This window comes from Gordionus sp. m RMFG-2023, chromosome 5 (assembly GCF_954871325.1).
Source record: "Gordionus sp. m RMFG-2023 chromosome 5, tfGorSpeb1-WG-v2, whole genome shotgun sequence".
NCBI lineage: Eukaryota > Metazoa > Nematomorpha > Gordioida > Chordodea > Parachordodidae > Gordionus > Gordionus sp. m RMFG-2023.
In genome coordinates, this window is record NC_088779.1 from 20,469,756 (window position 1) to 20,541,844 (window position 72,089).

Sequence of the window (72,089 nt, forward strand, 5' to 3'; positions counted from 1 at the left end):
GTGTATTTAAATATAAAATTAAAATTAGCTAAGTAGCTCGCTACTTTAACTACACTACATTAGTGCCATTTTTATATTTTATAAATAATTGAAATAAGTTTTAAAAATATTTAATATGCTTTACTAATATTTTTTTTTCTTCAAGCTGTAATCTAATGAATTTATGTTAATTTTTAAATTCAATTTTTAAAAATATTATTTTCATTCTAATCCTATTCGACTAAATTATTTCCAACCATACCAATTCCGAGTTGCCCAGTCCGATTCTGGACTCTTTTTTATTTGAAAGTTTATCTACATCAATTAGATAAAATAATCAATTTTATACATGTTTCATTTGGTAACATCCTATCTGATTGGTTTAAAATTTAAAATATTTTTCATTGAAACTTCAGAGGGCACAAAATCTAATAGAAGAATTATTCAAACTTTTATAGATAAAAATAACATAAACTTATCAGAGATCTATTGGTGATGCATTTTACTTTAAATCTAAAAATTAAAAGAAAGTAATCTATCATTAGAAAATTATATGTGCAATCTTTACTTAAAAAATATAGCTTTCGCCTTTCACTATTTATTTGAACCAACTAAAATTCAATACTATTAATGCTATTTTTAAAAAGTAGAGCGCTATTGCTACATTGCTTTCTCCAAAAATCTGATTTTTCCTTTACTTTTTTTTAAAAATTTGTCTTTTTTTGCCCATTTTTTCAGCGTTAAGCTTTCTATATTTTTCTCTTGTAATCTTATTTTCGATTTATTTTAACTCGACTCTTTTTTGATTATATTTTATTTTAAATAAATATCAAATCCCGTTCTTAGATTTTTTGGGGCCGTAATTTTCTTTGTTCTAACTCTATCTACAGGTTCCAAGTAAATGTCACTATAGACCTATAAGAAAAGGGATTATCACCTTTTAATTATAGGCTTTTAAAATTACCAGAAATTAATCATTTTTATTCGAAAACCTTAATTTTCAATTTAAGAATATACCGTATTTTTTTATTTTTGACATTCTACAGTTACGTTATCAATCATTTTTTATATAATTTTATAGAAGATTAATTTAGATTTGAAGTTATTTCATATTAACTCTTATAATTTTTTTTACTATAGCGCCTTCTTCATATCAATAATTCTCAAAGGTAAAGAATGTATAATAATATATCCAATTATTCGAATTAAATATTATAAAGTTTATATTAAGTGTGTAATTTTATTTTTGTGTTTATAAATTTATACCGATAATTTTAAAGTAAAACTTAATACTTTTATCTGAAATTTGGATTTATAAAACTATACTAACTTATTTTTCTTAATATGTCGAGTAGAGCACTCCTAACTATGGTATCCTATAAGATAAAATAAACTAATTTATATACAGCAAAATCTTTATAATTAACTCAGATATGGTTAACGAAAATCCGGCCAGAAGCCTACTAAAATAATGTTAAATTAGTCAGTTATTGTTAACCTACATTATATAATTTGTAATAGAATTTAATTTAAAAAATAATCAAATGAATACCATATATTTTTAACTACCCGATATAATCAATCACGTTAACTATATTGGGTATTCGGTTATAGTTGTGCATATATATTTTTACAATATGAGATAGTAAGCTTATATTATTATTTATTTATTTTATATATGAGAGATATTAGTAGCAAAAAATAGGCCTTTATATATTTTTTTAAAGAATATCATGATTTTATAATTTTGAGTTTGACCTGACAAATACAAGTGACAAAGAAACAACAATTACATAAAAAAAATATTTTTTTTAGAAGACTAGTAATAATAAATATATTTCATAATACATTTTTAAAATAATCTGAAAATTAAGGTTTTATTAATTTTCGATTCATTTTATCATTCCGCTCAGGGCGTGCTGAATTCTTCCTTTTTTATCATTATTGCGCCAAAAGCTATTTGCGCATTTTATTTTCCCCACGATTTGTAGTTATTAAAATTTATTTAAAATTATTAATTTACATAAACATACAATATAACTTGCTTGAAGAATTTTTATATTTTACATAATTATCAAATATAAATAAACTCTTATTATTTTTAATAAATAATTTAACATAACGAATATAAGATTGGAGAAAGGTATAATTCTTAAAAATATGAATATCGCTAAAAATCACAATCAAGGTCATTCAGCCGTAGCGGCAAACAATCCTTCAAAAATAACGGAAAACAGGATAGAACTTATAAAAAGTATCACCCTACTCAGTGGTATAAACATTATAGTGGGTTCGATCATTGGATCAGGCATATTCATCTCTCCCACAGTAGTCATCAAATACAGCGGTGGAAGTGTTGGAATTAGTCTAATAGTATGGTCAATTTGTGGCTTAATATCCATTTTGGGAGCTCTATGTTACGCAGAATTGGGCACGACTATTTCTCGCAATGGTGGAGAATACGCCTATATGCTGGAGATAATGGGACCCCTGGCAGCTTTCCTATTCCTTTGGGTCAATTTACTGATCCTTAAGCCTGTTGTGAACGCCATAATTTGCTGGGCCTTCGGGTATTACATATCGCAAGTATTCTTATGTACTCCCGATGACTTGGTTCTGACTCCTGTGGCCAAGCTGATTGCCGTGTTCGGATTATGTACTATATTATATAAATTTGTCAATTTTATCTTTTTGGCATTTTTTATAGTTTTTCTAGCTTTCATCAACTGTTTGAGTGTTAAGGCAGCTATGAAATTACAAAATATTTTCACCATTGGAAAATTGTTGGCCTTAGCTTTTATTATATTAACTGGATTATGGAAGCTGATCGAAAGTAAAAATATATTTAATGCAATTAACATTATAATTTATATATAATATTGATTAAAAAAAATTATAGCAAGGGGAAAAGGATTTCATAATATGTTTGAAGATAATTACAATTTTAAACAATTACCAACAGCCTTATTTTCTGGACTATTCTCATATGCTGGTTGGTAAGCCATTAATTAATTAATTATTCAGATTCAATATAAAATTATTTTAAAGGAACCACACCTTTAAAAAACACTTGATAATCGTTTGAACGACCTATTTAGAAATTCATGTTTTTCTAAAGGTTTAAGTCTTTATTTTTAAATTACCACGTGTTTTTTAAGGTATTATAAAATTATTAAAGTAGGGAGATTAATAACGTATAAAATAATATAAATGTCAAAATATTAAAATTAAGCTTATCCAGCAAAAATAAAATAACAAAATTAAGAAGCTATTTTGGCAGACTATTATAATAATATAATCATTAAAATAAACCTAAGAATATTTATAAGAGGATATTTTATGATTTATTAATTATAGGAACAATCTAAATTACGTGATCGAAGAATTGAAAAATCCTAACAGGTATAAATTTTGAAATATTTTTACTAAAATTGGATATGATAACTCAGTTGGGATTCCCTGTTAAAGAGAATGCGCCAAAACCCATGGATTATTCCTGTCTTTTTAAATCTAACAACTAATGCGTGGGTAATAAGGCATTTTTATCAGGAACCGGAGTGAACTGTTAAACCATAATAAACCTTTATAAATATCTGAGCCGTAATTGAAACGGTATAATATTTTTTGAAGGATTAAAAAGAACCTTTATAAAAAATGTTAAACCATTTGAACCCGTTTCAACCAAAATAAAATAATTTTACATTTTTTTACATTATTTTCATTGTTATGTATTACAATTTTGCCATATCTGCGTCGTTATTTATAATTATTAAATATTCAAACTATTTGTTTAATATCAATAAGAAGTATGTAATTTTTTTAACTATGACTTAAATGGATCCAAAATCTTTTAACTAATTCATATAATATTAGAGCATTCCTATTTTCTCTATGCAAAATATCTAAATGATCAATTTGTAGATTTTTTATTTAGTTGCATTTATTTATTAAAGTATAATATCACCACCTACCCATGAGCAGTCTGATAGAAAGGTCATTATTCCCATATAAATTCAAAAATGACGAAATTTATAAGGTTTTAATTTTATATATTATTTATATATTAAGTATTTGTGTATATTTTAAAGAATTAGTAGTTTATTATGAAAAATAGATTTTGTGTTATCTTGAAATGTAAAAATCAGTTTTTTATAATATTTTTTAGGTGTGAGGGATTGTAAATTCTTAAACCAATAATATTTATATATGTGGCTTTACAAATTGATGATGAATTCTAATTAGTTTATCAATATCATAATTTTACAATATTTGTCTGCTTTGACGTCCTTTTTTTGGTATATTTATTTCTTATAGTATTAGAGCCATATTCCTATTTTCTATATTTTAGTTGAAAAATATCTAAATAACCAATTTTTGATTTAGCTGCATTTATATAATTAATCTAAAACATCTTATATATTGGAAATCAAAAAAAATTAAATATCTAAAATTATATAAACTTGCTCTTATAATCCTTGCGGTTCCCACAACCAGCGTCTACATGACAGGATTTTCACTGTATGCAAACCCCAAAAACCTATGCCTAACAACCTAAAAAATTTCTACCGCCTACGGCAACGATGTTTTCCTATTATTATTTATACCCTTTTAATTATAATAAAATTCTTTTCAGAAATTTTAAAAAGAATAACTTAAATTATTTTATATCTACTAACAACTATCAAAATTTTTGAATATAAATTTTTTTAAGATAATGAATTCAATTAAAAACCCCCTCATTTACAATGAATGCATTATTATAGCATTATGAGCTTGCTGAGAATGTTAGTGTTGAATTTCGATGTTTTTGGTATGATTAGCAAGATAAATATTAATATATAATATATAAATAATACCTTTAGTAATTCAATTTTATTACTCCAATTTTATTACTCCAATTTTATTAATCCAAACTATGTAAAAAAAAATAATAATCATGAATGATCTTTCGATTCACAAAATACTGGTTTTTATATGTTAATAAAAAAAATTAATATTCAAAAAAAATTTTATATGCAAAATTAAAATAAACAATTGTATTCTCCGTACATTTAAGTTCGTTAAGGATAACGGGTTTTTATATGTTAATAACAAAAATTAATACTCAAAAAAAAAAATTTTATATGCAAAATTTAAAATAAACAATCATATTCTCCGTACATTCAAGTTCGTTAAGGATAATTTTTATATTCATCTCTCATTTTAATATTCAAATAATAAAATAAAAAAAACTCTTTTTTTTCATAACTTTAACACCTTTTCACTTCGACTTGATTCTACCACTCATAAACTGCTACCTTGTCCTCCCATCGGTTCTTCCTCCTGTACTGCTAATATGTTATTATCTGCGCTAATCGTGGGACACCTCCGTAAAATATGATCTCCCCCACAATACCAGCACGACATTCTTCTTGGGATCCCCAATCCCGTTCTCTTCTACGATTGTATGACCAGCCTGCGGGTCTGTCTACCGTCATATCTCCATACCTGGTCTGCGCCTCTTCTCTGGCTGCGTCTACCCATCTTCTAGATTCTGCCGATTCATCAACCATCCTAATTTCTATCTTAATAATAAAGTTGCCCACTCGAACGTACGAAGCCATCTATAAGGACTTAAGCTAAAAATATACTATATATTATCATTTATTTATCTCATATAATTCACCTACTTCCTAATTCTAAATACTCATAATTATTCTCGTACTAACTTATACCTCTCTCATTCTCTCTTACCTTATGTCAGATGTAATATCAAATTGTTCATTCTTTCAGCCGACCTATTCCACTAATTGTGTACATCATACGTCAACATTATGATTATCATAACTCTCACAGACTTGTTAAAAAAACAAATCAATTATGTCTATCAGCATTCCCAACATCATGATTCTCATAACTCTCGCAGACTTGTCAAAAAACAAATCAATTATGTCTATCAGCATTCTCGACATCATGATTCTCATAACTCTCGCAGACTTGTTAAAAAACAAATCAATTATGTCTATCAGCATTCTCAACATCATGATTCTCATAACTCTCGCAAACTTGTTAAAAAACAAATCAATTATGTCTATCAGCCTTCCCAACATCATGATTCTCATAATTCTCGCAGACTTGTTAAAAAACCACTCAATTATGTCTATCAGAATTCTCAACATCAAAGCAAATTAATCGATTCACATCGCCATTTATTCCTAACCTAGACACCTAGGTCTTAATTGTTTAATATGCCTCGAACTTCAATTTCTACCTCCACCTTCTTTCTTCCTATATTCTTCTTCACTATACCTTTCCCCCATTTAACTGAGCCATCAAAAAGTAGTATCCAAACTAGGCTTCCGATCTTAAATCTGTCATTAATTATAACTTCTTTCTGTTCTATTCTTTCTTTCAGAAAATCTAATTCAGTTCTAGTTTTTCTACCTAAAAATATCTCTGCTGGTGAGTATCCTTTGCTTCTCTTGGTATTGTTGTACGCTAATAGTAATAACCACCATTTTCCTTCTCCATATTTTTCCTTTTTTAACCAACTCTTAACTAGAGCTACCATTCTCTCCGCTTGTCCATTACTTTTCGGGTAATGTGGTGGTGCTAATTAATGCTCAATCTTCCATTTATCACAAAATTTGTCAAAATCTTTGCCTATAAATGCTGGACCACCATCTGATACTAAGGTCTTCATTAATCCATATTTACTTACGAAGTCTTTTACCCTATTCAATGCTACTTTCGTCGTCAGACCAGATACCTGTTGACAATCTATCCATTTCGAACCTGCATCTACCATTATAAAATATTTCTTCCTTTTATATTCTAAAAAATCTACGTGTATTCTTTCACAGAGTACATTTGTTTCTGGCCATTTATCTCCCCTAACTTTTGCAGGTACATTCGCACACTTATTACATGTTTCACAACTCTTAGCTAATTCTTCAATTTTATTATTCATTCTGGGCCACCAAATGTATTCCCTCGCCTTATGTTTCATTCTTTCTATGCCCTGATGTCCTGTATGTACGGCTGCTAACATGTCGTTCCTTAACCTACTTGGTATCACTAAACGACATCCTCTCATTAAACAATTGTCTTCTATATTCAATTCACCTCTACTGTTTTTAAAGGTCTGGTCTCTACCTTCCCATTCTTTATCTCCTATAAACAGGCTCTAATTCTCATTAATTCTTCATCCTGCTAGGAAATCTTGTCTACTAGCTCTAAAGTTATCGGCCTTTCTCTTGTGTCTATTTTAAAGCTCTTATCACATTACCATTTAGTTCCTCTTCTTCACTATATTCTAAACTATTTATTATTGGCTATATTTCCTTGTCTTCTAAGTCCTTATCACATAATCTCGATAATATATCTGGTAAACAATTTTGTTTACCCGCTCTGAATCTTATTTCAAAATCAAAATTTCCTAACAACATAAGCCATTTCTGTAACCTTGGTGACATCATCAACTCCTTATTATCTCTTTTAAAAAGCCCTACAAGCGGTCTGTGATCCGTATATAACAAAAATCTCCGGCCTAACAAATACTCTCTACATTTGGTTAAACCAAACTTGACTGCTAAGGCTTCCCTTTCTATAGTTGAATAATTTCTTTCAGCCTTATTAAACTGTCTTGACACAAATAAAATCGGCCTTTCTACATTATCAACTATTTGTGATAAAGCTCCTCCTATACCTTCATTAGATGCGTCCACTGCTAAAACAATATCTAATTCCTCATTAAAGCAAATCAACATAGGTTTCTCTACCAACTTTATTTTCAATTTTTTAAAACTTTCTTCCTGTGCTGCTCCCCACTCGAACCTTTTATTTTTCTTTAATAAACTATATAATGGTGTAGCAATTTCAGCAAAATCTTGAATAAAACGATGGTAATAATTTGTAGCTCCTAAAAATGACTGTAATTCAGACTTATTATTTGGCGCTCTCATATTTACTATCTTGTCTATACTTTTGGCAATCGGAGTAATTACGTTTCCTTTTATAAAATGTCCTAAGTACTTTATTTCTCTTACTCCGAAAACGCTTTTCTTCATATTAGCTTTTAAACCATTCTCTAATATTATATCTAACACCTTAACTAATCTAGAATTATGTTCTTCTTCGGTTCTACCTGATATTAAAACATCATCTAAATAATACATAATTCCCTTTAACCCTTGAAATAAAGAAGTCATTGTTCTCTGAAATATCGCAGCCGAAACTTTCAAACCAAATGGTAAGCGACAAAATGCAAATAATCCTCTATGCGTCGTAATTGTCAACATCTTACTCGTGTTCTCGTTCACTTTAATCTGTAAATAAGCGTTAGAAAAATCAATTTTCGAAAAAAATGTTGCTCCTTCTAGATTTGCTAATAATTGTTCTATCCTCGGTAATGGATAACTAACTGTGCTAATCCATGGATTTAACAAAACTCTATAATCTATGCATAATCTTAAACTATTATCTGCTTTTCTAATGAGGACTAACGGTGTTGCCCACTCGCTATGCACTATGGGTCGTATTATGCCTTCTTTTAACCATTTATTTAATTCCTTATCGACTTCTTTTAACCAAGAAAAGGGCAATCTCCTTACTCCACAAAATTTAGGCTGGTAATTTTCTAATAATCTTATATTTACTTCAACATCTTTTAGTGTCTCTAACTCTTCTTTAAAAACCTCCAAGTATTGATTTACAATCATACTTATTTCATGGCTGTATTTATTTTCGATAATCACTTCCTGTTCTACTGTCTTCTTAATTATCTGTTTGTTGATTTCAACGAGTGTTACCTCTAAAGACTTTATATCTCTTGAAATCTTATTCTCTTTATCTCTATATCTAATCAAAAACTCTGGTGTTCGATTTCTAAGTTTATCGAGAACTAATTCTTGTTTATCCTCTATCATAGGTAACTTAAATCTATCGAAATCACTCCTTATTATTTCACCATTATCAACAAATTCTGTAGTTCGATTTCTAAGTTTATCGAGAACTAATTCTTGTTTATCCTCTATCATAGGTAACTTAAATCTATCTAAATCACTCCTTATTATTTCACTATTATTATCAAATTCTGTAGTTCGATTTCTAAGTTTATCGAGAACTAATTCTTGTTTATCTTCTATACTAGGTAACTTAATTTTCTCAAAATCACTCCTTATTATTTCACTATTTTCATCATTACCTACAGGGATAGTTTCGAAAAATTCCACCAATTATAAACTGGACCTAACGTTCTTATATCACACCAACCTAAAATTGGTTCAATTTTCAACGTAGTTATCCACAAATTTATACTTTTATTAACTCCTGGTAACCTTAACCTATAGTACCCTAAAATTTTCATCACGCTACCATCCAATTGTTTGGCTCTTATCTTTTTTGTAACAAATTCTTTCTCTGGCCAAAATTTCATAAAATCCTTAATACTTATCAATTTCTGCTCCTGTATCTAATAAAAAACAAATTTCTGCTTCATCCATATTTATCTTTACTCTCGGGCATCTATTCTTCATTAAAAATTCTCTAATTCCATTTTTCGTACATCTAGACAAGTTGCATCTTTAATTCTATATATTTCAAAATCTCTACTTTTTATTTTTATATCACTTCTATTAATATCGCTTGAATTATAATTATCGATGTTAAAACACTTTTTATTATCACAAAATTTATCGTTCTTATTACAATAATTAATCTTACTTGCACTATCAACATTATCCAAATTATCATTATTAAAATTAAATTACTTATTTTTACTACAACATTAAAAACATTATTATAATTATCAAATCTATCATTAAAATTAAAATGCTTATTCTTACCTGAACTAAAATTAGAAAAACCATTATTACCAAATTTATTATTAAAATTAAAATATTTATTATTTGCTACCAAATTATCAACATTAAAAAAATTATTATTATTATAAAATTCATTATTAAAATATTTCTTTCTTAGTCATTTGTTACATTTCTCTTGAGTGTGTCCATCCTGGCCACAAGCACCTTAAAATCAAATTGTTTACCCTGCATCTTATAGCTACATGGCCATTCTTGCCACATCTCGCGCATTTCAAATCCTTTGTTAAATCACAATCACGCGACATATGGCCTGGCTGACCACAGCTATAGCAACTAATTCGTCTGAAAATCTCTGTACTTCTAGAAATGTTTATGTTTCTCTCCTTATTTTCCTCATTTAATATATTTTTTATCTTATCTAATTCCTTATTTTCTATTTTTATGTACGATGTATTTCTACCTAAATTTAAACCTAATAAAAATGCTACAACTATTACCGAAAATATTATTACCATTATATTTTTCAACAATAAATTCCTTAAAATAATTTGACTTATATACATTAAAAAGAATTCAAAATAATTTTAATCACAAATAACTTAATGCTGCGGCCAAAATTATACAATGTAATTAATATTATGATTAAAATCAAAGCATAAAACGGCATTACAAATAAAAGAACAGAAAAAATATATATATATTATTTTATTTTTTTTACCTTAAATACGCTGATATATACAAAAAATTGACTTCTAATCACAATTTATTTATTCTAAATTTAATTGTATAATAGTCTATTTATTAGACTGAATATCTGCGGTCCCTGAGTATGTTTACTCTTCGGACCAGTGTTGAATTTCGATGTTTTTGGTATGATTAGCAAGATAAATATTAATATATAATATATAAATAATACCTTTAGTAATTCAATTTTATTACTACAATTTTATTAATCCAATTTTATTACTCCAATTTTATTAATCCAAACTATGTAAAAAAAATAAATAATCATGAATGATCTTTCGATTCACAAAATACGGGTTTTTATATATTAATATAAAAAATTTTATATGCAAAATTAAAATAAACAATAGTATTCTCCGTACATTTAAGTTCGTTAAGGATAACGGGTTTTTATATGTTAATAACAAAAATTAATATTCAAAAAAAAAATTTATATGCAAAATTTAAAATAAACAATCATATTCTCCGTACATTCAAGTTCGTTAAGGATAATTTTTATATTCAAATAATAAAATAAAAAAAACTCTTTTTTTTCATAGAAAGTTTTATTTGGAAAATAAGGTCTATGATCGTTTGCAATATATAGATTTGATCGATGATCAGCAATATCATTGTGTTATAATAGGTCTATAATAAAAGGATTAATTTTTATACCATATGTCCTATTTCATCTCGAAATTGAAAAGATAACCCCAAAAAATTTATCCTACCCCCCCCCCCCCACAGGAAAAATTGGATACAAACAGTTCTTACCCCCCCCTCCCCCGCTTATGTAGAAGCTGCCCACAACACAAGTTTCTGTTGAAAGATAAAAATAAATTAATTTCATCTATTTTATAAATAAACGATATATTAACCTAAGTGATGGTAAAAATATTAATATTCATAATTAAAATCATTTTACGATAGTGTTGCTTCGATAAAAATAATTTTAAAAAATTTTCAAACCGTAATGAACATTTATAATTAGCTGAACCGAACAGAAACTTTTATAAATTTTTTCTTAAACCATTAACTATTATAATTGTTTAAATATTGAACCGTAATGGAGAGAGGGGGTGGTTATACTAGAACTATACTATTCTTTAAAATTCAACTAGTACTAATTTTAATTTATTAATTTTAGAAATTATAAGTAATATCAAGAAAGGATATAGGTCGCGCACTTAGACCTAAAGTGGATCTGGGTAACAAAATTTTGGGCAGCATTATTAAAAATTTAGGTTGCCTATTTTCCGATATGTATTTTAATAAAATAAATATATAAACAAAATCTTCTATAATTATCACATAAATGATTTTTGTTAAATATGGCAATTGTAAAATATAAATTTAATGGCACAAGCTATATGTCTAAACAACTAAATTGTATAGTGATATTATTATGAATAATTATATATTTATTATACACAACTAATTTTTTCTTCCTTTCCTTTTTGTTTACAAAGAATAATAAAATGCCTGCGCAATCTAAAGAATTAACTAAGAAGATCAAATATTCTTTTCAATGGAAATTTTGGATAAGGCAACGGATCGAACCATGATTCTTACAAATCTAAGATAGGTCTTGATAAATTTTAGTATAAATGGCTACGCTACCCAAAAGCCAAGGTAATCGAGATGGTTGGCAAATCTTATAACAATTGTTATTTTTAAAAGAGATTTAGCTAGACTATTATTATAAACCAGGGTATTTTATGACATGTGTATATTAATTATGCTTTTATAGTTCGACCGTTAGATCTAATTCATTAATGTCACTTTCCCTTAAATCTTAGTCTGAGTAAAACACGCAATTTATTGCAATGAATTCGCTAATCACCTTCAGATGCGCAGATATAAAGTCAAAATGATGCTTAAAAGATTGCAATTGAAAGCTTTAGCGTATTGGCATAGTTTTATTGACCAATAATTTGAAAATCCAATAAGATATTTTTTATCGGGATTGTATGGGCATATCCTCTCCTTCATAGGAAAATTTCTATCGAATTTTCTTCATCGAATTGATGTTATTGTTGGGATGCATTTTTCTCCTATCCAAATACGGGAAAAACCGCTATGTACTACTAATTACTAATTTGTTAAAGTATCTAGATACAAAAATATGATATCGGTATCTAGATACACTTCTATAAAAAGTATCAATATCTAGATACTATTTTAGAATATATATATTGATATAATTTTTTTTAATATTAAAAAAATAATATTTGAATTAAATTATTTAATAAAATATCTGAAAACAAGATAAATTTTATTTTACGCAAAAATTTTATATAACAATTTATTTTATTTATTTAATCTAAAAATATATATATCACAATTTTTAATATTCCTAGACAATCTCTGAAAAGAAATCAAATAATTTAATATTTGATTTCTTTGTTAAAGAGTTTAATGTAAACTCTAAACATGTCTTCACAGATAACCGCGGCTGCATTAATGATAAAAATTTTGCGAATGTTTTATTATTTAAATCTCACGATTATTTATAATAATTAAAAAATATTTTGTTGTATATGAATCAAGGTTTCGAACCGTTGGGTTTAGTAGTTCGGTTCGTTCCGGTTTTTAGTTTGAAATTTTATAAAGGTTTTGTTCCATTCCGGGATTTTGAGGAAATTTATATCGGTCCATTTCGGTTTAGAATTTATAATTGTTCTTTTTAGTTCTTTCCGGTTTTATAAATTGATTTTTTAAAAAAATTAATCATATAATTTAACATCTAAATTGTAAAACTAGCTATTATTTTTAACTTTCCATGTAAGACCATTTAATATAAACACATAAATAAAATAAAAGTACAAAAACAATTTAGCTTATTTAAATCGAAGATTTATGATAAGATTTTTTATTATTTTAAGATTAAAAAGAACAAAAAAACAGATTAGAAGAATATTGAAAATATATAATTTTCCACTTAATAAAACAAATATTATTATAAAAACAAATTAAGAAATAATATATTAAACTTGTAAATTAAAAAAATAGTTTTGTGAGAAGATGATTTCTTATCTAATTAAATAGTAATTTGCCTAACTCTATTAAAATATAAAGTAAAAAACAATAAACTTGGTATTGATTGATATGGGCGATCGTATAAAAAAATTTTAATTTGGAAGGAAATCACGAATTTAAATTTTTTCCAAGGAAAATTAAAATTTAGATTAATAATTTAAAATTAATTATTTTTTAAAACCGGTATGAATTGGGTTAACCGCTTCAAAATTTTTTGTAACAGTTTAGTTCGCTTTTTTAATATTTTATAATGGTTCGGATAATAACTGTTCTTTCCGGTTTCGTGATTGTTCGAAACCCTGATATGAAATATTACAAAATTCTAGCAATTATTATTTTTATTTTATATTTGTATAATGATGTGATATCAGCTGAATAAATTTTTTAGCTCACTTCGAAGTTTAAATTTTGAGAATAGAATCCTATATTAAGCATTATGCACACTTTACATAAGTAGAATAAAAAATTTATCTGTGTCTAATTACGTTATTAGGTGATGTGTTTGTATTCAGGTCCATTTTTAGTAACTTCGCTAATTTGTGTAATTATTTATAATAAAAAGGGTTGGCAAGTAAGTTAATTGAAGAATAAAGGAAAATTGTTTCGCGATTTGATTAAAGCAAAATTTGATGGCCCCCAAATTTTTCAAATATTTTGATATATTCCCTTTTATAAGATTAATAAGTTAGCTATTTAATTTTAAGCTTTACTTTTGGGTTCAGTTTAATTTTTTTATCTTTTATCTCAAGTAAATAATTTATATAATATATTATCAAGGTAATCGTCGTTTATATATACTCTTTATAATCGAATCGTACATTATAGTTAATATGATTATTCAATTTACTATGGCCTTTAAAAATTACTTATCCATTAAATAATAATATAAACTGTATATTATTCAAATATCAATGAAGGATATAACATTTCCTAATTCCTTTCTAATAAGTACGAGTTTGGCATATACATAAATTTTTAGCACCGAGCTTCGAGCGCTCAGTAAATAATAAATTATAAGTCGCTAGATACTAACTTAAGATCTAAACCCTAGTAAATAGCATTTAAAGCTGAACTTATAAAATGAAACCGATATTTATTTAGAGATTTACCGCTATCCATTATAATCGGGCTACCTTTAGTAACGGTTGTTTACATATTAACAAATGTCGCCTATTTTGCCGTTTTAACTCCGATTCAAATGCAATCTTCCGTAGCTGTTGCCTTTGTAAAAACCCATCTTTTTAAACTTAAAAAATTTTGTATTTCTATGCTTTTTAAGGCAATTTTAAATAATTTTTTAAATGATAGACTTTTAAAATGTTTATTTTTATCATTCATTATACCTAACAATATTTTAAGCATTTTTAAAAGTGGAGTAAGAATAAGAATCCATTGGCCGAATTATTATAAACTATTTTATATATTATTGTACTTTTTTAATATATCATTTTTTTGTTATAGGACTATATGCAAATCCTATTCCCAAAAATTTCATGGTTAATGCCAATTTTAGTGTCTTTATCAGCATTAGGAAGTGTCAACGCAATTTTATTTACTTCGGGCAGGTTTTGATATACAATTCAAAAATACATTATATTTCTTCAAAATACAGAATAGCTTATGCCGGAGCTAGGAATAATCAACTTCCGGAAATATTCGCTATGATCCACATAAAACATTGTACTCCTGTTCCATCTATTATATTGCTAGTATGCATAACATGATTTTAGAAATTTATTATAATACGATCAAAAAGAACTAGGGCGCAAATTAAATTTATAAAAAAAATAAAATATAATTTAGTTAATTTCCATTCAAACAAGCTGAAATAAAGTTAAGAAATATGAATTGTCCCGACTAAATCCTGTTCCTTGGGACATGGATCAGTCTCTGGCCTGGGTTAACAACCCGTTTACCCAATTCATTAAATTTTTTTTATCTAAAACATCAAAATAGAAAAATGAAATGTTCGTTTATTCAAAAATTATCTGACGGCGTCACCATTTTTGGTAAGCTCGGGTTCTAGTAAAATTTAAAAATCAAGTTCAACCAGAGAGGGTTATTTGGGCCAGAAGTCCGAACCCGAAAGTTTAGTCAACAGGCCTGAAATAGGCCGTGTGTGTTTTTTAAATTGTCCACCTGTTCATTTATTAAAAAAATATATCCCACTCTCGCCGGCCCATTTTAAATGGTTGGTTTGGCTATATATCCTTTTTTAATTAATATATCCTTTACTTAAAAAATATGCAATATTATGAAATTAAAAAAATTAATTTTTAATAAATATAAACCAGTCTTACTCATTCCACCCGTAAAAATTTTAAAATTAAGCCACCCGCCAGGTAAATAAATATTTTGAACCAGCCCGCGCAATGTTTAATTTTTAACCCACTGATTATTACAGCTGGTATAAATAAAATTATTTGTAAGAAAACACATTTTGAAAACTCTATAAAGGCTAATAAATTATTTTAAATATAGATTTTTACTTTAAAAAAAAATTGACAACAAATTGTATAAAAAAAATGTTATAAAATTAAATAAATGATATAAAAATTGTACTAAAATGATGAAATATATTTCATGTTGTAGATCAAATAATCTGACAAAAAATGATATATTAGGTTCCCGAAGAAAATTGTAATTTTACTTTTAAATAATAATATATATTAACATAAATGACAAAAAAATGTTTGAAAAAGTTCCGGTTGAGGGTTTAAAATTATTTCGGTCTAGATCCTTAACTTCATATTCATAGTAACTATACCGTGATTACGACATCGAAATATTCTTTAAAAAATATATAGTAACTACTATAGTCGATATCTAGAGTTTTAAAATTCGGCTAAAAATCTTAATTAGAAAATAAATAATAATCCAACATAACCGATTTGTTGGCGCATGTCAAAATGCCAGATACTTTTTATTTTACTCTTAAAATTTGCGACTATACAAAAAAATAGTTTGTTAATGACTTCATTTTTTTATTTTGTCATCTCAAAAAATATTTATAAATAAATGTCCAAAGGCACTGTATTTGTAAACAGATTACCATTAAGTTAATAATTAAATATTATTCATGGTTAATTAATACCATATAGGAAATCTAATATTTGGGAACAGGAGTAAAAAACGGGAAAACATTTTAAGAGGCTATATAATTTTCGGCGAGTTTTTATATCCTCACGATTAACGAAATTCTCAGTATCCATTTAAAGGCCGGTCAGGGAGTGTAATTCATTTTTTGGTTATGCCCAGATTTTAATATTTGTTCATTTAAGAACTTTTTAATAATTTTTTTATCTTAAATTTTAAGACTTTTATATCAATGATATTTTTAACTGCGCGCGATATAACAACGTTGATTAGCTACTGCAATTTTATGCTATTTTTGTTCGTTGGAATATGTATTGGATGTATAATATATTTACGCTTCAAACGTCCAGAAATGATTCGGCCAATTAAGGTAAAAAAATAAATGATTAATATATGTCAAAAAACTTCGAATGTTCTCATTTTTTCACTCGTTTTTATCAGGTTTGAAATCTGATGATCCTCTAATTTCGAAAAAAATAATAATGAAGCATAGTTAGCTAAGAGAGTATTTTTATCCCAAGAAAATAAATTAAATAATTCAATATCAGATAATTCATATTGAGGTTACAGAAAAAGGTATCCCTAGAAAAGTAACTATCTATAAATTTTATTATTATTATCTCATTAAAGCTAAATATAGGTCTACACATAATATTTCTGGTAATCAGCCTCTTTTTCGTGATAGTTCCAATGATAAATGACCCGATAGATATGCTTATAGGTACATCGATGGTATTATCAGGTATATAAAGCTTCATATGTTAAAATTTTGGGTTATCCTTAACAATTATCATAGCGTTATACCCATTTTAAAAATTATAAACTATAAAAATCTCACTGTTGCCAAATTAATTCATAAAATTATTATTAAATATATTATTTGCACCTCTAGGTATACCGGTATTCTATATTGCGTTTCGAGCGAATATAAAAATTTACAAATACGCATCCATTGGAAGTTTATTTCAATTAAACATTTGGTTATCTATTAAAATATTTTAAATTAGGGGAAATAGAGCTGATCGTGCAAAAAATTTTGATGGTTATACCCTCAGATAAAGATTTATAAAAACGTATAAGTGAAAATTCGTTAAAAGCCTATGAAAGTATGCCGAAAAAAATATTCATATCTCTATAATAGTATTAAGGCGATTATATTATTTTTATGTTAAATATTATGGAAGCTTCATCAATAAATGTTATCTTAAAGCTTTACCTATAAATTTACTCTCTAGATTCTTTCTTAGGCGTTCATTATTATTTTCGACATTTTACTCATAATTAAAAATAATTATGATGTGGTAATATTGAAGGATTATATTTAAATGAAGAGATCATATAATGTCCACGATTATCTTTTATAATATATATATATATATACACCCTATATATTATGGCAAGAATGGTACAATTCACATGATTTTTCTTAGTTTATAAATAATATATACATTAAATTAATTCATAACGACAGTATCTTTGGTTTCCTTCAATTTTAACATCTCCAATTGTTGTGAATTGAGTAAAGAGATACCTAATTGATCAGCCTGCATTAATTTTTTTAGAATAAAATACATAATCATCTGTTTCAGCGGAGGCAAGAAATTTTTATTTGTGTACAAGCGCAAATTTAAATTAGATTTAGTTCAGCACACTTATACCTTTTCTAAAGAGTTAGAGGTAGGAAGGAGAAAGAAAATTTCGATCCGGAAAAATTGTGCAATATATATATGAGCCGAGCCGAAATTTTTTAAAGCTTAGAATTCTTTCATAAAAAGTTATTACGGGCTGGAAAACTTGTACTTTTCAAAAACATGCCCGAGTTGACTTTCTAATACATATTGAGCTAAAATATAATTTTGATTTATTAAAGGTTACTTGAGAAAGAGGTAACGCCATCAGCTTTAAAAACTTTTTACTTATGGATATTGCCTCATCGATTGCAAGATCGGTAACAGATTCAGATATGTATTCTTGTATCCAAGTTGGCAATTTTGAACGCTTGTCCATCCTTGAAAATCTCTTCATTTATTATATTTTATAATGTCTGAATTATATTTAGAGTTATTCTTTATCAGTATTATTTACTTTTGCAAATCACATTTAAACTATAAAAAAAATGTAGAATTGTAGAGGTATTACTTTTTAAAAGTAGCTAAATCGTCCGGTAAAATTAATTTTCGTTATAAAATGCTCAATGTTCATCAATTTAATAACGTACCCAAATTATCTAGCATCTCTAAACAGTCCCAACAACTTAAAATACCTCTTTCTATTTACCTATACAATATTATAAAATCATAAATTTTCACCTTATCTGCCAAGATCATTATTCCGTAATCATTTTTGCCTCTCAGGGCACGGCCCAGGCATTGAGCAGCTTGTCTCATGGCATCGAATGTCAAAAAATCGGATTCCCTGATGCCAAAATTTTGCCGAAGGTAATCGAGTCTAGCTCTCAAAACCTTGCTTTGCGTATACATATATGGAACTCCGAACACTACCACAGCCCTACCGAAATGGTGGTCGAAATCTATTCCCTGACATTATTATCAACTTTTGTTAATGAGGTGATTTGGATTATTATATTAGTAATAATACATATTTATCAAAGTTTTTTAAAAAAAGAAAAAGGAACCAATTTTAATACTTCGTTTTCCTATTGTTTTTAAATTTGCGGGTAAATTATTTTAAAACGCAGATAAAAATTCATCAAAGAATTGAGAATATTCTGATCTAATACCTATAATAATTTATTATTTTGAATAATATAAGAAGGTAAATCATTAATATATGTTCCATAGACCGTTTAAAGGCTATAATAAATAAATAAAAATATTTGTAATACTGCCTAAGCCATTATGTGAAATTTGTTAGGGTCTCCTCAGGGTGGCGATACTATCCTCGTATTTTTAAACATATTTTAACTGAAATTTCGAGATACAACGAGAATAATTAATGCCTAACTGGATCTTCTTAAAGCCACCGAGTTTTTTAAGCTTTTGAAATTTAAGGGGCTCTTCTTGTCTCTGTATAAAGAGCTATTAGTTTTTATCAGATTTGGCCACGTCAGTTTGCTTAAAGGTAGATCAATAAATCAAACAAATGGTGTTTTACAGCCTTTAATGATATACCAGGTAGGTCTTAAATAATTTGAATCAGTAATAATGAAGGACTGTCAATAATCAAAATCAATTCATTATTGCCTTAATGGACTATAGAAAAATATGAAAATATATTAGTAGGTGCAAATTCTACGAATTAAAAAATGTTAATTGATAAAATCGTATTTTTTTTAGCTATCCTATCTAATATAATTAGAAAAAGACAATTGTCTGCCAGACCTTCATATTTGTTACGAGGAAAGAAAATTAAATTTATTTCGTAGTAAGTGAATAAGGAGTATAAAATAATAATCATAAGAAGCAATAATTGCCTATGTAATTTGAAGGAATTTTAAAATTGTACATGATTCAGAGCCACTTTCGAATTCATTATGACGCATTTCCATGCAAGTTTTATGTTAATTAACTACTAAAATAGTCAACGGAAAAAATGACCATATGTGGCAGACATCCAGATTAAAAATCTAGTCGGAATAAAATTTATTTTGTACAAAGCCCATCATAATAAAATTGAACTATTTTCTTATATGCCAAAATCGAAAAAAGTATATAAAATGTATATAATTTTATGATTTTTAAAAAAAATATAATAAGAATTAGATAGAACTATATTTTATTAATTTTTAAAAGTCAGGGGTTTGAAATTGCCTAAGTGAGACTCTTTGAATATTATGTTTTTCTTTATGTTTATACTTTAGTCATCATTTAATACATAATTTTATGGGTGGGTAGGATATACTTTAAATTTCCTCATTTAAATTGATTACTATAAGATGTTTAATTTAATGTATATTATGTATTAATTTCAGATCCTTAAAAAATAACAAACTAGATTAATAAAAAAAAGATTTCTGGAACGTTTTCAGCAGTTAAAACCTATCAAGGATCCATATGGGTTTTTATTCGATATGCCAGCATAGGGGAATGCGTCTTAAACGAAACTAAAAAATATTGTAATCAATTATATATTTTATTAATGGATCAAAATTAGTTGGAAATTGATATTAATGTACATGATTTATTAATAGAACTAAACATCTTAATAAATATATTAAGCAGGCCATAAAACGTCCTTTAGAAATCTTAAGCTATTTTTACACTAATAGGCTAAATGAAGCCCTGCCAAATGTATCCAATGTTTTTACGATTATTATAACTATTACACTTACCGTCACATCGGCTGAACACATTTCTCAAAGTTCAAACTAATTTCAACTTATTTAAGATCCTGCATGGCGCAAGACCGCTCGTAAACCTATCTCTAATTTCAATGGAAAATGACATTGCATCGTCGTTAGATAGTACTGACATAATATCCTCTTTTGTAAATAAAAAGACGAGGATAAATGTTTTAACTATTTAAGCCTGTGATTGCATACCCGGTACTTGAACTATATTAATATTTTTAATATGCGTTATTCATATTTATGTTCAAAATTCAATAACTTTACCATATTATTTAATTTTTTTTAATAATGCTAAAAATTCTCAAATGAGATTAGATAAATTATGGTTTTTTAAAGGATTGCCGAAATTAGTTTTTTGCCCTGGGTGGCTAAAAGTTTCGGAATGGCGCTGACGTAATAGGGCATCCTTTCACATAGTGAAAATCATCTTTATATAGAAAAAAATGACTGACTTATCCTGGGTCTGCCAATCAAAGAAACAAATGATTATTTTAAAAAATCGCTATGATGAATTTTTCATTTTAATCAGCTATTTATTAAAATAAATATCATTTGTTTGATTATATTTAAGAAACCCTCTCCTTTTTTTGCCTTTCATATGCCACCCATTTTTTTAAAAAAGCATGCCCCATTCCTATATTATCTCTGGATCTTAAAAGGATATTTTAATTTTTTTTCCTCCATAAATGAAAATAATGAAAAAAATTATACTTCCGATATCTTACCCCTGGCGACCGAAAGCATAATGGCCCCTCTTCCATTTTCACAGGCTCTTTGGTAATTGTATAATGCTAGGCTCGTTTCTGAGGCATCGGGAGTTTCCAAAAATAGCAGTTTATTTTTCTGCATTTTGTTTATCAATCCCTTGGTAAAATGTAAAAATTAATCAAATAATTATTTAATCAGGTGTTCTAATTTAGGCAAAATAAAAAATTTAGCAGTAGTAATATACTACTATTATAACATTATATTTAAAAAAATCGCCACTATCACTTGACAAAAAATTTAATAGCAAAGGAGGCCAAAAAATTTCAGGTCGGCCCGACAACCTATGCAAAAATGTTTTCGAGCCAGATTGGGCTGACATTTTTCAAAATCTTGAATTATGTAAATTTATATTGATTTTTCCTTCATAAAGAATAATTATATACAAGATAATTTGTGTATTTTCAGGTCGGGACAATTAATAACATTAAAAGCCACCATAAACATTTTTATAAATCTTCAAGAGCCAGTTCGGACTGGGCTAATCTTTAATTTTCGTTAAAATGTTTTTACCAGTTCTAACCAAGTTGCCACAACTTTTTCCATGTAGAGATAGCTAGTGAAAAAACAGACTATACCATCGGGTACAATTTCGGATAATTGAACCAGCAAATTACCGTAATTTTGAATAACACCTATATCGTCCCTTGATTCAAATTTCGAGGTTAAAATTGTCTATGAATATGTTAAAATAGTTAATTTAATATTATATTTAAAAAAATATATATAATATATATTCTACAAGGAAAAAGTAAATGCGAACAATTTATTTATTAAACGTAAATAAGATGTCCATCGGCCTCAAAATGTGGCAGATTTAGTCAAATAGCATATGTATTGATTTTATTATAAAATTGGCAATCCTTTATATTTAATTTGCTTTAAAGTGGAATAATAATGAAATTAGAATTTTTTTAAAAAAAAATAAATTAATGATAATGTAAACCTGATCATTTCCTTTGGTTACAATGAGAGGACAAATGCATATTCTAGCGAGAGTCATAGAAAAGGAGGTCATCGATACGGGATGAAAATTCAATATTTTAGGGTACATTTCGATAGGCGAAAGAGTCTAAAAATATGGATTAAGATTATGTATATATATATATATTAAGATACATTATTTTTAGTAGAGTAAAAAAAATGTAATTCTTTCTGACCCCAGAGGTAATTATGACGGTTTGAAAACGTTGGAATACAGGTTTTATAGCTATAGAGGCATCTAAACAAGTAAAATACAGAATGGGATTCAGGACGGTGGGGCTTCTGTCTTGATAGGGTTCGATTATAGTGCTAAATCCTATAACAAATTAATATTGAGAATATAATCAGTTTGAATTGACCCTTTGTATATGTGCTAATAAGTGTTGCAAAGTTAGCTATCGATGTAAGTGGTGATAAATCGGTTAGATCCGGAAATTCTAAAGTATGCATTAGGCTTCTCAATCTTTCGGAGCAAAACCTAGTTAAGAATTTTTCATAATACATATATAAATATGGTTTAGTGACATTTTTTTAAATTTAATACAAATATTAACAAACATTAAACTTCTTAATTTATTAACTAATCTTTCTTGAACTGCTTAATAATCCTTTACAAGTGCAACTAATCACCAGAAAAAAAGTTATAAAACTATAATATGAGCAACAACCTAAATTAAATTATTTTTGCTTTCATAATTTTTTTAATCTACCCTTAAGTTTTATTTGCAAAAAAATACTAACCAAGCTTCAACCCTTAAATAGGTGTGTCAAAGCATATTAAAGAGTATGAAGTAAAAGAGAGAGGACCTCAAGGGTTTTCTGTCGATCCAAACTTTATCATAGCAATCCTTGAGAAAAGAGGCTGAACTTTCTTGCACAACGTGCTGCACCCTGAGCCTGTATTTAATGTATTCTAGCCATCTTTTCATAAATTTGACAAAATGGTCTGCTTTTCTGATGCTACCGGGTACGGATTCTTGCAAAATATCTTGAGATATAACCGGGTCGTTCCACGTATAAATGTCAATCTCTCGATTTTGCAAGGTTTTTTTGAGGCCCTCGACTAGACTCTCGTATTCTTGATTGAGCTTATCGGCGTTCGAGATTTTTAGATCTTCTATGGTTTTATCGAGGACAGTCAGGCCTAATTATTGAATGATTTGGAATAGAATAGAGCCACTTATTATTTTCAAGTCTTCAATGATCCGAAAAAATTTAAATAAAAAAAATTGGTCCTGTCTGACTGACCCTAAATTTTCAGAAGATCGGATCCAGTGCAAACTATTTTTTTGAAAATATGACCAATCAGCCTTAAATTAAGGTCCGATACAAAAAATAAAAAAAAAATTTATGTCTCATTTATTCTTCAAATAAAAAGAAAATTATTATTATTTGGTTAATATATTTAACCCATCAAGTCGCTTTCCATTGAATATTGTTCCGTAAGCAAAACATTTTATTTATTGCAATGGGTCAGTAAATAGTGCATTTAAAAGTTTAAGCCTTTGTTCATACAAAATTTGGGGCCCAATTAGGACGCAACTGCCCCCTACCCCAAGAATGGCCCTGTACCCAGTGTGGGTAGTATCTCGAATATTTGTATTTAAATAACTAAACAGAAATATATTTTTATATTAGTATTTATAAGAGTAGATTTAAATACTAAAAGATATTAAGTATTTTGAATTTACACGATTTCAAATAAATAGAAATACTTTTAGTTTTTTTATATTATATTATGTAAATTTTATATATTAATTTTGCGATACAAAAGGAAAGAATCAGGGTCTTATCTTTTCATCTTATTATACTAAAATGAGCAAAGATACCACTAAAATTGAAACTGGGTAAAAATATTTTTAGAGAATATATAGAGCTAGAAGATATAGATTACAGTTCAACAGAATAAGACATTATGATGTTTGAAAGATATTATAAGTCTTTGGAAGAGCCCCGACATCTCCCACATGTCATTTAACCAAAATGAAAGGTCCTAAAAAATATCTTACAATTAATAAAGTAAATGCACAACGAATTATTCAAAATTGTTTGATATGTTTTCTCTAGGGCTTTAAACCGAACCCAACCGTTATAATTTTTGTACCGTAACCGAACCGTTATAAAGAAAACATAAAAAGAGCGACTGTAATAAATATTTGAAACAAATTTAAAAAATTTAACAATTAAATCGCCATTATCTTCATATCAATTCATTCCAAATTTATTGTTTTTACTTTATATTAATAGATATATTAGGCAAATTACTAGTTAATTAGATAAGTAGTAATCATCATGGTTAAATTAAATAAGGAATTTTAAAATATAAATTATAAAAATTTTTCTCCGAGATTAATATATAAATTAATATGAATTTCTAAAAAAAAACCAGAAATGGAACAAAATCTTTATAAAATTTTAAACTAAAAACCGAAACAAACCGAACCGCTATACACGGTTCGCAGCCCTGGTTTTCTCCATTATTTTAAATTTCGATTGTGATATAATCTAAAATAAAAATATCGGCAAATTTTCACCATATTTTTACTAAATTTTATAAGCTTTTATTTTTCTGGACCACGAACCCTAAACCCGAATCTGGTTCAGAGATATTTTACTGAACCAGAACCCTTCTAGGAGGGTTCACAGCTCTGATTTGCACAACTTTAAGAAAATGATAAATAAAATATTCTCAAGTAAAAAAATTGTTATGTATTATAAAAATATATCTCTAAAAAATATTTAAAAAGGTAATTGGATTTAAATACCTTTTATGAATATTTAGTATTTCTAGGTGTCATTCCATCAAATGTGCAAAAAAATTTGGGCCGTCCTCCTTCGATTTTCTAAATTTGGTAAGCAAAGAAAGGTTAGTACAATTTACAAATAGCCAAAATTTAGCCAGAACATTTCTATTTCTGGAGATATTAGAGTTAGTATGAGGTAGGTATTTTACCATTATCTGCCTTCATTCAATTAAGCATATCTTAAAAACTAAATAACTATAAATAACAAATTTAATATCAAAATTATGCCCAAAGATTATAGTTTTAGATCTCTAGCCATTTTATTTAAAATATAGGAACGAAAACCAATTCTTTGGAAATAATACGACCTTCAATTTTTATAAAATATTTAAGACATGATTAAACTTTTCCTTCATATTTATGAAAGAAAATCTGTAGAACGCGGTGAGCTTCATTCTCAAAATCGATAAAAATTATTAGAAAAGTATATTAATATTTTTACGAAAGGGGACGTCTTTTTATAAAATTTTATATTAATCAGTTTTTAATGGTTTTTCAGATAATTTAAAGGATTATTCATTTTTTAAGTGAAAATAACAATAAATGAGAGTTTCAATCAATATCGATCAATTTATTACCATATTTATAATTTATTATAATTTGCCCATATAACATATATTTAATGATATTAATAAAATAAGTTCAACAAAGTTTAGTTCTTAAATATATAAATTCTTGTGTATTTCATATATAGCACCATAAATAATATCAAATTTTTCGCTATTCTATTTTTTAAAATAATTTGATATTTTTAAAACATATGAAATATTAATTTATTATTATTATTAAATGATGTACAAAATAAAAATGTTATCATAAAATAACTCAAAACAATAAAAATATCGGATCGGATTACTAAAGCCGATTTTCTACTTAGTATCGGAATAGCCCTACTTGTAAATTAAAATAGCAATTGATGACCACCAAAATTTTAAAATAATGATCATTGGATCAAATTTACCCAATTTAACCAAAGATGATATGTTGTCCTTTAAAATATACAAACATATTTTACCCTTAATAATTTGTAATCAGCCTCAACCATTCAGATATGGGCAAACGTAATAATTGTCCAGCAAGACATTTATGCGAACAAATAGAAATTGTTTCGTTCCATGGATATCGAATTTATAACATATAAAAAAGGTTATCAGTAGATAAAACCACTCTTGAAACAATCACCAAGCTAGTACATGAATTTATCAATGCCTTTTTGAAAAAATGGAATCTTTATTACCCCATTCTTTTATTTCAGCTCAACAATCGTTGTATCAAAACCAAATATTTAATTTTATGTGATTTTTCAGAATGAAGTATAAAATTATCATTGGAATATGGCTTAATCCACTGTTCACCCTTTTTCTATTTATTATAAAGATAATTTTTTAATGTTTGTTGCCTGAATCTTTGCAACATAGCACAATAGCAGTATATTATTTACAAAAAACATTAGCAAATTTTTTAATAAATAAATTTTGTATGCCAAATAAAAATTTTTATTATCCTGATTTTTCTGCTGCATAGTATAAAAATCTTAGATATTTTATTAATATTTACCATCATGAAATGGATTTCGGGGTACAAGCGGCACAAGGCAAAAGTGCTTGTGATGAGATTGGTGGCATTGTTAAAAGATTAGCCGCTAGAGCAAGTTTACAAAGACCTTACTTAGAGTAAATAACATCATATGAATTGTCGAATTCGCTAAAGATAATTTTAATGGCATATATTCTGAATATATGACCCAAAAAATTTTAATAACGAAGAACTATTACTCAGAAAGATTTTAAAAACTAGACCGATATCTGGAACACATAAAATTCACACCGTGATTCAAACAGGTCTACATCAATTTAGAAGTAAAATGTATTCGAATTCAATAGAAAGCACTATAGAATGTTTATCATATATTGATGAAATTATAATCTTGGGAGAAATATCAGGACACATAACGTGTGTTTAGGATTCTAATTGGTGGTTAGCCTTTGTTTTAGGGGAAAATCAAAAGCAGGAAGAAATATATACAAAGTTTTTACACCATCTAGACCTTCTAATTTCTTTACATTTCCAAGTTACGACATTCGTTACTTGTCAAGGTATCATATCTTAATATTAGTTCACCTAACTGCTACTGGCTAGTTATGCGTTGTCGTCAGAAGAAAGTAAATGCGTTACCAAAAAATTAGAATCTTTTAAAAGTGAGTTATATATGGGAATTTATATTATACCAATTATTTTTAATATTTAGGGCGCATATATGAAATGCACAAGATTCTGATTTATATATTCAAGAACTCTAAACTTGGTTGAACATATTTTATTAATATCAATTAAATATATGTTATATGCACAAATAATTTTATGATAAATTAAAAATAATGTAATAAATTGAATTTCTTTTATCGATAGACAATTCCTATAATTAATTCATTTATTGTTATTTTCACTTATATAATCCTTTAAATTATATGAAATAGTTCAAGAAAAACCATTAAAAACTGATATATATATGTATATATAATTTAATACAAAAGACACCCTCTTTAGGGAAAATATTTATACACTTTACTAATAATTCTCGATTTTGATGAAGCTGGCCGCTAACCCAAACCGATTTTTAAAAATAAATATAAAGGAAGAGTTTAGTAATGTCTAGTAAATTTTTTATAAAAATTGAAGGTCGTATTATTTCCAAAAAATTATTTTTAGTTCTTATATTAAATAAAATGGCTGGAAATTGAAATATTCAAAAAAATTTTTATCTAAAAGTATAATCTTTATACATGATTTTGATATTAAATTTGTTATTCATAATTATATAGTTTTTAAGATATACTTTATTGAATTAAAAATTATTCTTCATATTATTACAATAATAAAATATATCTAATATAACAAGTCATATATTAAAAATGAGTGTAAATTTTAAAATATCGATGGCTCTAAAAAGAGCTTATAGTAAAAAAGTACCTAAAAAACATGTATAATTATGTTTAAAAATTTCTAATTGTATTTTTTGTTTTAGGAAGGTTGACTCGCGTTTTTCGTTTGTTATGTTAAAAATTTTACGTGCTAAAATTTTTAAAAAAGAATATGTTGATTGGAAGAAATTACCATTAGTTGAGATGACTATGGGTTGAAAAATAAAATTATTTAATATTGAGTATTTATTGATTTTTTTATTTTCGCCATTAGTAAGAGGATTTGAATTAATTGATGAGGGAAAGGAAGAGACACAGGTAGCGTCCCAGATTAGGGATTTCCCATTGGACCAAGGGATGCAGGTTAGACCGTCAGGTCTGAGGCCATCTTGTAGAGAGAGGTTTGTAGGTTCTAGAATGTTAGGAATTTTAGCTTTATTGAGAGCATTATGGATTTTATTTATTGCTTTATGCCGGAGGTGGCGACCTTGGCTATGGGAGCAGTTTAGGCCGTGTCTTGCGTTTGGTTGTACGGGTAGGTTGCAAAGGTGGCAAGTGTGTGAATGTGTTAGCAAGCATCCTAGTCTGAATCCTATGGTAACTCTCAGTTGGTCATTGGTTAAGAGATTATCAAGGGTTAGGCTAGGAAGTGCCTCGAGCCATTCATATCCGCCATATTTATCGTTTAATTGAAGTAGTTGAATATCGCTAATATCGGAGGGGTTAAGATTATTTTGAAGTTTCTTTATAAGGGGTTCCAAGATTGATTTATTAGAAATTTCGGTTGGGATTTGACCGTCTGGGGTTAGTAGATTCCATTTTTCGATTGCTACTGTTAAGAGATCGTCATTGGGAGTTATAAAAGATGAGATCGCGGAATTGAGCGAAAGGCGATTAGAGATAAAAAGAGATAGGGAGAGTAATTCTAAGGGGATTAGGTCGATACCGCCTAGTTTAGCGGGTAATTGAGCAAGGTGCCAATTAAAGTCTGATAGTGGAAGATTAAGGATCCTTTCCATTAAGGTCTTTAAGCGAATATTATGCTTGGTGAAAAATTCTGAGGAGGTAAATGAGGAGGATGAGTGGAAGAGGTGTGAGATTTTAGGTAAATATAGGCACTTTTTTAATAGATAAAAAAGTTGGTGCGATGGGATATGATTGATGAACTTTTCCAAGTTTTGCAACTCGAAGAAGGTTTTATCGATAGTTTTTTCCGAGATTTTATTATTTAGTAGTGGGGAGCCCAAGAGTTGGATATCGTCGATTTCGATAATATTGTAATCTTTAAATGAATCTAGGGGAATCTCGGGGTTGAGTATGCAGATTTCTGTTTTGGTTTTGTTTAATTCTAGGCCTATTTTGGGGCATTCTCTTTCGAGGTGAAAGAGGGCTTTGCTTATTTGGTGTTGGTTACCGCAGAGAGTGCCATCGTCTAGGTACCATAAATTAAGGTCTAGATCAAAATCAGATTTGAGATCTTTCATCATATTATGGATGGCTAAGCAGAAAAGTATAGGGCCTAGGGGGTCGCCCTGCTGAACACCCTCTTCTGAGTATATAACGTAATCATTGGATAATGGTAAAAATGAGAGATGTACCGATATTTTTATAGGATCGGATCGGGCCGATATTTCACCTATTATAAAATATCGGTTATCGGCCAATATAAAATTTGCTGATCCGATCGGATATAAAATGGCTTCTTTAACAAAAATAAAATGTTATAAATTTTTTAAAAAAAATTATATTTAAAATCATCAAATTATTTTAATAATAATAATTAATTAATAAACATTCTGCCATATTGTTATTTTTTGCGCATTCTATTTATAAAAGTGTGCGATAATCTCTTCAGATTTTATTTTTAGTGAAGCTGGTGATATTGATAGTGCCGCAGGCTGATTTCTGGTAAATTGGAAATTTTGGTATTTCTAAAAAGAAATCTTCAATATATTAATGTTAAATATTATTTTTAATATATTTGTTTAATACTTATTATGTATATATATTAATGTTGTTACTTATTATATTAAGGTGATTTAACAATAAAAATATTTTAAATACTTTTAGAATTACAATAGAAATGAATATAAACTATAACTGATCATTATAATATGACATAAGTTATGGTATAATCAAATTATAGTGTTATACTAATAAAAAGTATATTACAAATTAAAACCATTGGTATCTTTACAGAATACAAAATTAGATATGATATCGGATCGGTAATCAACCGATATCAATTTAATATTGGGAATATTGGATTGAATTGGCCTATAAAAAGTGATATCGGTACACCCCTAGTAAAAATACATCATTTTTCCTATTTTGAACTCTATCTCAAAAATAGAAATGTTAAGAGGCTTTTGATTATTTCTTTTGCTTACCAAATTTTAAAAAAATCGAAGGGGATCAACCAATTCGTAGTTTATTTGTCATAAAATAATCCATAACATATTTTTTATTTAAAAAGGTATTTATATTTATAATTTGTGGTGTAATTCGATTTATGTTCAAATACATTAATATAAAATACTGAAAATAATATTATTATAAATGCATACAAAACAATAAATCAGAGAAAGAAACCTCTGTCACATTTGTCCAATAATTTACGAGTCAGTTTAATGCTAAGTGATTCGATACAAACATTGTCTATGTTGTGTGCTTCATCAAAAACAATGACAGATTTCCGGGACATTTCCTTATTTATTAATTCAGCTATTTTGGGATCCAACATGTAATTATAGCTGTATACCACTGCATCAGCATTGTATATGTACTGCCTTACATTAAAAAAAAATCATTTAAAACTTCCATAATATGATCATTTAAAAATGATTTGCTAAAAAAGAAGCAATTTTATTCAATGGAGTCACATTCCATTAAGCAAAAGAATGTGTGTGTATATGTATGATTATAATATATTAAAGGTTTTTTCACAATAAAAATATTTCAGAATTAAAAATACATACAACTGAGTATAAGTTTGTATATGGTTTAAACAATTTTATGATGCTGAAAATTTAATTCAAGAATATAATTATTTAGATTCATATTTTTTAATAAATATTGTTCATTTTAAAAATATGAATACTAAGTAATGATGTTTTGACCTACAAAATTAACAGTTTTGTTTTATCCAAGATAATATAATATATGTATATTGCACCTAGCCATAAAATATGGACACCATTCCTTTTTACCACAAAAATCCTTCAAATCATCAATATTGTAAACACCTTGTGGTATAGAAGCTTTTCTGCCAAATGAATCAAACTTTTCATAATAGTGACAAATGTTTTTATTGTCATTAGTTTTTTGATAATTTAATATAACTGATGGAGCTGTTAAATTGTAACATTTCGCATCAACAATTTTACCATTTCTTTCTTTACTAACCTTTGATTTTCATAAACATTTTGGAATTAAAATTTATAAACTTCAGGATGAATGCAATAATTTTTACGAGATGATAATGCCAAGCCAAAATAATTAATTTCAATGCCACTTCTATGATAATAATCAATTAAGGACTTTAATTCTTCTAAAACCTGAAGAAAAATTATGCCATGCTTTTATGTTCATTAAGAATATAATAAATTTACCTTTTCAATCTCTGGAACAGTTCTTGAGCAATAAATTAACTTATTTACATCATTTGGATGCCTCTAATAACATAAATGTATTAAAATATCACCAAAATCAATACCCTTTGATATGCAACAATAAGTGATAATAAAGATACAGTCTTACCAGTTCCTGATGGCATTTCTAATGCACCATGACCCTTAAATTTGATTATGATTAGTAAATAATTTGTGAGTTACCTTTGCATCAAGAGTTTTTTTCAGCTCCTTCATATAATTATATTGCTCAGGATATATAAATTCGTATGGAAATATAACTTCCAAACCATCTATATCGACTCTATACAAATTATAAAAACAAAAATAAATTTAAATTTAAATACCTCATGTTTCGATAGAATCTACTTCTCTTTTTCTAATTAAAGATTGATGCTATGTTACCTTATCTATTAACTGTCACATTTGACAAACGTATTTGTCAGTGAATTAATATGCTAAATTTAATATCTAATGGAAATAAAATTATGATAAAATTGTAGTAATTTTTTTCACTAACAATATAATTAAATAAAATTTAAAAATTTTATGGCATTAATAATTAAACACTAAATTTAATCAGAGTTGGGCGATATTGCGATTACTTATATCCAACGTCAGGTGCGTCACTAGTTATACAATCTCAGGGAACTCAAAAAAATTTTTATAAATTATTTTCTAAATTAACTTATTTTTGGCTAACATTATCCACAATTACCTTTTTAGCTAACTTACCTATTTATTTTTGGTGGTATTTGTTGCAAGTAGCGATGAAATTTAAACATTTTAAAGAAAAAAATATAAGAACAATAGTTAATAGTCAAATCGAGAGGAATTAATTTTTTTTTGTGTTTAAAAAATGTTGTATTCAAATATGATCATTAGTTTATTTTGTAATTAATATAATATAATTTATAAAGTTAAATTTATTAAAATTGTTTTTTATGATATATTTAATTTGTCTGTAACAGCTTGTATTTTGTAAAATAAGTAATTTAATAAAGGTTAATTATTGGTTAAAAGACATACAATTTTGTTTTAAAAACATTAGTGCCAAAACCGTATGTACTCTGGGCCTACAACTTTAATCTAATTTCTCAGAAAAGAAATTCGAAAAAAAGGGGGAGTGGGGATTTATGAAATGATCATCGACCTTAAGACATGGAATAAGATCAATCAAGATAAATTATATCAATATCCAAGCAAATGGTCGTAAAGAAATGGAAGAGCATACTTTAGTTGTTATAATGGATGTAACACGTGTTCGAAAAAATATATAATTAGTCGTTCTAGTTACAAGAGATCGTTATAACTAAAGTGATCGTTATCCCTACCTTAAATCGTTTTAGCCAAAAGAAATTCGTCAAAAGAGATCGTTATCAAGAGAACGTTATAACTAAAAGAAATTTGTTACAAGAGATAGATATCATTACAAGAAATTTTTTATTATAAGAGATCGTTAAGATACAAGTAGTAGTAATAGTGGGAGATCTTTATTTAGTTATCGTATAAGAGATCTTTATTACAAGAAATCGTTTTCTTTACAAGAAATTGTTATCGTTACAAGAGATTAGTACCGTTAGTATCATGATCAGGATTGTTACAAGAGATCATTATGGTTATAGGAGATCTTTACCATAGACAATTTGACAAAAGAATTATTATGTAGTGGCCTTCGTAATAGATGGGAATAACTCAATCTCTTAGAATCAGTCATCACGTATAGCTAGCGATCCTGTATGGGCTCAGAATGGATTTAGGCATTTCAAAGTAAGATGTGTAGAATATATGTATGGAAAAGAAAGGTTAATTGTAATTAAATGAAACTTTTTATTTGAATATAAAATTTATATGGATAATTGAAATGTTTAAATTGTAAGCATATTAAATGACAATTATATAAAATAATTATTGATTATGTAAATTTTAGTAGCAAAAATATTAAAATCAAAAATGTAATAAAAGAGGTAAGAAAAAGAAAGGAAACTTTTATAATTTTTAGTTTGATTTTTTATTTTTAGTTTGTTTTTATATTATTACGTTTAGTTTATTTAGGTTATTTAGAATTTTTGATTAACTATATATATTAATAAATTAATTTGCCATCTTCAATTCTGGTTCATAGTAATCATTACTTGTTTAAATGGTGCCTGAAGCTGAATCACACATAAAGATTTTCAGGCTAATATACCAATGACCAGTTTGGAACAGCAACAGTTTATCCCACTCCTACTGTCTTGCCTCTAACATTCAAAATTATTGAAATGCTTTTATGATTACCTGTCAATGATATACAGCATAATACTAAATGCAAATCTGGCTATCAATCTTGGCCTTTTAATATCTGGCGAACAGCTGTGTATATACTTAGCTCTTTGTTGAGGTTTTATTGCAGTTTCTTCCATTTAAGTCGATTGTGGTCCATAAATTGGCTCCATTTCTTTGGCTCCATTTCTTTGGCTCCATTTCTTTGGCTCCATTTCTTGCACTACAAGTTCTCCCGCGGACGCCATCTCCGCTATAAAAAACTATTAATAACTTTTACCAAGCTGCCCCCAAATATTTAATATCTCACCCATCCTTGAACCAGTGGGTCTTTTTAATGATGACCCTACCTAATGGCATATCATTCTGGTCGAATGTTCTTCCAGTGATCATGGACTACATGTTCATTGACTTTGCAGTAAAGTTTAACCTCTTATTTTCCGCCATCAAAGGGCCGGCCTCACGAATAGTTTTCATACCAATTCACAAACACATTGAGGATGTTTGAAAATTAGGTTCTCAATTTTATCAAACCCATCGGCAAATAAAGGCGACTCGTTAGGGGATCCTTCCTAATGAAGTTCTACTTATTAGCAGATTTCTTTCGAATTCTGTAGGCACAAACATTCAATCCTCCTTAAAATAATATGTCCCTTTTCTTTTAGTTTTTTAAAATTTATTTAAAATTAAAAAAATTTTTTTTAAATATAATTTTAATATATATTTTTTAATTATATCTATATTTAATTTTCTTTTCCTGTTATATAAATTTAATATTTTATATTATAAATTTTTTAATTATATCTATATTTAATTTTCTTTTCCTATTATATAAATTTTAATATTTTTTTATAATATATATTTTTTAAATCACGCGATTATTTGAAATTTAAAATAATATTTATCATCTATAAAAAAAAATTTAAATTAAAGATATCACCAAATTTTTACGTATATATTTCCTACAAATCTTTAAAAAGTTTAGCATGCATACATAATAAACTTAATTCTAAATTTTTAAAAATCTTATATAAATGTAGAAGAAATAAAAGTTTTTATTGTCCGGACATTTCTATTAAATTGCTATTTTCAAAATTCATTTATAATCATTTTTTGATAGTTTAAAATCAGGACTTCAAAACAAATCACTGAACTACTATAATTTTATGAATCGACTTTTAGCTTTTTCGATTCAACCAACAAAAATAAAAAATAAATTGTCCCTTTTTCTTTTACTTAAGGTTTTATAAATTGAAGATTTTTGTTCAATGTGTTTATGTTTTGAGTACTTTTGTCTGTTTGATAATCGAAATAAAAAGAAAATTTTTAGAAAAAAAATATTTTGATGGAAAAAATTTCACGTGATTAACTTGAGATAAATGACCTATCATATTTGACAAGTGACAGTAAATTAATTCATTAAGATTTTTATATGTCTGCTAACAAATTTTTCAAAATCATACCTAGAGTTCAGAGTGCAACGTCAGGAGCAGGACTAGCACCCGGAACCTACAAAGACACTCTTTATAAAACTCATTTAAAGTCTATACTGCAAAATGGAGTAGGTCGCTATATTTGTCCATTAATGAGAATTACTTTCAAGTTATGCAAAGAATATAAAGACAGTCATGGATTAAGGTTCATATTTCATATAATTATATATTTTTAGAATGTTATTTTAATATATTAATGCCACAACTCAAATCTATGTTCAAATTTATTACAAAATTATTTGATACTAACTAATGTTATAAATTAGCCTATAAATATTTTTGATGAATTTAACAAATCAGAGGACTAGCTAAGGTAGATTTATGATAATATCTTCTTTATAAGTTATCTGGCTGTTTGTTAAAAATATTGCATATTTAATAAGTTGCTCAAAATACATTAAATTACCTTAAAATAAAGAACCAAGCAATCTTATATTTATTAAATCTGGTGGGAGAATGAATTTTATTAAAAACCATTCCTTAGTCATTTTTTTAAAAAAATGGATAGGTTTTGTGCAAAATCTACCCATATTATATAGCAAATCCTCTTATTTGATTTTTTTTATTAGAGATGCTTTGGTTCGATCAGGCTGCTGGTTCTATTAAAATAGCCTGTTTTTTTATAAAATTATTAACCTTTAATAGAGAATCACCAATATTGTTGGGTATTGGTCCAATATTCACATTATCTGATCAGTATTGAATAGTAAAATTTAATCAACTATCATGTTTAAGATTGTTAAAAGCCATATTTAAGTCAATTTTTAAAAACAATTAAGATTTTAACTAAATTAATTTTATGTACTTGAGGTTTAGCAAATAAAGGTTCAAATCTTTCTGCCATCTATGAACAAAATCTCCATGCTTACAAAATATCATTTTGGCTAAAATCTTAATTGTGTCATATTTGAAAATCAGCCTAATGTGATCATTTTAACAACCCAAATTATGCAACACTTTAAAATGGTAACACACTATAAATACTAATTTTAGATGTAGCATTGTAAGTATAAACAAATTTCTAAACTGGTTCGGGAAAATTATATAGGTTTGGATTGTTCTTTTTGGCATTTTGACATATAGATTTGATTCTAGGATAATGGTTTGGTTCAATCCAGGGTATTATGGACAAGACAACTTATACTAACTTCCCAGCCAAGTCAAATAACCTTTATCCCACATTATGTTAGATGTGATATCTGCCTATGCAAAGATTAGTTGAGGAATTTCAACTTTGTTCAACGTTATTTGAGCTTTATTATTTGTCATAGCAAAAACAGGTCTTACGGAAAATTATTAGCCCATAAAAAAGATTATAGGCTTGAGGCAGTTAAAATTAGTTATGTGCTGATCTATAAATTTTTCACTTATCCAATAATACTACAAAACTGGTCCTATATTTATATTTATTTTTCATCTATATTTGAACCAATGTCATAAAATCAATGATTTCTGTTCATATAAAAAATAAACTAACTTCCAATGAAATATCTGTAGGCAAAATTTCCAAGCTTATATAATTTACTTTTATTAACTAAAATTTTGAGTTGACCATTTTTAAAAATCAGTTAAATTAAGCCTTTTAAAAACAATAACTGAATGTGACTTGTTAGATAAGTTTTTTCTCTTGTTGAAGATAATATAACAAAAAATAATATCAAATTTTTAGCTATACTCTTAAATATTTTGATTTTTTTAAACATTATAGATAAATTGAATTTTGGTTCCTCTTCACAATCATAACAATAAAAAAGATTAGATTGGGTTATATCAGCCCGATTCGTAATATTGACACAGCACTAGTTAGAATTAAACCTATTTGAATAAAAATTCTAGTTTCGAGAAAAGTGTATCAACAACAAATTCTGTCTTAATTATATTTGTCTTTCTGCTATTATTGATTATTGCACAAATCAGATGTATAATATAGATCTCGCATTAAAATATTAGGGACTCCAATAAAGATAGCTTAGTGTAAATCAACTTGAAACAGATAGATATAATACTTAAAAATATTTGTTTCAAGTTATAATAGGTCTAGACTTGTCATTCCATAATCAATCACCTTATAACCTGACCATCTCATATTTTGCTAAAATTTGGTGTGGAAGTTAATGAAGTGTTGTAATTGAATCCAAAATATTAGCCCTTAACTCTACTAGAACCGGAGATATATTTATAGGGTCTCAAAATGGCTCTGCTTGGTTATTTTTCAAAAAAAATTATTTTTAAAATTGGGATAACTTTAATATTAGATGCACTATATATTAATGTTATAATAATTAGAATATTATTATTTGTATTAAATAGTGGTTTATATAAATTTGAATATGAATACGAAGAGATTATATCATGTAAATTTTAGTAGTATAAATATAGCGATAAAAAGGTGTAATATCAAGAAAAAAAATTTATTTTTATAAATTTTTATTTTAATTTAATTTTTATAGTAATTAGTAGTTATTTTAGTTTTCTATATTATGTATGCTCTAAATTCTCATTCTATAATATATATCTTAAGTACTCTTCCACATATTTTAAATATAATGAATTTTTAATTTATAAACTTCCTTTAAATTGCGGTCAAAAATTTGTAATTAATTTTTTTAAATGTTAAATAAAAAATTTTTCTTCAAAATTTCAGATATGTAAAGAGTACCAAGAACTGTTCATATAAAAATTTTCAGAGTGGTAAAAAAAAGTTAAGTAGAAAAAATGCTTAAAATAAAAATACTTCTAGATGGCGTTGATATTTAAATAGCTTTAAACTTAATTTTTGAAAATATAAGTCAATCTCTCTTTTTTTACATTCCATAATATAATATTTGTTGAATAAAATCGTATTTTGGCATAAAAATAAAATTTCCGCTAGATAGCAAAAGTAATTATGATTTAAATCCCAATAAATTTCAATTCCAGTTGCCAATTTTTGCAAAATTTATCAATTTTAAAATTATTAATACTATTTAAATTTGAATATCATGATATATAAAAATTCTTTTAATATAAAAAAAACTTTTATCAAAGAAGTTACGCAAAGTAAGTCGGTGGATGACGGAATTTGCCAAAATCAATATTGGCAATTATATATGTGTAGCATGCCGCATAACTTTATATAAATATAAAAAGGAGGGCATTACAAAAATAAATTAATTTTGTTTTTCATATTTCAACAGTTACTAAAAAAAGTTTATATTTAAAATAAAATTCCTATATTTTTGTATATTTATTAAATTTATCATGGTAAACGCAGGGCTGTGAACCAGAACTATCGATATTTTACTGAACCCAATCCCTAATCTTTTTTTAAAATTTAGGCAGGGTTCTATAATTTTTTTAATATTATACTTTTATTTATTTTTAAAAACTATATTAAAAATAACATTTATAAAACGATATTAAAATTAAATATAAAAAACAGATTAAAATCATTTTTTATGGAATCTTTTTATTTTATTTTAGAGTACTCCATTTTATGTAAAAAAATTTTAATGTTACCAGTCCATTTTTTAAGTTTTTATATTAGGTACTAAATATTTTAGAATACTTACTGTTGGTTGTTAGATTATTAAATTAAAAGTAAGACCAAATAAAATAACGAAATCATGAGGTAAAATAGTTTTATTAAATACAAGTTGCAATGCACTTTATTAAGGTTATGATAAAAAAATTGATATTTTAATTTCAAGATCTAGATTTTAAAAGATAACATGATAATTCGCTTATACTATTTAAAAATACAGGATATTATTTTTTAAATTTTATTATTAATTATTATGATAAATTATTTTTATGATGCGTTATAATAGCGAGTTTTTCCTAGTTATATTTTTTGCTTGGTATATTGGGATCTTACTACTTTGTATATCCTGTCATTTGTGATGGGCTACTTTTGCTAGAATGTTTATAATGGTCAATTTATAGTCAGTTTCTATGCCTTTTGAAAATCAACATAAAAATACCATCAATTAAAAAATTAAATTATTTACTTTGGCAACAATAATTAATAGTGTAAAAATTATATTTCATATTTTTAAAAAAAAGTTATTAGATTCATAATATTATGTATTTGATTTTTACTTTTTAGAGAGTACGTTGAAAAAAATTTGGTAGAGTTTGCCCAAACTAATCCCTCAGTTGCAATCTACGTAATGCCACGCAGGCATCGGGCTCCATATATTGTTGCTGAATACTGTAAGATTTTTAAGTCTTTATTTGCTTTAATCTAAAAAAAAATATTTTTAAAAAAGGGAAGAATCTTACTATTTCTGATATTTTTCTTAAATTTGACATAAAATACATGCTAACATACAATTATTTAATTTCTTGTTATATCATTTTATTCAAAGTAACGGGAAATATCGAAAATATGTGCGTTAGAAATTTCACTGCTCAAGATATCCACAAATGGGTAAATTATTTTAAGACCAGTTCTGGTTATCCCGTTGGCCACATTTTAAACGAAACTAAATCCGAAAATACTTCCATCCAAGGTATGTGGAATCCATTTTTGAATAAACCCACTGCTTTCAATATTCAAAATTGGCCTTCCGATGAATTTTCACAGGTCGGTTCTGTTGGAGAAACTGCTACGGAAACTTTATCAAAAATGTAATAAATGTGAAATATAAAATGTGTCAAATTTTTTTTATATATATATAAAGTATATGTAATTATTATTTATTTCTTTTCCTTTATATCGTAAAATGCTTATCGTCTCATTACGAACTTGCAGCGACAAAGCATGAAGTTAACTATTAGGAAAACAATTAATTTGTGTTGTATCTGTCGATTTGTAACAATATATATTTTCAAGAAAAAAAGAAAAACTTTTTTTTCTTTGTTCTAACTTTTAAACATGTGATATGGGTATATAAAGATAATTTAAATTGCATCATATCTGAATTGAGATACAGGCTCTATGATATTATCCTTTAGCCAGACGTCTAACTCATAAGTCATTGCGTCAATCCTGGCATATGGCACTCTCCTAGGAGGTAATGATTCTAAGCACAGCGTCATGCTTCAGGTAAATCTTCACTTACCTGATCATTTTGGGTTTGTTGAAGCGTGTTGACTCAAGGCCTTTTTTCATTGTCGAAATTACTTTCTCGAGATCATCGTCTACGTCACCAACAATGAATGTTTAGAATATATTATTGAAGGTATGGAGCCATACACGTCCTAGCAGGGAGGGGGCACTTATCACTATCCACCACTATGGCCTCCAGATTAGTTTTCTCAAACTTCACGTTAACATTGGCTAAATCTATGATCTTGATAACGCTGCCGTGTTACCCTGTTAGCCTCATATCAGTCTTGCGTGTCGTGGCTATACCTACAGCCTTAGCTGTGTGCCTCTGGTGTCGGTGTCCACTTGCATCACATGGGTATGTCGTTGATGCTCACCATAATGTACGCATTATATCTGATATCATTGACCCCCAGTTTGTTCACCGTCAGATTCTGAAGAGTACTCTTTTACGTCGGTATTTGTGATATCCTTATAATCGATTTCGTCGATGTTCATAGTATAGTTGGTGTTCCATTGAAAGCACAATCTTTGTAATAATAAGATCTGTTATTGGTATAGTTGTCATTGTAATGGATTGCTGTTTTGTGGGTTATATCTATGATGAGCGCTACGTGGTTAGTTGTTTGTATTGTCCTTTCTGTAGTAATCATCCCCTTGATCATAACTTTAACTATGATCACGTTGTACCCGCGATTTTCGTATCGATCATCATGGCTATTGTTCAAACAGTTGCGGTTGTCATGACGATTATCGTAGTGTTGATAGAAACGGGTGTCGCGACGAATATCGTAGCGTTCATCGAAACGATCGTCGCGGCAGCCAAAACGTTGTTCGTGGCGGTTGTCATACATGAGCTCAGGTTGCTTGGTAAAAGCGTCATATTTAACAAGAGAATTATGATGTGCATTAGAGTCCTGTTTGGGTTTTGTGGTTTAGCTCAGTTCATGTAATTGATCTTCTCTTGTATTCCAGATGATTCACCCAAATGTATGGCTTCTACTTTCACCTTGCCCTTGATATCATTTGGCTCCCTGATTTCTTTCACAATACCTAGATTATATATGTTTTCTTTGGTCAAAGAGCTCCTAACCGCTTTTTTGAAATTGTAGCCACTCTGACCTTCTCAATGATGCGTTGAATGCCACCAAATTTGATTCTTTAATGGGCCTCGCTATACGCGTAACCCATGCTGTAAACGTCTCCTCCTTGCCTTTAGTGACTGCAAAGAATACATAGAGGTAACATTCTATGTCTTCGAAGGATGTTCAGGCATGAGTTTGCCAAGAAAAGCGATTGGGTCCTGTAGGTCGCCTCCGTACAGATTGCACCAATGTTGTTAAACATGTCAGATAAATTTCATAAAAAAAAGCGGCCTTTTCCCCAGAACTCTTGCTTGTATCAATGAAATTTTTCAATTTCCTTATGTAGTCATCGCTTCTAAATTTAGTAAAATCCAATTTGACAAATTTGGTCATGGAGGTGGTATAGAATTATTCGATGCATTCATAACATTGTTTGGCCTCAATGAAATATATATGAGAATAGACTGGGATAATAATATGTTTTAATAGATCATTTTATTCAAATATAATAACAATTTCGAGCGTCACATTTTTTTCTCAATTTTCTTTGTACAATCCTTTATGATATTTATTTAATGTTAATATAAAATCATGAAACTATCATTTTACAATGTTAATAATTTTAAATTAGTCGCTCGAAGGGTTACAGAGAAATTATTAATTTAATCTATATTATAAAATAAAAATAATAAAAAATCAGTCCGTAAAGTAACTAATTGGAATATTATTAAGATATAAAATCCTATATAATTTAATTTAAATAATAAAATTTATGTACCATGTATATATTTTTTATGAGTTATACAAAATATTCATCAGAGATAAAAGGGCATATTGTTTGGCCCGTTAAAATGAATAGCTTTAAAAATAAGTTCGATGCTTAAAATTAAATTTATTTAATATAAAAAAAAATAGCATACTAAGTATTGTTATTTCGTATTCGTATAAACCGAGATTAATGGGTTATAATCTCACGATACACTACATTAGTTAGTTCTTGTTTTATCATTGGTCATAATTTTTAGTTTATGAGGAGAATAAAACAGAGATATAGACAAATATAGCTATCCATGTAGAAAAACAATAAGGTAAATAGATTCCAACTTTGTTCAACATTTGTCCCTGAGCTTTATTAATTGTCATGATAAAAGCAGGGCTCACGGGAATTTGCGACGCTTAAAAAAAATTATAAGCCAGAATAAGTTGGAATTAAGCATATTCTAGGAATGAAACTATAAAACTATCAGAAACAAATTCCTCCTCAATTATATTTGGTCCAAAGAGGTTAAGATCAGTTTAATTCCATCGCTCAAGCCAGAAGCAGAATTTAAATAACGCATTAAAATTATAGGTATCCCAACTTTGAGTGAAAGATTGTGGGGTGGTAACCCTGATATATTTAAAGAGTTTAAAAATTTTAAATTATATCCCATTAGAATTGAATATTGAGTTGAATTTAGAATAAAATGATTTAAAGAAAATATTTATGATTAAAATACATATAGATAATTTGTTTCAATATAATATGATTTACTTCAAATCTGCACACTATAATTAAAATTTCGTATGACCCGTTAGAATTGAATTTATTTGAATACTGTTAATTAAATGATTGAAGATATTTATATTTTTATTATTTTTTTTGAAATCGATAAAAATAAATAAATACATAACGAAGACATGAAGCCACGAATGACGTAACGAGGACATCGAAAAATTTTAATATAGATAATTTGATGTCAAATATTTTATCATACTTGAATTTATCCTATAATATATCAATACTAGATATATGAAATTGGAGACTTTTAGTAAAATATATTGAAATGAATTTGCAAATATAGCCGTAACTCAATTTCTAATATAAAAGGTAGATTAATAAGAATGAAATAAATAGTCAAGCTATGGTATATAATAAAATAATTTATAGCCGTAACTCAATTTCTAATATAAAAGGTAGATTAATAAGAATGAAATAAATAGTCAAGCTATTGTAAATAAAAGGATATAGAAAATTCATTGATTATCAATGACTTGAAGGAAATATAGGTGGGCTGACTGTGGTAAAAATTTACATCATAGGTTAAAATTTAATACATGTTTATTACTTTATGTTAGCAAAATCAAAGGAGGGTAGATAAGTTATTTGCTTTAATTATAAAGTTAAAACATAATTTGTTTTAGAATTTGATATTTTTATTTTTCATTAAAGAAATAATTTTTGTTTTTAATTTGTTATAATGATAACAGATTCAATTCATAAGGTAGAAATAGAAAACCTAATATGGGATAATATATATCCACATATATATATATTAATTATATAATGACTTATATAGGTTTCGTCAAAATGAATTCCTTTATACTTCCCTTATATTTGCTCCAATAATATTCGCCACTTTTTAGTAACTACATCTTTGCATTATAACTAATCTTAATAATATTTTATACAGATCCATTTTTTGTACTTTAAAATTACTAGTAGAAAGCCCGTTAAAAATGAGGGGAATCAGATTTTTATTCATTTTTTTACGGTAGATGTCATGCCAGATCCAAGCTCACAATATTAGGAAGCATATAATTATTAAAAAGTTTATCCAGCCTAGCTCAACCCTTAATAATTTGTTAAAGATATTTCCATGTCAGGTGCAAGCTAATATAAATTTTGAGGTTCCAAGCCCAATCGTATCCAATATAATTTTGAAAATTTTTTCCCACCTCGGAGATAGTTAAATTTTTAATTGATTTAACATCATATGAAGAGGAATTATCTGATTTACCAATTAGTTTAAGATGTAAAAAAAAACATGTGAATTCCGTATTAAGGGAAACTGGGAAGGCCTGGGCAAACCACTTATTAGAGAATCATGACAAATAAAATAAAAATAACCGACTCTTATAGTTTTTGGTAATATGATCAATTATAATTATATATAAAAATAAATTGTTGTTTATTACATAGGGTTATTGTAGCTTTTCGGATTAATTTAATGTTAAAGGCCACGACAGAAATACTGCATATTTTTCCATTAATAAAGTTGATGAAATTGGCCGTACTGTACATTCAAGTTTGAACATTCCTCTAAATATTCATGAAAGTTTCTCAGAGAATCAGATAAAGTAATATTTATTTTAACTCCTAGTGAAGTGAATGATAGAACGGAATTAAATGCTTATATTTGTTAAAAAAAATAGGCAGAGGTGGCATAGGGATTGTGATAGTGGTGAAAGAAATATCATTTGGAGAACTGGGTGAAAATAAAATAAACATAGATATTAAACATAAGATAAAAAAAACAAAATAAACCTCCAGAGGAGTTCATTTCAAGCGTGGTTCTTTATTATTTTGGCTACCAGTAACTCTAGAACGGGTAAGGCGTTTGTTTAATCGTCATTATTTTATTTGCTTATCTTTAATAATAGATTCATCATGTTTTGTGCAATGTGTGGGATTAAGGTTGGAATAGCCTAGACAAATAAAGAAATCAGGCAATAATATAAATAAACTATTGTTGAAATTAAACAAACATTAAAATAATGTAAACCAGTAGATGTGTCAATATTAAATGCATATTTTTAGTAGTTGAAGGGCTATCATAAAAAAAAATTTTGGGGGACTTATCAAGCCTATTATGATATTCTAAAGGTTTATTTTGCATTTGCTCATTATTAATGGCTGATATATCAATATTTGAACAATTATAAAGAGGAAATAAAATGGGGATAGTTTTCTAAAGTAAAAAAAAAATTCTCAAGTTAATTTTATAAGGTAGGATTAAAATAAAATACCAGTTGGCAAAATTAAAAAAAAATAGGATCTTTGAGAATAGGTATAGAATAATTTAAATAATATATTAATACCGTAATATGTATTTTTTTTGGAATAAATATAAAATCCTAAAAATAGAAAACTCCGTGTAGTATTTTTTATTGAAGGAATAAAAAGGAGTATTGTTTAAAAAGGTAGGATCCCTAAGAATAAATATATAATTTAATTGAATAAAAATAAATATTGTAATATATATTGATTTTTTGGAATAGATATAAAATTATTATATAAAATTATTTATAAAAAAAATAAAAATAATGTACTATGTTTATTTTTTTTAGCATTTTACAAAATATTCATCAGTGATAATAGAGCAATGGTGGATCCGATAAAATGGTAAGCTTTTAAAAAAGTAGGATCCTTAAAAATATTTATATTAATATAGTTAAATATTAAAAATGTACTTTGTATATTTTTCAGTTAGTTAGACAAAATATTCATCAGAGATAAAAGGGCATATTGTGCATCCCGACAAACTGGATAGCCTTAAAAATACGTAGGATGCTTAAAATAATATAAATTTATTTAAATTATAAAAAAATAATCGATTTTTTGGAATAGATATAAAATCATATATAAAATTATTTATAATAAAAATAATGTACTACTATGTATATTTTTTTGTGCGTTATGCAAAATAATCAGCAGGAGCAATGGTGGATCCGACAAAATGGTAAGCTTTTAAAAAAGTAGGATCCTTAAAAATTGTTATATTAATTTAGTTAAATATTAAAAATGTACTTTGTATATTTTTCTGTTAGTTAGACAAAATATTCATCAGAGATAACAGGTCATATTGTGCGGCCCAAAAAAATTGATAGCCTTAAAAATACGCAAAATATTCATCTGAGATAACAGGTCATATTGTGCGGCCCAAAAAAATTGATAGCCTTAAAAATACGTAGGATGCTTAAAATAATATAAATTTAATTAAATTATAAAAAAGTAATCGATTTTTTGGAATAGATATAAAATCATATATATAATTATTTATAATAAAAATAATGTACTATGTATATTTTTTGTGCTTTATACAAAATAATCAGCAGCGATAATAGAGCAATGGTGGATCCGACAAAATGGTAAGCTTTTAAAAAAGTAGGATCCTTAAAAATTGTTATATTAATTTAGTTAATTATTAAAATTAATATACTTTGTATATTTTTCAGTTAGTTAGACAAAATATTCATCAGAGATAAAAGGGAATATTGTGCGGCCCCACAAAATGGATAGCTTTAAAAATACATAGGATGCTTAAATAATATAAATTTGTTTAAATTATAAAATAATGTCATACTAAGTAAATTCTAACAATTTATTTTTTATAATGCTTAATGATTTTTATACTTTTTTTGTACTATGATCAAGGTTATAATTGTATTTTGATTTTATAAATTTACAAAATGCTTTTATAAATATATATTATTTAAAAATAAATTATGACTGTTGGTATTTTATTGAGTAAATGTATAAAATATTAATGATGATATGAATAATTTGTAATATTTTGTAAAAAAGATATATTTAATGTATTACTTTGACATCTAATACTCATGAATATTGTAGTAATATAATGATATAATGAAAATATTATATGCATTTATAACTATTTTCACTAATGGCAGCTTCTCGAGTAATAATGCTTAATGATTTTTATACATTTTTTGTACTATTGAGAAAAATTTCCAAGCATCCATGATCTTAATAATTTTAAAAAATTTACTCAAGCCCACCTCAATCCCTAATAATTTTGAAAACCAAGCCAATATTAATTTTGAGAAATAATTTTTAAGCCTAGTCCAACCCAAAAATAATTTTGAAAAAATTTTCCCAAGCCTGGAGATATTAAATTTATAATTAAGTCCAGTCCAACTCTTAATAATTTTGAAAAAATTTTCCCAAGCCTGGAGATATTAAATTTATAATTAATGAATGAGAAATCTCTGATTTACCAATTAATCTATGAGTTATTACTGTTCTGGGACAATATTACAAACATACATGAAAATATAATATTATAAAAAAAGACTGTTAAAATATAAAATGGAAAATACACAAAGAATCATGAGAAAATCAGGTCTGCTCTAATATTATTATAAGAAATAACAAATATTACCTCGTATTATTGGAGATAATTCCAAAAATTAAGTTATGGGAAAAAAATCTCTGATGTACAAGTTAAATTGAATTTCTATATAAAATATTAATAATTTGTAATATTTTGAAATAGATATTTATTTAATGAATTACTTTGACATCCAATGTAAAATTTTGTAATGATAAATTATAAGAATATTTATGGTTTAAATATGGATCTTACAGTTGCATAGAAAACTTAAGTTATAGGATCATCTGTTTGTTTAGAAAATATATAATAAGTTGTAATATTTTGTAATATTTTGTAAATAGATATATTTAATGTAATATTTTGATATCCAATACTTGCATAGGTTGAAAAATTTGGTGATGATAAATTATAAGAATATTTAAGGTTTTAATATGACATCCTACAGTTGCATAGAAAACTTAAGTTATAGGATCATCTGTTTGTATAGAAAAAATAAAATCAACAAATAAAAAAAAATAAATTAATATGTACCGATGACATGACGTAGCGATGACATAGCGTAGCGATGACATGACGTAGCGATGACATGACGTAGCGATGACATGACGTAGCAATGACATGACGTAGCGATGACATGACGTAGCGATGACATGACGTCACGATGACGTAGTGAGGACATTGGAAAATTATAATATAGATTAATAATAGTATATCTTTTAGACTTACAAAGAATCAAGATTTTCATTTTAAAAGAAATTAGTAGAAGGAAAAATGTATTATACATATTTACTATTAACATTTTAAGAATTTTCTTTAAGATATTTATGCCGTTTGGGCATGGTCTAGAGACTCCTTAAGCCAATGAGGAGGAGTCCTCTTTAGGTAGACCAGTATTTTAAAAATTTTAATGTCTTCATTTTTGCTTATAAAAAATTAACTATTATGATTTTCTAAAATTTTTAAATAATTTAGATTGACTTATTTGAATCATGTAATTTAACATACGTTTTTTAAATTTTCTATAACAATTTTTTAAATTAAATACTATTGATCCTAAAGAGCAGCTAAAACTTGAGTGCATAGATATTCTAGATATATCAATTTATTCATTTAAATTTCGTAATTTTTTACAAAAAAAAATTTAGAATTTACTAATTTATTCTCCTAGTTGATATATTTAATATCATCCGTTTAATGGAAGTCGAGTAATTGATTATATTAATAATGTGTTATTTATAATAATATTAGCCAAGTTAAAATTCCCACCGTCCCTGAGACTTTATTAAAGAAACGAAAGAGATATGATGAACAAAAAGCGAAGAGAATAAAGTCTTTACTATTGGAAAAGAATGTATACTTGATTTCTTATTTAAAATTCATTTATATTTAAGAAAGCAAAAAGTCTGAAATTAAGTGCATTCAAAAGGGCAGAAAAATATACTAAAGAATATAGGATCCAGAAAAAGCAATTGCATGCATTAAAGAAGACTGCCAAAGCTGGGAAAAATTTTTATGTTCCAGATGAACCTAAAGTTGCTATTGTAATAAGAATTAGAGGGTAAATTATATATTGAATCTTATATATATCTTTTACTTATATTTTAGTATTAACAAAGTCAATCCAAAAGTTAAAAAAATATTGCAACTTTTACGTCTAAGGCAAATTAATAATGCAGTTTTTATTAAAATAAACAAAGCCACCTTAAATATGCTGAAAATAGCAGAGCCAATGATAACCTGGGGGTATTTAAAAATTAGAAAATTTAAATAACCATTTCTAGCTATCCAAATTTAAAGACCATTAGAAGCCTTATATATAAAAGAGGTTTTGCAAAGATCAATAAACAAAGATATCCTCTAACAAATAATGCAATGATTGAGAAGCAACTTGGTTTATAATATTAAAATAATATTTTTAAATGTTTTATAGGTAGAAAAGATATTATATGTATGGAAGATCTTGTCCATCAAATATTTAAAGTTGGAGAAAATTTTAAATTAGTATCAAACTTTCTGTGGGTCTTTAAGCTAAAGAATCCTAAAGGTGGGTGGAGAAGAAAAAATAATCACTATGTTGAAGGTGGTGATTTTGGAAATAGGGAAGATTTGATAAATAATCTTTTAATGAAAATGATATGAATATATTTTATGTCAATTATATTGGGAAAAATGAATTAAAGTATGTAGCAAAGTCTTTTTAATATTTGGCCGTTATATTTGATTTAAAACATGTCATAATTTAAAAAATATAGATTTAAATCAAATTTTTTGAATTATATTATGTATACCTTTTGAATATTTTTTAATAGTTCCATAAGGTTTGATAAAATATTATTTATTGATTTTTTTCCAAATTTACCTATCCTTTTTATTTTTACATCACATTTTCCAAAGATGACCCAAATCTATTTGACTACTTGTTATGCTGGTTTTACTAAATTATAAAAGTATCAAAGCCACATCGATTATCATATTTAAAAATAATATTAAAAAATTGGAATTACATTCTGCCAATATTGTGTTTTGTTTAAATCTATATTAAAAATTAGGGCTGATATTTAATATCAGATTGGATTGGCACCAATATTTAGCATTTTCATAAAAAAACTGATATGATCTTTTTACTTTTATTATTCAAAAGATTTTTTATAAAAATGAAGATTTTAGATCTTTTTTAAAAAATTCTAAATTTATTTTATTTTAAAACAATGGAAATGCACAATAATCCCTAAATTTTATTTATTTAAATTGAAAATCAAAGAGAAACTTGTAACAAAAAAACAATTGAAATTGATAGTAATGTAGATGAACTGCCATACTTATTAGAAATCAAGGAATATTTAAAAGAATCCTTATATCTACATGGTATAATAACATATTTTTCATTTTATCTAGTGTGCTTGGTTGGGTTATCAAATCTAACAAAAGGTTGGTATTATATGGAATCCACTATTTTTAAAATGCAAATTTTATGTCTGTTTATTTAGATAACTAATAACATTGTATATCCCTCGGATCCATTTAAGAATTAGTCCTGAGAAATATCCAACTTTGTCAACACTTGCATTTAAATCCCCCCCCCCCCTGCAACAAGTATGGGAGGGGATATAGATATATAGTCCACATTGCAAAAGCTTATTGCCAGAAAAATAAATAAGAGGTTTTCATATTTATTTTAAAAAATCTAATATTGTAATTTTTTATATAAAATATTACAATTTTATAATCCTTACCAATATATATATGTGCCATTCAATGTGAAAACGATCAAAAAAGACACATTTTCGGCCGACCCCTTTTAAAATTGTTAAAAATTTCTGGAATTATTTAGATAGGTAAATAAATGAGAAAGCCTTTTACTTTTATTTTAGCTCGCGAACACACCTGGTTCCCGAGATATAGGGGCTCAAAAGAGCCACTTTTGAATCTGTAAAATTTTTAAAATGCTTATAACTCAAAAACTATATATAGTAAAAAAAAAATATCAAATTGTAGGAAAAATCTCTAAAGGGCTATCAAAAAATATCCAAAATTGGCGCCGATTTGAGCCTTTAAATTCCGGTTTACCCATATAGGAGTTTTCAAGAGAATTTGCCATAAAGCTTGAGGCAGAGGAAAAAGTGTTTTTGGTATAACCAAAATTGTATATTTGAGTCATCAAACAAATGGGGTTGAAGTGAAAAAAATATTAAAATCAGCCAAAAAGTAAGTCTGAAGTGCGGTCATTTTTTGGCATGGTTAGTTACTATGATTGTTTTTGGAGAATTCTGCAAATGTTGCATCACCATTGTATAATTTATTACATTTTGAGTGGAAAATTGAACAACAAAGTCCTTTTAAAATATTAAAGAAAAAAATTGACTAAAACCGATTTTAGTGTTATAATGATTTATAAATAATCTTGGCGGTAGATGCTTCTAATAAAGGTGTGGAAGGCGCATTATAACATCTAATTGATGGGTTAGAGACCAATTTTATTTTTTTTGTAAGAATTTTTCATGTAGAAACTCGGTATTCTGTTTTGAATAGAAAGTCAGCTGGTATTTTTGGCTTAACTAAGTGTGAATATTTTATTGGTAAATGATTCGTGATCATAAGACATAAATTCATTTGTTTAAAAAAGATAAAGAATTAATGATGTCCCCCAGATTATAACCCTTGTTACTTGTGGGATGTTTCAATTTAGAAATTAGATATGAGCGAGGGAAAGAGAATCACTTGCCAGATATATTGTCCAGGAAGATAATAAAATTATAGATAATGCGTTAATTTGTACTTTATTCTATATGTTAAAGGAAGGTCATACTACTTGGGAAGTTTTTAAATAAAATACTTTGAAAGACAAGGATTTAAGTCAGATAGAATTATGTTTAATGGGTGTAAGAAATTGGAAATATAAAAAGAATTCTCAATGGTGTGTTGTACGTGGAAAGTTTTATATCATATAAATTGCGCGATAAGATTTTATGTTTATTATATGCCGATCATTAAGGATGGGCGCGTGAATATGTTTGGAGGCTTGGTATGAACATGGAAATTACAAATAAATGTGTTTCATGTAATATCTGTACTTCCATGCCTAAAGAAGTGGCCAAAGTCAAGTCAACCATGGAAGCGTGTCCACATTGATTTGGATAAAAAAACGTATTTTTAATTATGGATTTATAATCTAAGTGGACTGAATATGAAGAAGTTCATTTAACGACCAAGATTGTCATTAAAGGATTACAAAAATTGTGCCCCAAATTTGGGATTCCAAGAATCATTGTGTCTGACATGGGTCCAGCCTTTATAAGTAAAAATTTTAGACATTTTTGAACTTCGTCACAAATAAACAAATGTTGGCTCAATTATATTCTAGCTCTAATGGTCAGGCTGAAAGGATGGTAGCCAGAGTGATAAATTGAATTAAAAAGGCCAGATAAGAACAAGGTGATGTTTGGACTAATTTATATTATAATAATTCCAGGAACCGTGAAGGTGTAACGTTGATAAATTATTTTTGGGTCGAAGGACCGGAGTGCCTTAGAAAAATCAAAAGGCAATGCTATCATATCACCATGTGAAATAATAAACATGAAATTTCGAGTATTGAATGGGCTCGTTTATTCGATAATAAGAATAAAAAATGTGAAAAGGGTAATATAATAGAAAATGTGGGTGCGATCGCAGCTTAGCGTTCGAGGATAGAACAATTGTGATCCGCACATTGACCACATTAAAATAAGGGAATATTAATGAATGAGAAATTATTATTAGATATATAAAAAATCGTTGTCTTAATTAAAATGATCGTTGTGGAACATTTCTTAATTAACTTAAATGATCGATGAGGAATATAGTTTAAGCAGTGGCGTAGCTACGGGTGTGGTTTTCAGGTTTGGACCCCTCCCAGAGCAAAAATTTTTTTTTAGATTATACGTTCAAAAGACTTAAAAGTGAGTTAATATCAAATAAATATTTATATTTTTCTGGTTTTGATGTTTGTGGAAGATATAATTATGATTTGTAAGATCGGCCAAAAGTGCCTAAGGCCGTTAAAGGGAGTCTGGGGGCGAAGTCCCCCAGGCTTTTATATGTATGGACCCCCTCTAAGGAAAATTTTAAACTACGCCACTGAGTTTAAGTAACTGTAATAAACATTTATAAAATTTTTATATACATACCCTGTGCGCCGACGAAACTATCGGTGGCCGGCGAGCAGATTTTTAAAACTGTCAATAAATCAGAGCAGTTATAAATTTTTTTAATTGCTTAAAAAATTTTTTTTAAAAAAATAAAATATAAACAACACTACAGATATCTCGGAATATTTTTTAATCTTTAAAATCCATAAATCGATTTCTTAATTTTTTAATTATCATGTATAAAAATTATTTTATTTAAATATTCGGGACATAATGATGATATCCTTGAATTCAACGGCAACCCAGCAGTAGAAAAGACTTTTTCACTGGGTATGGTAGTCACCGGAATACCAAGAATTTTTTTAGCGAGCCTGGATAGATTAAGAAGTTCACTCCTCTTTTCTTTCCGAAAATTTAGACCATTATGTGGTTTTCCAACAAGAATGTCAGTCTTCTAGCATGGAATCATAATTTGTATTTGTTGAATGTTTATTTGCCAATTTTGTCAAAAACTTGAATTTAATAATTCCTCTTGATCCTCAATAGCTAAGTTTACTAGCTGAATATCATCATTCTCTATATTATTTAAGATGTTTTATTATAAATTCCGAAGCTGAGCAATTTTGCTCTATTCTATATCTTGACACAATTCAATTTTTAAAACCTTGAATCTAAAAGAGAAGCCAATACATAGATAATTTTTTAAATAAAAAATTAATTAAATAAATGAATATACCAGTGACGAAGCTTTTTGAAATTTTTCCTATAAAATTCTTTAACAAACTTAATATAATCTTTATAATATGTTAAAAAAAACTAATTTGACTTGGTTAAAAAAAATTAATATAAATTAAAAATATTAATATTATTTTTACTATGTTAAGAAGAATTACTATTATTTTTACTACATTAAAAATTTACTATTATTTTTACACGTTATATTATATTTACTACGTTAAAATAAAAATATACATGAGGGAAGCAAATTTACGATTGCTTATTTTTTTAATAAATAAACAAGAAATTTTTTTTAATATTATTTTTTTCTTCCTTACTTTTTTTTAAATAAAAATTTTTTCTTTTTTAAAATCAATAATTATTGTTTATTTGTAATTATATCGGTGGGTCTATTTATCGCTCGGCTAACCACATAATAAATCATTTATTACTAAATATCGCTCGGCTAGTAAATGTCGCTCGACAAACCACATAAATTATTTATTACTAAATATCGCTCGACTGGGAAATATCGCTCGGCTAACCACATAATAAATCATTTATTACTAAATATCGCTCGATTGGGAAATGTGGCTCGGCTAACCACATAATTAATCATATCCGCTAGATGGCGTCCTAAAATTTTTTATTATAAAATTTAAAAATAATATTTTTGAATTTTAAAAATAATATTTTTGAATGTGTTTAATAAATTTCGCCATATTCTATCATGATGACTAAAATATTTATGATTTTTTTTATAGCATTATCTATATTTTGGTAAAAAATTAGTAGTCTTTATTAAATTTTGCAATTTTTATTAATCAGATAAATTAATAACGATGGAATTTGTTCGGCAGAGAAGATTTAAATATACATTTAGGATAATAAAATTATATATATTGATGAAATAGATTATGAGCAGGGGAAAATTGGGGAAAAATAAGGAATTAAAATTTATAAAAAATATTTTATCGAGTCCTTTCTGCTTTAATTCTACGTCGCTGATGTGGTTTTTTTGAGCCTTTTGGTTTTAAAACAGATAAAGTTTTATCTAATGAATGTAATTTATCTTTTCTTTGACTATTAAGTAAATTATTTAATGTATCATGACAATCTATCGATTCGGGTATTAAATAATTGCGATATTCATTATTTAAAAAATATTCTCCTTTTCCTGAGAAGGATCTTTCAAATTCTTTTTCTTGTAACATTGTGATATCCTTAATTTTTTCGATTAATTCTTTTAAAGGACGTTGTTTCCGGTTTATATATGATTTTAAAACATGGTTTATAGATTCGCAGTTGTTATTTGTCCATAAACAATTTATTATTTTATTTTTTAGGGGAATGTAAACATGTTCATAAATTACTTTTTGAAATTTATTTTTTATATATGGCAAAAAAATATTTAAATTTTCATTATTACAATAATTGTATAAATCGTTTAATTTTTCATTATATATTTGGTCATTCCGAGAAAATAAAATCCCATTAAAAGAAAAAATATCCTGTATAATTTTTTTAGACATAACAGCATTTACACCTTGTTTTTCCGACAAATATTTTCTTATATTGTCTTTTAAATGACGTGTGCATATTAAATGAGTATTAAATTTAAATATTTCCTGAATAGGTTTTACTATAGCCTTTTCTTGGTCACTATTAAATATGATATTTTTAATATTTATTTTATTTTTTAAAAATACAGAATGCAAATGAGAGAAAAAAGTATGATAAGTGGTCATATCAGAATCTCCATGCAAATATATTGGTCCTAAAAATATAGGGGATTCATCTGTTTTATATCTATTAACTGCTATATGTTTAAATACTATAGCAGTTAGGTATAGATCACCCAAATTAAATGTTTTATCAACGCCTAATATACAGAAGTCAGATTGGTTTGACAAACAAATTATCGATGGTGTTTTCTCTTTGATGTGAATTATTGATTGGAAAAATGGCGAAATATGTAGATCATTAGTAATTTGTAAAATATTATCCGCAAAATTTAGAGGTACCTTTGTATCTTTTTTAAGTTTATAATTTAAGTTATAAATTTGTTTTAAATTTTTTGGTTTAATTGGGTCTTTTTGAAATATATAATTATTATAAATATTGCGACATGTTTGATTGTCCTTTATTTGATTTCTAATGTTTGATAATAACTGATTTGAAGTCCGTACATAAGGATTTACAATCTTTTTGGAATTCCCATGGCAAGCGGGACCTGGCCATTGTCCTATATATTCAACTAAATATATATCTTTGAAATCGTAATTAGGCTTTTCAATAAAATTAATTTTTAAAATTCGGCGTTTATACTCTTTACTTCTCTTTAAAATACTATAGTATTTATAAAGAACAATTATATTTTTGGTTAAAGGTTGAGGTTCTATTTTTTTAAAATTCTAGAACCACCTAGATGAGTGTCCTGCCTAAATAGGCCATCTTTAAAAATATACGGACCTTGAACAATATCATTATATATATTATAATATAATTTTCTTGAGCTTGATTTTGAGCCTGTCCATGGCCCACAATCATCTATATATAAATTTTTATTCTTATAATTTGTAAAATTATTATTAGAAATTAAAAAAATACATATTATATTTTATACCTAAAGGTATTTCGCGCAATATATTATTGGGAGAAAGCAAAATTTTTATGGATTTTACAATTTTTAAAAAAAACCCATAGTTTGGATGACCTCCTTCGGCTATAATATTGTTTAAAAAAAAAGGTAAAGATTTTAATCCGATATCTTCGCTACATGGTTTTTTTAGAATATTTTCTATCGAAAATGATAAATCTTTGATGATATTGTTGGACAGTTGGGGTTTTTTTGTTAATGTATTAATATAATTATTTGGTATGAGAGATACAAAGTGATTGATTCTAATATTAAATATATCATTTAGACATATGGTAGATGTCCACATGATTAAAATATGATACTTTAAACTCTGGCTTACACCCCTGCCATAAAGGATATCGGTAAAAGCCTTTAATGAATTTGATGGGCAAAATACGTGAATTGGTTTGCCAAGAGCAGCACTTAATGCGCATATATGAATTTGCTCAGCCCAAACATTTATATTTAGAGCCAAATCGAGTATCTCATAATACTCATTCACCCATATATTTGGATTAATTTTATAGTTTTGGAAAAAATCAGGATGGTTTTTATCATAATATTGAGGATTCATAATTATTTCTATTGCCGTTATCAGTCTTAAAAAAATATGATGTGTTTGTGTTTTATATAACGACATTGAAACCGCCCGGTAAAAGCAATTATTATCAGATTCAATTTCCTGCGGAATATAATTTTCTAAGATTGGAGATTGCGCCATTTGTATAATTTTTTCACTTATAGAATCTTTTGATATTTTCTTTAACGTTATTGGTTGTGGCTCTCTTAATTTATTTTTTTCTATTAAGGCCATAGCTGGATCTCTTTTTAATCTGCAAAAAAAGAAAAAATTAATTTTTTTTCATCTTGAGTAAATAAAAAGAACGAAGATAACCCTAAATCAAATAAGATTTTTATAAAATGTAACCATATCAAGGTTTTATTAAATTGACTAAATAAAATTTCTTGATATCAAATAAAATTGCCAAAATCTTTGATTTCCAATTTGGATGTATGAAAATGTGAGTGCTCTGTCTGAACCAGGGTTGCCAGGTCAAAATTTTCAAATTGTGGGAGAAATTAGGTATTTTGTGGGAGAAATGTAAAAATTGTGGGAGAAATTGCTAAAAAAAATTTTTTGGGATTTAGAATTGACTTAGTTATCCACTTATTATTTTTTATAAATATAAAATCTAATCTATTTTCCAAAATAAAATAGTTAATTATTTTTCAAAATAAAATAGCTAACTTTTTTAAAAATAAAATAGCTAACTTTTTTTCAAAATAAAATAGCCAACTTTTTTTCAAAATAAAATAGCCAACTATTTTTCAAAATAAAATAGCCAACTATTTTTCAAAATAAAATAGCCAACTATTTTTCAAAATAAAATAGCCTAACTATTTTTCAAAATAAAATATCCAACTCTTTTTCAAAATAAAATAGTTAACTATTTTCCAAAATAAAATACCCAACTATTTTTCAAAATAGGTAATTACTGTACGACACAAAATTTCTTAGAGTACTATCTTTATTATTAAAAAAACATATTGATTTATTATAATATATTAATTTTGTGTAAAAATAATAACCAACGATCTTTTTTAAATACAAAAGAATGTAAACAAGATATAATTTTATAAAAAATTGTAATTTTACAATGTAAAAAAATAAATGGGGGAAGGGAATATGATATTTTGAGGTATCAAAAATCTTCAAAGCATAAATCAGTACAGGGCATTCTATCAACATCTATCTCAAAACAAAAATATTCTTCAAAAATAAGAAATAATATAGATGCAACTACAGTTGCGGAAATGGTAAATACCTATCATGCAGTACAACATTCAGAGAGTTACTCAACATCTCAATGTTGGTAGAATCTTTCCCCATAATATTTAACGACTAATATAAATGAATAGAATACTTTGTAGAACACAAAATGAGCAAGGCTATCAACAATGTTTTAGGATATAAATCCAGAAGGTCAATTTTTGACGATTTGAAAGATGTGCAAACATTTGCAATTCTAACAGATGCATCTAATAAGGAGATATCAAAACATTTCCCTTGATCCTCCCCTATTTCAACAAAATTAATGTCATTTTAATAAAACTATTAAAAAAATTTTCTCCATATATGAAATATCCAAAGACATAGCTAACCATATATAATGGTAAATATGGCAGATTTGGCATTACCAATGAATTGCATGGTAGCTTTCTGATCTGATAATTCCTCAGTGAATTTGGCAAAAACCAGAGTGTATTTACAGAATTGAGTCAGCATAATGTTGGTTGACAGGTTCCTCCTAATACGCGCCATCGTAGAATTTTAAAATACAAACCTTTAAAAAATAAATAGATTATAAAAGCTGTCCTATTTGAAAATAATTTTCAAAAATAAATGGCAGAAGTATATTTAGGAATTTTACATATAGGAAATCTACTATATGCTGTTAATATGCAGTTGCAATCAGAAGAATATAATTTAATAAAGGCTCACTAAATTATGCTGCAGAAATACCAAAGTAAGAATATTACTATTATCGGATAATTATTAATAAGATTTAATATGATGTCATGTTTGAGGAGATTGTAATGCTTCTTTATTTTTATGATTTGCCAAAATATTCAAAATATTAATTTTACAATGTAAAAAATAAATTTATTTGATTTTATGCAAATGTATAAATAAGATTTTATAAAATATAGAAAGTCAAATAGTTATAGTTAATTATATTTTATATGAGATTTAAATAATGGAACTAAACGTTTACCGTCGTTATTAAGATATTTATAAAAATCCTGGCATGACATTTTATAATTTTGTTTAACCATTAACTCGGCCTCTTAGTATATCTTAAGCTTAGATTAAAGATGATTAAGATAATAATATTTTCTAAGATGAGTTCCACTTTCATTGCTAATTTTTAAAAATATTACTTCTAATATTAATAATATATTTTTTAATATATAATAGTACATAAGCAGTTTATATTGAAAATAATTTTTCTTTTTATATATTTAATTATAACATTTTATTGTCCAAAAAACAACATCAATATTGGAAACTAATGCTTTAACCTCAAAACAATCTAAATCTCACCTAGAAGATAACTATCATGGTATATATAAATAAAAATATAAAATATGTATAATATTTAGGATTTTTTAAGCTTAGATTAAAGATGATTAGGATAATAATATTTTCTAAGATGAGTTCCACTTTCATTGCTAATTTTTAAAAATATTACTTCTAATATTAATAATATATTTTTTAATATATAATAGTACATAAGCAATTTATATTGAAAATAATTTTTCTTTTTATATATTTAATTATAACATTTTATTGTCCAAAAAACAACATCAGTATTGGAAACTAGTGCTTTAACCTCAAAACAATCTAAATCTCACCTAGAAGATAACTATCATGGTATATATAAATAAAAATATAAAAAAAGCACTAGTTTCCCATACTATTCTAACTTCAAATTTTGAAAATGTCGAATGGATTGGATTGGATGGAGAATTTAAAATTAGCGGAAAAATAAAATAAAAGAACTAGACATATTTTTCGAATAAATATTTAAAATTTATTTTAAAAATATAAAAATAATCAAATACTGTCTCTCAAAATTATTATTTATATATTAAAAACATTAAAATGCTAAAAAAAAAATTGTGGGAGAAATTAAAAAATTGGAGATTGTGGGAGATTTCTAATTGTGGGAGTTTTGTGGGAGTGAGATGTATGTGGGTAAACTAAAAAATTGTGGGAGACTCCCACTGATGGGGGGAGGCATGGCAACCCTGGTCTGAACCCTTGTGCGAATATTCAGAGTCGGCACACAACATTGGGTAAAATTAATATTTTTTAAAACAATTCAAAAACTACCCTACCAGTCTAATTTCCTAATAAAAACAGCGATTTGTCAAATTTTATTAAATTATGGCCCTAGAATGATATTATATAGTTCCATATTGTTTTTTTAAATAATGGTCACCAGAACTCCAAATGATAAATATTTTTACGGTGAATTCTTAAATTAAATATAAGATTAATTTTAATAAAAAATTTGTATCTGTTATTTTAACTAAATTAAGTTTTTTCTGGGCACCGAACCTGAATCCCAACCTGGTTCAGATATTTTTTGCAAATAAACTCGAACCCTTTTTTAATAGGGTCACAGCATGTAACAACCTATGTATCTTTATTTGAATAAAAAGTAAAAACCATAATAAAATAATTGACTATATTTTGTGGATCATTTCATAGGTAAAGAAAATATGAAGAGTAAATGAATATTAACCTTAGCATCCTCCATTGTGAATATGAATTCGAAAAAAAATTGATGATATGTAATAAATAAATGATTATATTTTGAAGTGAATTGTGATTGTGAATATGAATTCGAAAAAAAAATTTATGATGTGTAATAAATGATTATTTTGAAGTGAATTGTGATTGATATTATGTTATTTTAATTTTTAACTATTAATACTTTTTGAATCCTTTTGCCGCCTGGCTGGCATCTTAAAATTTGAGTTTTATTTTTTTTAATATTAATAACTTCCGTTTTTTACATATTTTTTTTTCTCATAATAGCATAACTTTCAATTGTATTTCCCTCCCTTTCCTTTTTTTCCCCAAAAGAAATTAAATAATAAAAATATTATTTGTTTCCATCTTTTTTTTCAAAAGTAATCATAATTTTCATTTATTTCTATAAAAATCTATCATGTTTTCTTTCCAAGATGTCACAAATCTATACTTTTTATGCTATCTACTAAATTATAAAGTATCAAAGCTACCAACCGATTTATCAATTCTCATATTTTGAGATTGCCCTATATCGCTTAGAATTAAAACAGAAATAATGCTAAAAAAAATCCTCAAACGTCGAGAATAAATACTCAACTTTCAGAAAATACTGAATATAATTTTTTAGAAATATTTCCGTTATTTTAGCGGCAGGGTTATTTTTGAAAATTTAAACAAAAATTATTTGGGAATTTTTTTCCGGTTTTTTTTCAAGGATTTATTTTCCCCTATATTTAATTTAAAACTTAAAAAATGGGTGTATTTGCATCTAGATCCATTTAAAAAGTGTATTTTAACAACTCTGGGGATCATATATATAAAATAATAGTTTGTATAATTCTTTATAAATTTGATAATATATAAAATATTTTTAAATATAGAATCGGCTCAAACGGCTTATTGAGCCGCACTAGTCTGAGCCGTTTTTTACGACTACGGCTCGAGTTCAGGGTCAATAAAACTCGACTATTTAACTATACTACCCTGAACCGGATTCAGAGATTTTTCACTGAACTCTCACCCGAACCCATTTTTTTAGAAGGGGGGTTTACAACTCTGATATATATTGATGAAATATATTCGATATTCTAGAAATATTGGATAATTATGATTATCCTATATAATTTTTTAATACAATAAGGCAAAATTTATTACACGCATTCAAAAATATTATTTTTATTTTTTATAATAAAAAAATTAAAAATTTTTAAATAAATATGGCGAAATTTATTAAACACATTCAAAAATAATATTTTTATATTTTATAATAAAAAAATTAAAAATATTTAATAGAATATGGCGAAATTTATTAAACACATTCAAAAATATTATTTTTAAATTTTATAATTAAAAATTTAAAGACGCCATCTAGCGGATAGAATATTATTTCTTTTACTTTAATAAATAAAAAATGTTATGAGCAATTTTAATTTTATAAAAGTATTGAAGCTAAAATATCTAATAGATAATTTTTTACACCTGTCCAAACCTTTATCTTATTTATAAACTAATTAATTCTTAATTAATATTAGGAAAGTGAAAACCCACTGGAAAATGTTTGGAAATTTAATACATAAATATAAGCCGAGCGATATTTAGTAATAAAAAATTTATTATGTAATTAGCCGAGCGTAATTTAAATAATAAATGATTTATTATGTGGTTAACCGAGCGATATTTTCTAGCCGAGCGATATTTAGTAATAAATGATTTATTATGTGGTTAGCCGAGCGATAAATAGACCCACCCGTAATTATATTGTTAAAAATTTATTAAGATTATCAGAGTTGTATAAAAGGTTTCTGTACCTATATCTATATACTATTTCAGAGGTATCTGTATCTGTTTTATAGATACTTTAAAGATACTTTTAGGATACATTTTGATATACTTTTATTTAACGCATTTTTATCTAAAAAATAAAAATATTTAATTGCAAATTTTATCTCATATGTATGAGCATATAATTATATATATATATATATTATAAAAATATTAAGACTAAAATATATATATATAATTAGAGATCTGCAAAGTTAGGCCCGTACCAAGCCCGGCCCGATCTATTTAAAATAATCGGGTTCGGGCCGGGACTAGTGTTGTTAAATAGTTGAGTTTTATCGACTCTGAACTCGAGCCGTAGTCGTATAATACGGCTCAGACTAGAGCGGCTCAATAAGCCATTTGAGCCGACTCCCGAGCCGATTTTATATTAAAAATTATATTATATATAAAAGATATCAAATTTATAAAGAATTATACAAACTATTATTTTATATATATAATAGAGTTGTTAAAAGTTATTTTTTAAACGGATCTAGGTGCAGATACAAATACATCGTCTAAAAATGGATCTAGATGCTGAAATATACAATTTTAAAGATACATCTAGATACAGATACAAATTTTTGCATACTAATATACAGGGTTCGCCGTTGTTCTTGAACAGATACAACAGATATAATATTGATCTGTAAATATATTTGGATTTATTTAGGGGATATATTATATGCCACAAGCTAAGAATCCGTTTAATATATTATTTGGTGTTACTGTAATTATATATTTTAACCGACCCATAACAGCTTTATTACCCCAAGGTGACATATATTATAAACATCGTTATTGCGTGGTGACTTCTCTATAGATTTCAGATAAATTTTATTTTATAACAAATACATTAAGGAACATATGTGCCAAATTTGAATCCTGAGGATATGTATATTTTAGTAAAAGCAAAATATACTAGAGAATGATTTTTAAATTTTTTGGGTAAAAAACAGTTTTTTGACAAAATAGAAAAACCAGGTAAGTTTTTTAAAAGATGAACATAGGTATGAAATTAGATATAAAAATACATCTACACACCAAATTTAAAATCTTTGTGCTCAAGGGTTAAAAAATTATTCGCGTTAACATTGTTACCCCGTCAATCGCTTTACCCAGGTCTCCCCTACATAGAGAAAATTTTTTAAGAGATATATAATATAATATAACATGATATTGCATCAAACTTTAAAATTTATTTAAAATTATCTCATAAGAATTCAAGTAAAATTTCTTTTACCTGAGATTATACCTATATAAATCCTGCATAATAATTTAATTGTGTGATAAATCAATTGAAATTGACGCAATAATTTGTTTTTTATTAATATATTTTCGAATATTATAATTTTATATATGTATAAATAATGTAAAAAATATTAAATAAACAATATTATATAAACAATATTATATAAACAATTTAAATAGTATAATACATAAATTATTTATTCCCAAATATTATCGGTAATAGTAAAAAGATTCACATCCCACGAATTTAACGACAGCGTCTGTTTAAGAACGGATGAAGACATCTTATTTCTCTTCTTAGTCATTGTATCGACAGCTCTAGAGAAAGTTCTTTCACTTGATACGGATGTAGTTTGTTGTGCCATAAAATCTTTAGCTCATCGTTTCCGGGTGCACAGTCTGGTGCTTCTTCAAATTCGCTAAAAAAAATAAAGTATAAATTTATAAATTAACTCAATACTTGTAGCTGTACTAGCCTGATAATGTTTATCACACAAATTACATTTACGTCTTGTTTTTTTTGGTGTAGTCTGGAAACTATTTTTAAAATTATAATTCTCCAATCAAATGGATCTAGATAAATTATCAAGGTCAGAACCGAATACTGAATTATTAAGCATTTCCTAAATAAAATATAATTAGGAGGATATTTTATAAATTATTATCAGAATAATAGAATTATCCATAAATTAAAAAAATTAAAATTTTTACAAAATAAATTTATGAAAATTATAATAAACACCGGAGTATTGAAAGGTTAAAATTATTAAAGTCTACCTCTCCATTGGAAATAATAGAATCATCCATAAAATAAAAAAATTAATATTTTTATTGATAATTTTGTATATAAGAAAATTAAAAAAATTAATATTTTTATTGAAAATTTTGTATATAAGAAAATATTTAAAAAAATATAAAATTATAAATATGAAAATTTTTTAACAAAAAATAAATATTTTTATTATTTAAAATAATCTAATTTTTGGGGGGAAAAAAAGGAAAGGGAGGGGAGGGAATAGAATTGGATTGGAAGTTAAAAAAAAACAAAAAATAAGTAAAAAACGGAAGTTATTAATATAAAAAAATAAAACTTAAATTTTAACATGCCAGCCAGCCGGCAAAAGGATTCAAAAGAAGAATAGAAATAATTGTTATTTTTTTCAGAGAAAAATCTTTTTTTTAAAAAAAAATTAAATCAAGGAAGGAGGGGGAGGGGTATTTTTAGAACAAAATTATAATACTATAATACATACTTTTAATAATTTTATATATTTTTTTATTATATTTTATTCTAGGAATTTAATAAATTAATCTTAAAGTTTGATATATCATGTTATATATCTCTTAAAAAATTTTCTCTATGTAGGGGAGACCGGGGTAAAGCGATTGACGGGGTAACAATGTTAACACGAATAACTTTTAAACCCTTGAGCACAAAGATTATAAATTTGGTGTGAAGATGAATTTTTATATTTATAAATTTCTTACCTATGTTCATCTTTTAAAAAACTTACCTGGTTTTATCTATTTTGTCAAAATGTTTTTTACCCAAAAAATATAAAAATCATTCTCTAGTATATTTTGCTTTTACTAAAATATACATATCCTCAGGATTCAAAATTTGGCACACATGTTCCTTAATGTAATGTATTAGTTATAAAATAAAATTTATCCGACATCTATAGCTATACTAGAAGCCACGCAATAACGATGTTTATAATATATGTCACCTTGGGGTAAAGCTGTTATGGGTCGGTTAAAATATATAATTCAGTAACACCAAATAATAAAAAAAAGTATATTTTAACAACTTTGTATAATTCTTTATAAATTTGATATCTTTCTTTTATATATAAAATATTTTTAAATATAAAATCGGCTCAGGATTCGGCTCGGGAGTCGGCTCAGGAGTCAGCTCGGGAGTCGGCTCAAACGGCTGATTGAGCCGCTCAATGCTTAGCAGTTTATTATGACTAAAAACTCGAATCGAGTGGCGGCTTAGCCGCATCGGCTTAGCCGTTTAACAACACTAGCCGGGACTAATATTTAAAAAAAAATTTGGGCCGGGTCGGGTCGGACCTTGGAATTTTTTTTAAATATATCTAAATTTATCAATTTTATATTGAATTTTTGATTTAAAAATAAAAATATTTGATTTTAGTTATTGAAACTAAACGACATATAACATATGTCTTTTATTTTAAGTAATTATAAAAATTAATTTCTATATTTAAATAAATTCGGGCCGGGCCGGGTCGATAAATTTTTTAAAAAAGAAGCTCGGGCCGGGCTTGAAAAATTAGGCCCGATGCAGATCACTATATATATATATAATATTAAAACTTATATATAAAAAAAGATATAAATATTATTATTTCCCTATTTATATCTATATAGATATTAGTTCAAGATAGTGAAGGATATTTTTATCATGTAAAGATATTTATAAATCCATGCTTAGCCATGATGCCCATTAATTATAAACAATTCCATTGATAAAATTATTTTAAGCTAATATATTTATTTAGAATTTTATAAAATAATTTTATAGTTATTTCGCTAACTTTTAATAAATAAATTATAAGTTTAATGTAAAAAAATTTTTTTAATTTTTACTTATTAAAAATTTAAAATCTAGCAATAAATTTTAAATACTTTATCATTTAACTCAAAAATAAAGACGAATTCTACTTATTTATATATTTAAATTTTTTTATCGTTTGGCTTATAAATAAAAAAAAAATTTCAACTAGTAGTAAACTTGACGCTTCGTCACTGGAATATACTTATCTATTATTACTTGCAGATCACAAACCGGAAATCGTAATGAAAGTTTTTTTAGCATATTTTCGTTATGTGAAATAATTTCCAAAAAATCACATCACTATCATTTACCATAAAATGTGTTTCAATTTCACTTCTAAAAAGTAACGCCAAGTTTAACATAGGCCTTTTTAGTGCTAAAAGAAATTCGGGAATGCTAATAGTACATCTACAAGATCAGATTCATAGTTTGATAAATTGAAAAAGTGTTTCCCAATTCTTTCCAAAACATTACTAATTAAATTATTATTTAATCTAGATATGCTTTCTAGCATAATTAATATACTATGCGAGCGTGTTGGAACATTTAATTTTCAGGTTTTCATATGCATTATTCTTATCATTGAAATTGCCAATTTGAAAATGTATCTGGGTATGAATCGGTGCTATCAAGATCTAACATGTCTGATGTTAGATCTACTGTACCTAGGCATTTTCTTTGATTTGTCTCGATTTCAAGTTCAATCAGTTGCTAAAGTAAAGTAAATCATTTCAAATTTCTTCTGTATGGATCTGTCCACACCACATATCAAATATAATTGAGCAAAATTTTGGCCCTGAGTTAATTTGTCCTTGTACATGTGCTTTCATCGATAGGTAAACATCATTAAGCAATACGGCTTAGTGTTGTCCCGTCTGGCAAATCAGAATTGATAACTTGATATTTCTAAAATAAGTATTTTATAATTTATAACAATCTTTAATTTATATTAGACAAACAACAAATTATAGACAATTTATCTAGAAGTAATAAATTTGTTAAAAATTTATTCTGGGTTGTAAAGCTACCCAGAAACAGAGATAATTAGGACAAATGAATATAATTATCCAATATTATTTAATTTAATCATTTCTATGTGTAATTATATTATTGACATGGCTATGAAATTCAACTATTGTAAATCTTCTTCAGCAGCCAATGCTATATCAATAGAACAAAAAAGACAGAGGTAGATCTTAAAAAGTTCGTGTTTAAAATATTGGGAGTTTTAATTAATATATAATATTATAGAAAATATACCAATTTTTTTATAAATTCGATACCTTCGAAAAATCTTTCATTCCTATATTAGCAATTGATAAGAAGGTAATAAGTCTGTACAACATAAAAATACATAGTTTCTTGCTAAAAGCCATTTTTTAGAGGCTTTAGAATTTGTCTGGAATTTTGGTTTGGATATAAAATATTTTTTTAAATAGTGCAAATTTGATGAAGTATCTTCTTTAATATTATGATCAGAATGTATTAGCAAATTCCTATGTTACTGTTAATTAAAAAGTTTTGATATTTATTAATAGATTATATTTTACAAAACACATATGAATAAATGATATAAGAGATTGGCTTAATATGAAAAAATAATACTTAAAAAATATACTGTGAAAAGGGCTTATTTAAATCAACATCTTCTACAATAGCCTTTTCTAATTAACAATTATAGTAAAATTTGTCAGAATTTATGGAAATTGTTTTATTCTCTCTTTTTAAGTGCAGGGGCGTCGCTAGCCTTCACAATCTCAGGGGGCTCAACTAAAAAAATTTTTATCATATTTTGTCTATATTATGCATACAAAATAAACTGGCATATAAAAATCGACATAGTGCAATAATATAATTCTTAGCAACTTACATTGACAAAAGGTTATCAAACTAGTTTAGCTCTCTTACCATTTTAGAAAATATTTTATAGAATGGACTAATAAGGAAAAATTTATTGGCCTAAACCCAATCAACAATTTTTGAAGGAGAGAGTAACCAATCCAAATCATAAAACTATATGGTGGTTAGAGCTTCCTCTAAGATGACATGATGGAAGCTAGATAAGCAATCGAGAAAATTATTGTGAGATATTAAATTTCTAAAAGATTATTTTCCATTTTAAATGATATATAAACGACTACACAATTGACCATTATTGTTTATCTAAAATATGCAATTATATGCTCTCAGGCGTATAGTAATAATCTTAAATTACATAGCAACACAAATAATAGATGCTGGTTAATTTGCAATAATAGCCATGACACTCACGATGTAAACTAATATCAGAATTTATTATGTTAGATAAATTGATAAAATAAAAACACTAAAAATCTTTGGAAGAAATAATTATGCAAATATAATGAAGCCTGGAGTTATTTATACGGCAATGCCATATTAGAAACGAAACGTTTTCTAACTATAAAATAAGGACCAGAATGATATGATGAAACAAAAGATTTTACATATTGTCGCACCACCTTGAGATATTATATTTTAAAATAATAGTAGTTTGTAATAATATCAAAAATATACTTGTATTAAAAATTTAACTCAAGACGGTTTTTCGAAAAAGAAAAAAATAGTTTTCCTAAAAACACGTAAAAAAAGAGAAGAAAAGATATCAAATTTATTACATCTATTGCAGAATGAATCATAAAATGTTTATTTTTTAAAATTATTTATATCTAAATAGATGGCGTTAAATACTTGAATGCAATTTGTTATTATATTTATTATCAAAACTATTTATTAGTAAAATTTATTATAATATTAACTGTAATATATTATATAACTGTCAAATACGTCTATAAAAGTGGCATTATATCTAATATTATAAACAACTGTATATAGTAGAGGATTATAAACTATTAATCTACGACCTTTAAAATATTTTTAAGGTATGATAATAAAATTTAATAAATATACAGTTGATTAGTCATTTTGAACTCGGCTAATTACAATATTAAATTTGTTAATTTCCAAATAATATATGATTATATATATTTAATTTGGGTTATAATAATTTAAATAATAAAAGTCAATTAAACTTCAACTGTTAAAGCTAAATTAATATTTAGTGAGTTATTGATATTATATTTTTAATACAGAATTTGATTGCAAGCTGACATAGTGAAAATATAATTTATATGTATTAATCTATCTAATAATTAAAATAATATTCATAAATATTCTTATTAATTTCTAAATAATAAAATTATGTCTATATATTACTTAATGGAATTATAAAAGAAATCATTCAGTGGGCAATCAAAAAAAATTATTTTTAGTTCAAGGGGATATTAAAGAGCCATTAAAAAAAATTTTTTTGCTTCAGGGGGCTATTCAAATTTTTCAAGGGGCTCGAGCCCCTGCGCCCCCCCCCCTCAGCGACGCCACTGTTTAAGTGTAAGAATTCAAAAAACTTCCACGATTTTTTATTATTTTAATTTACTGTTATAATACTAATATTATTTATAGATTTATTAAACATAGATGCATCCATTTAAAAAATAGGTAAAATTATGGCAACTTTTGCAATTTTAGATTATTGATTTTTTGATTTCTAAAATGACGTCAATATAATTATGATTTTAAAATATTTAGAAAATAAGAATTAATCAAAATCCTGACAACAGTTATGTTAACCTATTAATAGAATAGGAAAGTATCATGAACAGCTGCTTTTTTGGCGTAAACAAAAAAGTCGACGGCCGGCCAAAAAAATAAGAATTTTAAAAAATTCTCATATATCATTCATTTTTTCGTTTTTTAATTATTTTTCTAAAAAGATTTCATTCGCCCGAGATAATTCCTTTTCCATATTTTGATATATGGATCTAGAATTCATTCCGATATCGAATTTCCATTGATATTTATAAATATTAAATTTGATGAATATTTATTCTTAAATTCGTTCGTTTATCTGCCATTATCAATATCATAAGATGAAAATCCTTTTCACACTCGGTTACATAGTTAATGAATTTAAATTTTTTTTATTAGTAATATTTTTAATTGTGGAAGCCCAACTTATTCATTAATTAGAATCTTTGGCGGATTCTTTTTATTTGCTTTTCGCCAAATAGTGCATTTAGGTGCTTAGGCAATTTTTTTTTGAATAAAGTATATATCGGAAAGCTAAATAAATAATTTTATTAAAATTTATTTAAATAGTTTATTCTCGTTTTCAAAGCTATCTATTTGACGGGACTGCATGATGTTTTCTAGAGAAATTAGGAATTGATCAATTTTTAATAAAACTAGTTTTGGATTTTTTTAAATAGTATATTTTTAAATAAATTTCTGAATCGGGGGATATCTGTAAATATTTACCAACACATCTACATGAAAGAAAGGGGTGGGAAAGATTTACCTCAAATTATTTTTGAAAAGGGTTAGGAGGTAGGCATATAAATAGCTGATAGGAAATAAACGCTATTTGTGTGGGTTTAAGATAAAAATAATTAAATTTTTTAACATATTAATAAATATTTATTTCTCATTCATTCACAGATAACATTTTAGTGCAGCACCTTAAAATTATACACGTTCGTGGCTTATTAAAAATACGGTTAGTAACAACTTGTTGATTATTATCAACTGATGATTATTTGTTATTCCTGGCCTAAATAATCACGAGGTCTAAAAGATTTTAATTAGAATGTTTTGAGTTTATAAATGATGGCTCATCATATTTTAAATTAATATCATAGGTTTTTTTTAAGCATAATGGGTTTAAGGGAGTATAAGTATATTTTTGGATAGGGTTTGCCTTCAATATACTTTCTCTCATTACGCTGCCCTACATAATATTTTATTATTGGAAACATGTTCTTAATAATTTATTTTTTGCAATCATTGGAAAATGGTTAATTGGCAAAAGGACACCTAAGTACCTGTTTAAAGAATGTCCCAATTTATTATTTCTTTATTTATCCTAGTAATTAAAAACCTACATATTTAAAATTTTAAAATTACTCTTTAAAATTTAAAAGATTTTGTTAAAATTAGTTCAGCCAGTAATGATGAACAGTGGAGAAAAATTGCTAAGCCTTGACGCAAGAATATATTTTTTTCAAGATTAAGCTATCCTTTAAGTTTAAATATTGATCATGAATAAGATTATAATTTCCCTTAAAATTTTGGTTTAGCTTTTTAGAGTTAGCTCAAAACTTGTCAAAAGTGGAAACCATTTATTATCACTACTTGTTAGTGATAAATATCTTTAAATAAAGTAAAACTGTTTCCACTTATAAAATTTTACATAAAAATATTGAAAAATAAAACTCTTTGCT

At 26.4% G+C, this 72,089-nt stretch overlaps 3 protein-coding genes across 3 annotated transcripts; 2 read left to right on the plus strand and 1 right to left on the minus strand.

The window, feature by feature from the left end:
- Positions 1-18,044: 18,044 nt before the first annotated feature.
- On the minus strand, positions 18,045-32,458 carry LOC135929341 (general transcription and DNA repair factor IIH helicase subunit XPD-like). The gene is made up of 16 exons (XM_065465874.1): positions 32,400-32,458; positions 32,257-32,356; positions 32,139-32,216; positions 32,035-32,097; positions 31,870-31,980; positions 31,599-31,828; positions 31,016-31,212; positions 23,506-23,842; positions 23,058-23,176; positions 22,875-23,014; positions 22,661-22,786; positions 22,228-22,389; positions 21,661-21,813; positions 18,950-19,177; positions 18,516-18,659; positions 18,045-18,184 (listed from the first exon to the last, which is right to left on the minus strand). The coding sequence occupies exons 1-16, from the start codon at positions 32,402-32,404 to the stop codon at positions 18,095-18,097; spliced, it is 2,283 nt and encodes a 760-aa protein (XP_065321946.1). The 5' UTR covers positions 32,405-32,458; the 3' UTR covers positions 18,045-18,094.
- Positions 32,459-35,732: 3,274 nt separating this feature from the next.
- LOC135929389 (large ribosomal subunit protein mL43-like) lies at positions 35,733-42,439 on the plus strand. Its single transcript, XM_065465941.1, has 3 exons — positions 35,733-35,955; positions 39,898-40,004; positions 40,160-42,439. Exons 1-3 carry the CDS (start codon positions 35,750-35,752, stop codon positions 40,423-40,425), a joined length of 579 nt encoding a protein of 192 aa, XP_065322013.1. The 5' UTR covers positions 35,733-35,749; the 3' UTR covers positions 40,426-42,439.
- Positions 42,440-48,963: 6,524 nt separating this feature from the next.
- LOC135929519 (large ribosomal subunit protein uL30-like) lies at positions 48,964-50,025 on the plus strand. Its single transcript, XM_065466134.1, has 6 exons — positions 48,964-49,029; positions 49,073-49,175; positions 49,216-49,382; positions 49,430-49,567; positions 49,606-49,715; positions 49,755-50,025. The coding sequence occupies exons 1-6, from the start codon at positions 49,019-49,021 to the stop codon at positions 49,961-49,963; spliced, it is 738 nt and encodes a 245-aa protein (XP_065322206.1). The 5' UTR covers positions 48,964-49,018; the 3' UTR covers positions 49,964-50,025.
- The last annotated feature ends 22,064 nt before the right edge of the window (positions 50,026-72,089 follow it).

Excerpts from the sequence above, each read along its gene's own strand:
- LOC135929389 (XM_065465941.1), top strand. The coding sequence starts at position 35,750 with ATGTCTGCTAACAAATTTTTCAAAATCATACCTAGAGTTCAGAGTGCA. Across the intron at positions 35,956-39,897 it reads AAAGACAGTCATGGATTAAG|AGAGTACGTTGAAAAAAATT; the intron begins GTTCATATTTCA and ends TTTACTTTTTAG. Across the intron at positions 40,005-40,159 it reads ATATATTGTTGCTGAATACT|TAACGGGAAATATCGAAAAT; the intron begins GTAAGATTTTTA and ends TTTTATTCAAAG.
- LOC135929519 (XM_065466134.1), top strand. Across the intron at positions 49,568-49,605 it reads GAGCCAATGATAACCTGGGG|CTATCCAAATTTAAAGACCA; the intron begins GTATTTAAAAAT and ends AACCATTTCTAG. Across the intron at positions 49,716-49,754 it reads AATGATTGAGAAGCAACTTG|GTAGAAAAGATATTATATGT; the intron begins GTTTATAATATT and ends AATGTTTTATAG.
- LOC135929341 (XM_065465874.1), bottom strand. Across the intron at positions 32,217-32,256 it reads AAAAAACTCTTGATGCAAAG|GGTCATGGTGCATTAGAAAT; the intron begins GTAACTCACAAA and ends ATCAAATTTAAG. Across the intron at positions 23,843-31,015 it reads ATTGGACAAATGTGACAGAG|GCCTGACTGTCCTCGATAAA; the intron begins GTTTCTTTCTCT and ends TTCAATAATTAG.